The sequence below is a fragment of the Erpetoichthys calabaricus genome, chromosome 11, assembly GCF_900747795.2.
Source record: "Erpetoichthys calabaricus chromosome 11, fErpCal1.3, whole genome shotgun sequence".
Taxonomy (NCBI): domain Eukaryota; kingdom Metazoa; phylum Chordata; class Cladistia; order Polypteriformes; family Polypteridae; genus Erpetoichthys; species Erpetoichthys calabaricus.
In genome coordinates this window covers 43,555,733-43,618,231 of record NC_041404.2, presented here as the reverse complement: position 1 = coordinate 43,618,231, position 62,499 = coordinate 43,555,733, and the positions used below count along the sequence as shown (strand labels likewise).

General features: G+C 39.8%; 1 protein-coding gene across 1 annotated transcript; it reads left to right on the top strand.

Moving 5' to 3' along the window:
- The first annotated feature begins 25,487 nt into the window (after nucleotides 1–25,487).
- On the top strand, nucleotides 25,488–58,543 carry zmat2 (zinc finger, matrin-type 2). The gene is made up of 6 exons (XM_028813020.2): nucleotides 25,488–25,599; nucleotides 30,089–30,179; nucleotides 38,397–38,520; nucleotides 42,553–42,626; nucleotides 52,557–52,702; nucleotides 57,897–58,543. The coding sequence occupies exons 1-6, from the start codon at nucleotides 25,582–25,584 to the stop codon at nucleotides 58,038–58,040; spliced, it is 597 nt and encodes a 198-aa protein (XP_028668853.2). The 5' UTR covers nucleotides 25,488–25,581; the 3' UTR covers nucleotides 58,041–58,543.
- The last annotated feature ends 3,956 nt before the right edge of the window (nucleotides 58,544–62,499 follow it).

Below are 62,499 nucleotides of genomic sequence, written 5' to 3'. Positions count from 1 at the left end.
AATATAACTAGAGAGTTAAGTGTCAGATAGACTCTCAAAATATAGAGGTCAATGCCTTTGAGTGTGCTGAGGCTTCACAAAGATTCAGTAACCATGTCTGCTCGAGACTTCGAAGCCCTATCATGATCCAATCTCTGTACTACGCATGTCTGAGGCTTCAGAGCTCCGTCATGAGCTCAGTACTACGCATGTCTGAGGCTTCAAATCCCCGTTTGAAGCCCGTCATGACGCAATCTCAGTAGTACTATGCATGTCTGAGGCTTCAAATCTGCTCGAGGCTTCGAAGCCTCAGTTACCCCAGTGCGCATGTCTGAGACTTCGAATCTGCTCGACGCTTCGAAGCCTCAGTTACCCCAGTGCGCATGTCCGAGGCTTCGAATCTGCTCGACGCTTCGAAGCCTCAGTTAACCCAGTGCGCATGTCCGAGGCTTCGAATCTGCTCGACGCTTCGAAGCCTCAGTTAACCCAGTGCGCATGTCTGAGACTTCGGCGCCACGTCATGAGCTCAGTACTACGCATGTCTGAGGCTTCAAATCCCCTGTCGCTACCCGATCTGCGTGCCTGTCGCTACCCAATCTGCGTGCCTACCAGATTTGCGCGCGCAGGCGTATTGAAAGCCTAGCATGCCGTAAAGTGTTCACGCATGCGTTAAACAGATTGGGCAGCACCGTAACGTAAGCGATGACGTTTTCGTTCAATACGTATGCAATAACACACTCCGCATGCGCTTAATAATAAAAAAAAAATATATACTAAACATTTCGCTTTTCGGCACGGATCGCTCTCAACTGCGCATGTCGATACACAACGGGCAGTACAGTATTTTCGTTGAAATGCCGTAGTAGTTGACCATAATGATAATATTATTAAATATTCATTGTACGTTCTGTTTTCACGGCTGAATTAAGCTTGTCATACTCCTCGTTATACACGTTGTTTATCACTGAGATCGCTTCGTTTAGTTTACATAGCACTTCTTTTTTTAGTTCCCATTGTACAAAGTATTTAACCATTGTATGTTATTATAGTCTACATATAAAAAATAAATGACAGTTTTAAAAATAGATATATTCAAGTACTTTATTGACATTGAGTAACGCAACGAAATTACTCATGTCAACTTCACGTTGCATTTAAATTCCACTGTCAAATAGTTACGATATATAATAATACAATAAATAAATAATGAACTAAAAACTGAGTAATCATACAAAATATGTTCAAAATATTGGCAAGATGCCATATATGTTAAAGTAACCAGGATGGATTATTATTGCATAAATGCACAGCAGTATAGATTACCTATACTACATTAATTGTACATGATCAATGAAAACGATTTCAGATTGAGGAGATATACGAGTTCAGTAAGTTTATTGCAGCTGGAAAAAAAGTTTTTTTACATACATAATTTCAATGAATCTTACCTAATATATCTAAGAGAATACAACGGGTTTATGCTGTATAATTGTGCGGGAAATGTTTATAAGAGTGTGGGTGAGTTTATAAGGGCTTAAAATATATAAAAATAACCATATGAACATATGGTTTTTAGTTCGTAGATTTTCACCTTTCGCAGAGGGTTCTGGAACGCAACCCCTGCGATCGAGGAGGGATTACTGTATGTATTCAACTGGTTTATAAGGCCATACTTGTCACATGTACACAGTACGGTGAAATGCTAACATGTCAGTCGGGACTGCTCATACCTCTTAAATAAGCCTGTTAGGAGACTTCTGGAGTGTAGGAGCCATAAACCTCCAACAGCCTTATCTTTGAATGACAGTCTTTGAGATTATCACCTGCAATTAGTGATGAGCAAAACAGGTGTCAATTCACATACGGTGTCATAAAAGTGACCCTAATTGTGAAATGCAAACTCACTAAAGAGTTTTTTTTTTAGTTGAAAATAAGAAATATTGATTCCCTAAAGTATCGTTCACACTTCCATGTTCACCTGTTATCATGCATCTAAGCTTGGGAAGCAGCTTAAGGCTCTGCTGATGGTAATCAGCTGCCAAACCAGGGGATGGCGCTATGTTCTAATGCTTTCTGTCTTCTTCCGTTCTGCAGAACAGAAGAGTAACTGCCATTCCACCACTGAGGTCATTTCCGTTGTCTGCACTCCTGGACCCTCCACTTCCTGCCTGGAATCCTAATGACCAGAAACACAGCAATCTTTTTTCAGTTCTGTATTGGACTTGTGTCTGAAAAGATGTTGAAAATTTCTTTGTTAAAAAGATCATCTGGTTTTGTTTGCTTCACATTATTTATTTAAGGAGCCTCTGAAAAAAAAAAGCCAAATTTCCATATGGGGACAAATAAAGTGTTTTTTTTTTTCAATTGGCCAGTCATTTAACAAAAAAAGCACCAAACTTCAAGGGGGACACAAACCAAAAACCACCATCCCTACCAGTCTTCTGTTTAATATATATATTTTATCCCAGCCAGGCAGGAACAAACCCCAGGCAGGGCACCAGCCCACCACAAGGCACACGAACACACCAAGCACACATTAGGGACAATTTAGAGTCGCCAATGCACCTAACCTGCATGTCTTTGGACTGTGGGAGGAAACTGGAGCACCCGGAGGAAACCCACACAGGCACGGGGAGAACATGCAAACTCCACACAAGGAGGACCCGAGAAGCAAACCCAGGTCTCCTTACTGCGAGGCAGCAGAGCTACCACTGCGCCACCATGCCACCCTACATGGGTTTGTTCAGATCACTATTTTGGTTATTTAAGAATGCCTGGTATAGATTTCAACAAAATAGAGTCTTTGGCTTCTATCTGGTTTTATTTTGTTTCCATTTTACTGCAGTGCTGGGCTCTTGTTTTGAATACCCATCTATCTATCTGGACTTGTTTGTTCTTCTGACCAATTAGACACCTGCTGTCATCCAGTTCCATGAACAGCAGCCAAATCAGGAGTCGTGTCTTTCTTTTAAAGGTTTTTTGTTTATGTCTGATTGGATAGGTTTGTAATTGTGGGGATCAAACACATTAACATCGAGGACTTTCAGCCAGTGAATTATTCAGCAGAAGTGTGTCTGGAAATCCTGGAAAGTGTGTCCTTTTATCAACAGCAGTACGTCTGCATAATGCCTCACTGTGACTAGCTGACCCAAATCTGAAGTTTTCCTTATTTTTAATTTTCTTCCTTTTTAGTCATTTTGGTGTTTGTTGAGATCTATCTATCTATCTATCTATCTATCTATCTATCTATCTATCTATCTATCTATCTATCTATCTATCTATCTATCTATCTATCTATCTATCTATCTATCTATCTATCTATCTATCTATCTATCTATCTATCATATAGTGCCTTTCTATCTATCTATCTATCTATCTATCTATCTATCTATCTATCTATCTATCTATCTATCTATCTATCTATCTATCTATCTATCTATCTATCATATAGTGCCTTTCTATCTATCTATCTATCTATCTATCTATCTATCTATCTATCTATCTATCTATCTATCTATCTGTCTGTCTGTCTGTCTGTCTGTCTGTCTGTCTGTCTGTCTGTCTGTCTGTCTGTCATATAGTGCCTTCCCTATCTATCTATCTATCTATCTATCTATCTATCTATCTATCTATCTATCTATCTATCTATCTGTCTGTCTGTCTGTCTGTCTGTCTGTCTGTCTGTCTGTCTGTCTGTCTGTCTGTCTGTCATATAGTGCCTTCCCTATCTATCTATCTATCTATCTATCTATCTATCTATCTATCTATCTATCTATCTATCTATCTATCTATCTATCTATCTATCTATCTATGGTCATGGTTGTGAGTAGCACTTTGAGCTTACTTTTTGTATGAAAATGTGCTATATAAATAAATGTTGTTGTTGTTGTTGTTGTTGTTGTGCCCCAAACCTTCTCTTACTCTGTGTTCTTTTTTGCAGTTGCATAACACATGTAAAAGTAACACTGGTAAAAGCAAATATATTTATGGATCTCATTCTCATCCCTGAGATCCTTAAAATTTTTTAAAAACATGACATTCTGCATACTTTCTCCATGAAGACACATCATTTAATGAAAGCCCATTGCCCACTCTATTACCTGGCAACCTCCTTTTCCTGTATTCTGATTCCTGCAGATGAGGGCATATCGCTAGATTTTCACCCCAGCAAAATTTGACTACACAAAAAAAAAAAAAAAAAAAAATTGCTGCTGTTGTGAGGTGGCATTAATCTTTCATTTTTCTTCATCTTATTAATTAAAAAATTTCCTTTCTCAACACCATTTAGGAGTTTATAAAGTACTAGGGGGTTTGCGTCCTGCATGCTTTGCTCGCCAACCCCTCAGGCTTGCGCTATACGCCAGCCACTTCGCGCCTCTGGCGCTTGCGTTGTGAAGAGGGGAAGTGAACGCAACCCAAGGAGACCCCAAGAAAACCCCCCCCTTAAACGGTAATACAATGGGAAACAAATAGTTTTATTTTTTACCTCCTCTTTGCTCGATCATCTGCTGGCTTGCTGCTGCTGCCGTGCCACCTGATCTGCATCTCGTGTAGTGCTTCGAACATTTAAAAGCCTGTACAGCAGCTGTCTTTGTCATCAACTCTCTGTCTTTTTGTTGTGATGTGAAATTTTGCATGCAAGTTGATCAATATTTTGTATGTCTTTATTTGTAACTTAGGCAAAGCAATGTAATATTAGTGTTACATTAGTGAGAAGTATTCATGTTTACCCCCTAGAACTAAGTCAGGGAAGTGAATTTTATGACAGGGTTGGGGGAAGTGCCTCAAACCAGTTTGGCTAATGTTTCTCTGCTAAAGTCTCTCTCTCAACCCCCACAGGAAAGCCAGGCTGCCAAACTGCCAAGCTTTACCTTAACATATGGTTTGGAGGGCAGGTGAGAAGGTGTTCTATCCCCCCATTGGTCTGAAGTATGGCTGTTTGGAATTGGCTTGTATCAAAAACCTTTAAGTACCATGACACCCTATTGGCTCTAGGGGTTGGACAGAAAACCTATAAATTTGCTTGCTTTACCTCACTCTCTCTCTCTTTTACCAAACTGATGAAAGACCATCTCACACCATGAATTGAAAAGGACAACACAATGAAGAGCACAGCTCGGCAGCCATACTGAGACAGGGATACGGCCTGTTCTGAAGAAAGCTGACCACAAAATGATGCCTTAACTAGAGACATTTTAAGTAACTAACAAGTCTGTGTGCTGCCTGAAACTACACATCAACATTTATCAGGTTGTATGGTTGCCAATATTCAAATGTAATTTGCATATTGTTATTATTTATGAATATTATCAATAATACATTATTTAAATTGTAACTTAACTCCTGCTTGTCTTTTACTACACCTAATTGCCTGAGGTTATAGATGTAAAAGGGAAGGTGGGGAGAAGTTATATACTATTATACCTTACTAGACATTAAGCCCGTTACAATAACAGGCGCTAGAACAGTAGTGCATAAACATTAGTAGGAACAGTCTGTATTAAATGGAAAGGGACCTTGACCTCATTCTGTTTCTCTGCGTCACTGTATTGTGTGCCTTTAATTTTCTCTTGCAGTAATACTGGTTTGTATTTCCGTAAAATGCCTGTAATTTTCTCTGACAGTAATACTGGCTTTGATGTCCGTAATATGCGTTTAATTTTCTGTCACAACAGTGGGCAATCAGCAGAGTCTCCCAAGCAACTGATGTAATATGTGGCGTGCAGCTGATAATCGTGCCTGTGGCGTCTCTCCAGCAAGTACTGTGCAGTTCCCCAGCAAGTATTTTAATCTGTGCTGGCGTGCAGCTGATTATTGTATGTGTGGCGTCTCCCCAGCAACAGATTTTATGTGTGCGGCCGCGACTACCCAATCAGCACTCTCCCCAGCAATGATGTCCTTTATTAAAGAGTGCCCGGCGCATGCGCACTTCACCAGAAGACACACACACACGGACACATGGACGCACACAGGGGTTTTATTAAAGAGGATAAACAGTGGTAAGTCTGTGAGATTTGAGGCATTTTGACAAAGGCTACATATTAATAATACAATAGGGGAAAGTAGAGGAAACTTTTACTCTACCAATACAAAACACTTTTATTTCCAGCTCCGGGCGTGGTTAAATCTCTTGGCACAAAGTCTCGTTTCGCGGGACGTGAGTTCTTGATATTGTTTAGTTTATAATTTAAAAATGGAATAAGAATCTTAAAATCTAACAACATCACATTAAAGTTCGATAAATTGCGAAAAGAATGATACCAAACATATATATGTAGTTTTTAAAATAAGCCAGATTTAAAGCATGACAAAAAACATAACATAAAAATGTCACATAAAATCGTTGCACAAAATCGTTGCACTTTTAGGCTTAGGATTTTATATATAGAGAGTAGATTTTTCAGTAGTTATTTTATATTTTGGGATTCTGCTTAATGTTTTGAATTTTATTTTACAATGTGCATATTTATCATTTGCTTTGACGCCATTTTGTGACTTTGTAGTAATGAGGCTAGTTGGTTTTTATGGGTGTGGTCATGATGGTCACACCCTCTTTATTTTGTTTTAAAAGAGAAGTTCAAAGCTTTACTTTTTTCATCCATTTTCAATCTGATTTTGTGGATGTATCCTCGAAGACTGTTTAGCATCACTAAACGTTTGATCTCCTTTTCATTAATGACTTCTGCTGGTTGCTTTTTGACTTTGTGTTTTGTGTAGTGTTTTTGGTTCTTCTGAAAGTGAGGCTTAATTTCCTGGTTAAGATCCTAGTGTGTTTATGACTATTTCTTATTTGTTGGTCTTCTACTTAAAAACTGTTCCTTTTCATTCCAAGACAGTAAGTTTGCTGCCATCCCCTACCCCATTACCTAGCAAGAATTTTATTCTGTGTGAGGATATGGACCTTCTGGTGTTTTTTATACAGCAGAGATATTTATTTAAATACTAAATGATAGGCAGACACACACAGAATTAATGCATGTAAACTTTTGTAAAATGCTTCTTGTGCCAATGGCATGAATTTTTACTGGAAGCAAAACACAATTATATTACTTTAAAAGAATCCCACCGAATCAACAAGGTTATTAAGAAGGCAGGCTCATTTATGGAATGTACTCTCGACCCTCTGGAGGTAGCAGAAGAGGAGAGAATGAAAACAAAACTGAGTGCCATTATGCACAATGCTGCACATCACCCCCCTGACACACTAACACTGAGGACTTTCAGGCAATGAATTATTCTGCAGAAGTGTGTCAAGAAACAGTAAGGGGGATCCTTCATACTTATGACAATTTGCCTGCATAATGCTTCACTTGGGATTGTGACTGCCTTTTCTATTTTTAACCAAGTCAAACGTTTTCTTTCTAAGCAAATTTGGTGTGTGTTTGTTTGTTACATTTATGTATTTATTGAACTTCTGTAACAAGGCAAATTTCCCCCTTGGGACAAATGAAGTACTACTTTTGATGTAGGTGGATGAATGGTTGCTCTCCCTGGAATTTTTACACCTTACTAGTACCAGGTTCTACACCCTTTTGCATTCAGAACTGACATAATTGTTTGTGGCATAGATTCAACAAGATCATTACAAAGGTGCTGTATTGGATTGAGATTTGGTTACTTTATACTTATGTCCAAGCCTGCTTGTGTTATGGGGTTTGGGGAGCTGGAGTGCAATCCCCACCCCGGTGTCCACAACTGATAGAATAAAAAAGAAATCCCTGAATTTCTTAGTGTGTGGACCAGAGCACAGTAGCCAGCGACAGATGTTTGTTCATGCCACTCAAAAAAAAAAAAAAATAATAATAATACCTGCCTTATTTCACAAAGATATTGCTTGCTTGCTGGCTTTATCATCACAGTGACAGATTGAGCAGACTTGTATCATTCAATCGATTCTATTAACTTCACTGACGTTGCACTTATGCATTTAGTTTTAATCAGGTCTTCAGTACTGGTCTCGATGTGGTTAAGGTGGTGTCACAGAGTGAGTTCCTGTCACACACTGCCATGAGCTCTAGTTTGATTATTAGCCTAGTCAGTGTCTGTATGGAGTTTGCATGTTCTCCTCATGTGTAAGTGAACTGAGTGTCTACAACAGCAACATTTATTTATATAGCACATTTTCATACAAATAATGCAGCTTAAAGTGCTTTACATAATGAAGAAAGAGAAAAAAATACAAAATAAATCAGAATTAAAATAAGGGAACACTAATTAACATAGAATAAAAGTAAGGTCCAATGGCCAGGGAGGACAGAAAAACCAAAAAAAAAAAAAACACCAGACGGCTGGAGAAAAAAAAAAAATCTGCAGGGGTTCCAGGCCACGATACCACCCAGCCCCCTCTAGGCATTCTACCTGCAGTCTATAACTGCAAATATTATTTTATAGCTGGATACTAGAAGAGTGTCATACATGTGTTGTTGTTAAATGACATCCATCCTTACAAATGTTTAATTTACGTCCACCCTGCCTTACAGACAGCTCCTTAGGTTGCATGTTGCTTATTAAGTGAATGATCTGAAATGTTGCTACAACAGATGTTTAGTTTTTGGTGTAAATAATATCTTGTAGAAGTGCACTATAAACATGAAAAAACTGTCATGTCATTTTCTAACCCTCTTAATACAGACCAGCATTTTGGGCTGGAGTTTATCCCAGCTAGTATAAGGTGCAAGGTAAGAACAAACCCTGGACAGGGTGCCAGTCCAACACACACATACACACCCAACACTCAATTTAGCATCCACAATTCACCAAACCCGCATGACTTTGGATTGTGGGAGGACACCAGAACACCCAATGGAAACCCACACAGACATGGGGAGAACATGCAAACTCTATCCTGGGACCCCTTACTGCAAGGAAGCAGCACCATCACAGTGCAGCCCACATGGAAAAACCTGAATTTATATTTCTCTTCTTCTTCTTCTTCTTCTTCTTCTTATTATTATTATTATCCATCCATCCATTTTCCAACCCACTGAATCCTAACTACAGGGTCACGGGGGTCTGCTGGAGCCAATCCCAGCCAACACAGGGAACAAGGCAGGAACCAATACTGGGCAGGGTGCCAACCCACCGCAGATTATTATTATTATTATTATTATTATTATTATTACCATAGTGCAACTAGTAACTTCAAAAGTATTTCAAAAAATAACCAAAGAAAGAATGTCTTGAAAAAATGCACTTCAAAATTTGGAAATAGATAATGACATATAGTTGCATCAAGCAATACCAAAAAGATAAATATAAAATAAGAATGTATCCATGATGATCTTACTGCTTGTATAGGAAATCTCAAAAATAGAACTAAAAATAGAAGAGTTTTGAAATTAAATTAACATTTGCTGAAACGTATTACTGGTTAAAGTAACAAATGGCATCAGTAATGCTAGTGATTTGATTCTTGCATATTTTTATTATACTGGATGCCTTTAACTGTCACATTATTAGAAGAAAATGGAATTCTGACACAGATTTAATAAAACTGTATGGATTGAGTTTACAGGTACAAGAATGATATATAATTCAGCAGCTGTATAGAAAACTGTCTTTAGATTTGCAAAACAGTGTCAGTGTGGACATTTTTGATGAGTAAAATAAAACTAACAAGATGTGACAAAAAACTGAACACTCTAAAATTAGGAAATGGTGAAAAACTAAAACTAAATAAAACCTAAAATTTAATATCTTTAAAACTAGAAAAACACTGGTTCAAGTGTGCCTTTAACTGCTAGAGTGCCCCCACAAACACCTAGTCACTAGATTCATTCCATTTGATCACTGATGCATATGGATGGTTGGAAAATTAATTTCTAACAGGCACAAATGGTTTCTTATATAGGGGCTCATCACAAATAAACCTAGCCAGAATCAAAGTATGACGTGAAGTCACCTACCATTTGTGTAGATTTAAACTCACTCCTTCCTCTGCTGTATCTGCTTGCACAAAATGAGCTCCCTGGGTCCTGTTCTGCTTATGTAGAAATTCACACTCTTTTTGGTATAACTATGCCTCCCTAAGCACACTTCTAGTATCCAGCAACCAATCTGAAGCATATTGATTAAAACAGCATTAGGGCTACAGAGAAAAAAAATGAGGGACACACACTCTTAAAATAATAGATACCAGACTGGTTCTTCAGAGTAATGCCACCAAAAGACCCATCCACATGAAGGTTCCAGAAAGAACGTTTATTTATTTAGATGCGTAACAGGCCACCATACATTCAAGATTTAAGCTTGTTTTTCTACATATTACAAAGTTTTTCAAAGCATAAAGAACAAACATCATATGCCAAGATCTCTTCTAGGAACAAAATGGTGCTTGGTCAAGCAAAGGTCCTATATAAACAATCCAGCCCAATTAAGAACCATAAAATGCCATTAAAGAACCTGTATTTGTAAGTGTGCAGTGAGGAAAAAGGGTCTATTTCACTATTAAACATTGAAATTTTGGCTTTAATCTCAGAATTTCTACTTTAATCAACAGGTTTCTTAAGCAGGATTCCTCTTGCCTTGTGCCTGCATTCTTGAAAATAAATGTGCCAGAGTGTTTCTTTAAAGTGATGCCATAGGGGAACCATTTCTGGTTCCTAAAAGACCCATCCACGTGAAGATCTGCAAGAACTTCAGTACAGTCAATAATTAAAAATTGCATTAAAAAATTACACCATCCAACCTCTGCTCCTTAGGGACAAGCTGACAGAGATGGGAGTAGATTCATACCTGGTGGCATGGATCGTGGACTGTCTTACAGACAGACCTCAGTATGTGTGTCTCGGGAACTGCAGGTCTGACATTGTGGTTAGCAATACAGGAGCGCTGCAGGGGACTGTACTTTCTCCGGTCCTGTTAAGCCTATATACATCGGACTTCCAATATAACTCGGAGTCCTGCCACGTGCAAAAGTTCACTGACAACACTGCAATCGTGGGCTGCATCAGGAGTGGGCAGGAGGAGGAGTATAGGGATCTAATCAAGGACTTTGTTAAATGGTGCGACTCAAACCACCTACACCTGAACACCAGCAACACCAAGGAGCTGGTGGTGGATTTTAGGAGACCCAGGCCCCTCATGGACCCCGTGATCATCAGAGGTGACTGTGTGCTGAGGGTGCAGACCTATAAATACCAGGGAGTGCAGCTGGATGATAAACTGGACTGGACAGCCAATACTGATGCTCTGTGTAAGAAAGGACAGAGCCAACTATACTTCCTTAGAAGACTGGCATCCTTCAAAATCTGCAATAAGATGCTGCAGATGTTCTACCAGACGGTTGTGGCGAGTGCCCTCTTCTACGCGGTGGTGTGCTGGGGAGGCAGCATAAGGAAGAGAGACGCCTCACGCCTGAACAAACTGGTGAGGAAGGCAGGCTCTATTGTTGGCATGGAGCTGGACAGTTTAACATCTGTGGCAGAGCGAAGGGCGCTCAGCAGGCTCCTATCAATTATGGAGAATCCACTGCATCCACTAAACAGTATCATCTCCAGACAGAGGAGCAGCTTCAGTGACAGACTGCTGTCACTGTCCTGCTCCACTGACAGACTGAGGAGATCGTTCCTCCACCAAACTATGTGACTCTTCAATTCCCCTCCGGGGGGGGGGTAAACGTTAACATTATACAAAGATATTGTCTGTCTGTATACCTGCATTGTTATCACTCTTTCATTTAATATTTTCTTTATCAGTATGCTGCTGCTGGAGTATGTGAATTTCCCCTTGGGATTAATAAAGTATCTATCTATCTATCTATCTATCTATCTATCTATCTATCTATCTATCTATCTATCTATCTATCTATCTATCTATCTATCTATCTATCTATCTATCTATCTATCTATCTATCTATCTATCTATCTATCTATCTATCTATCGAGAGGAGCAGCAGGCAGTGATCACCACACAGAATACATTAACTCCATGTTATTACAGCATTCTGAACATTTGGAATCTTAAAATTCTAAATGTTTAAATATTTCATCCATCCATTTAGGGTTGCAACCGACTAGTAGCATCAATGTAGCATCACCAAATTCCCTAACCTGCATGTCTTTTGAAGAAAACCGGACCACGCCAGAAGAAAACCCACCAGGAAAACATGCAAACTCCAGGTAGGGAACACCCGGGATATGCCCTCCTTACTACGAGGTAGTCACACTACTGTTGTGCAACCGTGCCCCCTACTTGTTTGATTATTAACAGTACTAGCCAACGCCCGCCGTACCATACGGCGGTGTAAAAATAGGAATGGAAAATGGTGAGAAAGGAATTCAGAAATCAAAAAGAAATGAATACTTCTTGAAAGACGCAGTTGTGCATAGGTGTTTTGGTGGAGAAGACAGATAATGAGTCGAAAAATCTAACCGTAGAAAAAGCCACGTACAACTGACCGTGGCTGAAGACTGGTATCAGGTCTGTGCTCTGGTCTTTGGGTATCCGACAATGCATGTAGAATTTCCGGCCAAGCAGGATTACATGTGAAAGTGATAAATAAATCAGGCTTTCCAAATTTACGTACTATGGCCATGGCATCCTGATAGTTTTGTTGCATGTATCTTGGACTTCCTGGAAATGTGGACGGTATTATGATCATTTTGCCTACACGTACATTGTTATTTTCAGTGTTTGCTTGCAGTGCATCTGATAGTCATTTGTATTGTTTCACACGCAGATCTTGTTGATGTAATCTGAGATAGTTAAGACACACGCCCTCTGTTTTAACATACGCATCTACGATGTACTGTTGGAATAGTTTGCCACTGGAGTGCAAAATACTAAATGTATTCCTCATTGCTAATCTGTACGTGTAAAATTGGCATTGAGTAAGCCTTATTCGCTTGGCAGTTCTATTGTCGGGAACATGTTGTAAATCTTTGTGCCAGCCAATGTCTCCATAAGGGTATAAAAGTGAGTAAACCACAGGATCGCAATTCATTTTGAGCGTGGAAATCTGTTTACAGGAGTTGCTATGGGATAGATGCAAATGTCCCTTTCGGCAGGCGGTTCGCCATCTTCTCCGACGAAAATTGCTCCAACATCGGTGTGGCATTGTATCGGGCCAGTGTGGGGAAGGGTTTGGAAGAGGACGAATAGGTATTGAGAAATGCCGTGTCGGCTGCATGTGGGCGGGACCGGTTTTGAAGTGAAAGCAAGACGAACCAGAAGAGTAATATATATAAGAGATAATTTTTTTTAAATGAAGTTAACAATTAATCTGCAAAATGTAATATACATACTTTAATGCATTTCATCATGAAAATTATATAAAATATAAATCTTGGATTCTAAATGATCGAAGTGCCGTAATATTATGGATTATGTATTGTGTTCGCTGCTTGCAACTGCCCAGAGTGCAAGAGGAAGCCCACTAAGAAGCGCGTAGCGATTAATGCTTGGTTCGGAAAGCACCTAGAATAGTCAGTTAGTCAGTCATTTTCCATCCATCCATCCATTTTCCAACCCTCTGAATCTGAACACAGGGGTCTGCTGGAGCCAATCCCATCCAACACAGGGCACAAGGCAGGAAAGAAACCCCAGGCAGGGCGCCAGCCCACCGCAGGGCACATACACACACACACCCACACACCAAGCACACACTAGGGACAATTTAGAATCGCCAGTCCACCTAACTTGCATGTCTTTGGACTGTGGGAGGAAACCGGAGCACCCGGAGGAAACCCACGCAGACACGGGGAGAACATGCAAACTCCACGCAGGGAGGACCCGGGAAGCGAACCCAGGTCTCCTTACTGCGAGGCAGCAGCGCTACCCACTGCTCCACGATGCTGCCTCAGTCATTTTCAAACCTGCTACTGTATATCCTAACACAGGGTCACGGAGGTCTGCTGGAGCCAATCCCAGCCAGCACAGGGCACAAGGCAGGAAAGAAACCCCAGGCAGGGCGCCAGCCCACCGCAGGGCACATACACACACACACCCACACACCAAGCACACACTAGGGACAATTTAGAATCGCCAGTCCACCTAACTTGCATGTCTTTGGACTGTGGGAGGAAACCGGAGCACCCGGAGGAAACCCACGCAGACACGGGAGAACATGCAAACTCCATGCTGGGAGGACCTGTGAAGCGAACCCAGGTCTCCTAACTGTGAGGCAGCACCTAGAATAGGAAGTATTTAATGTGCTACTTTAGTCACAATGGGGTTTGAGAAACTCTAGTAAATTAAACATCGATTTTTAAGATGAAGATTACGGCGTTCTACTTTAATCACAAAATAAACGAGATTAAAGTGGAAATGTCCTGCGAGATTAAAGTAGAAATGTCCTTCAAGATTAATCACGACATCTCCACTTGAAAGTCGAAATTTCGAGTTTTAATCACGAAATAGAAGCTTTTTTCCTCACTGTGTTCCCAATGTTTCTTTTTCCTTTATTTCTGTGGCCCTAATACTCTTCTCTAAGAAACGGAAAGCCATTGCTGGATCCCGTCAGGATCACACATGTGAGACGATGCCTTAACTATTTAACTGGTTCTTTAATGGCATTTTGTGGTTCTTTACTGAATTGTATGAGTCCTCGTAGAACTATTGATTGAAAAAGTACCACTTCATTCTGGGAAGCATTCCCTGCATGTTGGTTCTTTGTGCTTTGAAAAACTTCATAATATACACGTATGCAGGAACAGCCCTTTTAAAATCAGTACTTAATGGTATTTCACACATCTGTTACCATATATTCATAGTTATTGACTGTATTGAAGTTCTTGCAGATCTTCACGTGGATGGGTCTTTTAGGAAACAAAAATGGTTCCCCTATGGTATCGCTTTAAAGAAACACTCTGGCACGTTTATTTTCAGGAGTGCAGGCACAAGGCAAATGTGTAGTTCACAGTAGGACCACCAGGGGCATCGGAGAATCGTTTGTCAGAGGGATAAAAGGGTCGTTTGTAATTCTCTTATCAGCGCTCATGATAGCAATGCAGTCGCATCAAAGCTCTCCACAGGACTGTTAGAACCTATCTTAACAATATCTAAATCTGCGATCAGATACCCGAGCAACAAACCGCTTTCAATGTACTTTGAAACAACGTTTTTTCCACATATTAGGGGATTGTAAAAAGATTTCGACATTATGCGAGTTGGCAGAGATCACTGCATTCATCTTTCGATTTATCTCTTGACCCTGAAAGAACAACGATCTTCAAAACATTGCGTTTGTCAACGAAAGGTTACTCCATCTATCAGTTTAAGGGTCAAAACAACGCGGAGTGTATCATTGAACACTGACACACTCACCAATTCACACTTGTTACCAGTTAAGGGGTGTCGGCACATCTTTGGAATATTTAAAGAACATCGAAATACAGTAGTACACCGAGAAAATTCCAGGCAGGAGAAGAACGCCGCACCTGTTCATTCTTATTATGACTCCTGAGAAATAATGGAACAACCTGAATACCAGTCATATTCTGATGTACCATCAGAGTGACTCAGTTGCACACCCTGCTTCACTGCTCACAAGCGACGAAAACATCAAAATAACAGGAAAAGTCGACGTTTTCACCGACCGTACAGGCGCTCACGGCAATCCGCCATCCAGCACATATCCCTACACTCCTAAAAATAAAGATGCCAAAGTGGTTCTACAGTGCAATACCATAGGAGAATCATTTTTGGTTTCCGAAAGCACCATCCCCACGAAGGTTCAAGAAAGTACTTTTTAAGTAAATTGATTTTGGTTTGTTTAGAGCAGAGCCGGCTCGTCGCATAATCTGCAGAGACGACGGCTAGTAGTGCTGTTTAGATCATGGGGCGACGGAAAAGAGAGAATCATCCATCCATTTTCCAAACCGCTGAATCCAAACACAGGGTCACGGGGGTCTGCTGGAGCCAATCCCAGCCAACACAGGACACAAGGCAGGAAACAATCCCGGGCAGGGTGCCAACCCAACGCAGGACATACACAAACACATACCAAGCACACACTGGGGCCAATTTAGAATCGCCAGTCCACCTAACCTGCATGTCTTTGGACTGTGGGTGGAAACCGGAGCGCCAGGAGGAAACCCAAGCAGACACGGGGAGAACATGCAAACTCCACGCAGGGAGGACCCGGGAAGCGAACCCAGGTCTCGTAACTGCGAGGCAGCAGCGCTACCACTGCGCCACCCCAAGAGAGAATCATTTATTTTTAATATTTTTATACTCATAGTATTGCAACAATATTATTTTCTAAGACATTATAATGTCAAATAAATACAGAGGTGCCAATGCCTCCCACCCACCTCGCTCTACTACAATCAACGCAACGCCCCCCCCCCCCCCCCCTACCAGCCACCATTTTGTGGGGGTTAGGCGATTACTTTCAACCAGAGGGTGGAAGTGACCCAATGAATAGCATAATATTAAAAATAAACTATAAATAACGTAACATGTCAAAAAGACAAAAATCATCTGGTGCCCAAGGAAGAAAAAGAAGTAAAGCGACATTTCAAAACCTGGATGAAGTGAAAGCCACATTTTGAGTGCTCACCTTTCCCAGCATCTCAAAAGAAGAGTTGCTAAAGCACTGTCAAACCCTGTGCACTGCTATAACCCAACACGAGCAGCTAGATATTGATGGCAAGGAACCTGTGATTAAAGTGCAAAATTTTAAAAATTTGCCACCAGAAAACATAACAAATATGGAACTTTTAATCTTTTTGCACAAAAAATAAATAAATAAATAACAGAAATCTACACCAATATGTGTGTAACTCTAAGAATCGCTGCCACTCTTCCAGTTACAGTGTCTTCTTCTGTAAGCTCAAACTCTTTTAAACATACTTAAGGTCTTCAGTGGCGCAAAAATATCTCACAGTTCACCAATATAGTAAAACTGGTAAGGAGTCTTCAGGTTGTTTTTTTGTCCAAAGACCACATGCAGCTAGTGTAAATATAATAGATAGATAGATAGATAGATAGACACACACAATCTGAGTCTGAGCACACAATAAAATGACTAAAAAGGAAAAAAAATAAAGAGAAAGTAAACTTCTGACTTGGCAGTCACAGTGAGGCATTACACAGACGTATTGCTGTTTGTATAAAGGAGTCCCAGTCACGTTTCTTGATACACTTCTGCTGAATAATTCACTGGCTGAAAGTCCTTGATGTTAGTGTGTTTGATCTCCACAATTACAAACGTATCTAATCAGACATCAGTAAAAAGCTTTTAAAAGAAAAACATGAGTCCTGGTTGGCTGCTATCCGTGGGACAATTGAAGCAAAAGATGCTGTTTTGCTGAAATCTATACGTGAAATTCTAAAAAATTAAACAAAATAAAGATCTGAACAAACCCATAAACACCACAGTTGAGACTAATGAGAGTTGTCTGATTAGGCTCACCAGATTTACAAAACGGGGCACAGCTCATTTCTCCAGCAATTGTAGTAGATGCAGAGTAATTTATTTAATAAAACATGTAATCATGTGTGTTGTACCAATGTGTATGTTAAACAGAAGACTGGAAGAGTTGGTCGTTCCGGTATCCTTCAATAAGGGCGCGCACAAAAAGGCAAGCTTCAAAAGGGCGACCTCAATTGAACGATTGTTTTAATCTTCTTGCTTTCGCCTTTTTACACGTTCAATCATTGCCTTTATCTAATAAATTTTCTGTAATAATTTTGTTGCGTCTGCCTTTATTCGCTGCGCCCAATTGAGGTCGCCCTTTTGAAGCTTGCCTTTTTGTGCGCGCCCTTATTGAATAGAACCGGTGGTTCCTGCATATTTGCTAAATGACTGGCGGATTAAAAAAAAAGGGATTTTTTGTTAAATTACAGGACGCAATGCATAAAACTATCAATGACTGGCATGCACCGTGAATTGTGGAACTTTCTATACACAGGCACATGTGTGCCTTTCTAAACGATGCCCAGTCAATTCAGCTGGCTACAGGGGGTCTCCAATCAAGTTGTAGACACATCTTAAGGATAATTAAATCAAAAAAAGATCTACCTCAGCACAATTTGGAGTGCTGTACCAAAGCTTCTGAATACTTATATCAATAAGATTTCAGTTACTGATTTTTCAAAAAATTTGGAAACCTTTCTGATAACGTTTTCACTTTAATATTATGGGATATTGAGTGTAGATCGATGGGCAAAATGGCAAATGCATCCATTTAAAATTGAATCAACAACACCATAAAGTGTGCAGAAAGCAATAGTCTTAATATGTTCTGAATCCACTGTATATTTTATAGTGTCTCTCAGTTTATTTATGAGCAAAGATTAATTATTGGGACTCCAGAGTTTATGGCTGCAGCCCCAACACAGGCTTCCAGTTCATGCTGAAGAAGGGATTTAATGAATCAAAGTGACAATTTATTAGCAGTCATGAAAACTGAAGTCTTTTGGGTCACTCATGACATCTGCCTGTGTGTTTAACTACATCTCATTAATTTGAATGGGCATTTTCAGCTAACTCTTGTTACATGTGCTGTCCATTAGTTTTCACATAATTTATTTTTATAGAAGTGAAGACAAGAATACTCATTTATCCTGGAAAAAGTCAGTAACTGAAGCCTTTCTTTCCAAGCAATTTCTTTATTTAATTTTATTCATGCTCTTATTAAAATCCTTATTTAATCAGATGGCTTGCATTGGCTCTCTGTTTGCTGTGTCAGAAATGAATAGTACTGTAATGAGACTTTCATTTCTCTTTACGATTCTTGGAGTCACATACATCTGGTAAGACTTTCAGTTTAATGGAATCTTCTAATTTTCTTTTTCTTGATTCATTTTAATTCACTTGCTTGTCAAGTTTTTAAAGTTCTTTATGGCTTTTTGTAATTGACCAGAGGACGTTTAAAAATTATTCAGAAGAAGAAAGATGACAGCTAATAAGCTAAGCTGGTGTAATGTCTGCATGTGTATGGGTGTGTGTGTGTTCATCATTATGTACTGTAGCTCCATTTAATAAAATAGCTATAAAAAAAGACAATAAAAATTTAAAAATAGGGATCAAGGTATTCTAATCGTTTCCAGTTCATTTTGCCTTTTGACTCTGCCCTTTCTTGTATAGTTCCTCTGTGTTATGAGACCAGTCCAGCCTGTCATTGATGTGGACCCTCAACTGCTTGTAGGAATGCACCACATCTACATCCACTCCCTGAATAGTGACCAGACATAAGGGCTATTTGGTGAGGCGAAAGTCAATAACAAATTACCTTTTCTGTGAGTTTGGATTTTTCTTGGCATTATCGGCTATGAAATTGATTTATTAATGAAAACCACTTTTCTTTAAATTGTCTGCAGAGAGCCAAGACCTTTTGTCAGTAAGACAATGAGTGAATCAGAGACATGCAGCTTTATATATCGTAAGGAATGCATGCTTAGGTAGCATCCTTGTTCCATGCTTCGGTCACTTGGGGAAGTAACTTGAGCTCAAAAGAAGCACAAGGCCTACAATAAACTTATCAGGAAAGTCTGCTCCATCACTGGGTGAACCCTGAACACACTGGAAGGTGTTGTGGAAAAGAGGATGGTGGCAAAACAAGATGTCTTCATGAACAATCCTCTCCATCACCTCTCTTGGAGCACATTCAGCTATGGGCTCATTCCACCACAGTGTGCTAAGAAGAACCTCTGGGGATCTTTTCTACCCACCGCTATCGGGTAATTCAATGCTCCTTCGCAATGTACTTGTTAAGTTCATGTTGAAAAATCTGCACAATATTCAGCTGTTTATTTATTTATCAGTTCATTGATTGTTTGGCTGTATTATTTATCCTGCAAATCTGTATCCTTGTTTTTTATGTTTCGGCTGCTGTATGCATCTTAATTTCCCTTTGGGGTTAAGAAAAAGTCAAGCAAAATGACACCTTTTATTGTCTAACTAAAAAGATTACAAAATGCAAGCGGCGACTCAGGCCCCTTCTTCGGGCAGAGATGTAATCATTAACCTTTGGGGTTAATAAAGTTTATCTAATCTAATTTTGAGGGTACAAAACAGTTAGGAACCGTGGGATTGTAAACTGGGAACACATTAGTGGCAATAACTGTTCCCTCTTTACCACTGAACTGGAGGAAGACAGTCAGGAGGACCAGTGACTTAATTTTCTCTTCCAGCATGGAAATCCTGCCTCTTCCAATCCAGTTTAATATAAGAATGAGACAAAAAGAAATTCAGGATTCATTCTTCAGCCTGCCTCTGAAGGTAATAGTGATGGGCATTTTCATTCACTTTAGTACATGGATTCTTTTGAACTACCATTTTAGTAAATCAATTCTTCTGATTCATTTTCAGGATTAGACACTGGTGCATATATAAAGCCCCCTCTGATTGCATCAAAAATATATACAGAGTAATTGAATAATTCATACATTATTTTGCATATATATATATGGTGACTAAGTCAGTATGATCAAAGGGGATGGGGGTGGGGGTGGGGGTTGTATAGTTTAATTATTGTGTACATGTCCTTCTTAAGTTGGCATATGCTGGATTTATGTCCAAGTGTCTGTTGATGGCGTTTTCATCTGATAGCCAAGACTCGGCCAACTCTCTGGCGCTTTTTGTACTGGCCTTAAATTTTACTTTTACGTTGTCCCAGTTGAATGTGTGTCCTGTCGATTTAGTATGTGCGTATATCAACGATAGTGCGTCCTTTCTTCTGACGGCGTTGCGATGTTCCTGTACACGTGTTGAGATTCTTTTTGACGTTTGTCCTATGTATACCGCTGAGCAAGAATTGCATGGAATACTATAATCTGCGTTTCGTGTTTCGGCTGTAGATTTCTTGTTTTTAGCATTAAACAGGACCATGCGCAGATTGTTGGTGGGTTTATGTGCTATTCTGATGCCCCACTTGGTCAGGGTGCGTGCCGTGCCTTCTGACACATTATGGTGATACGGGAGTGAATGCTAGGTGGGGTGGGGGTTCTGATTTAAGTCGATTGTATGCTGATTCCTTTGGCATCTGCTGTGTAGACTCCGATTAATGAATGTTTTTGAGTATCCGTTCGAGGTGAAAAGATGGAATAGATAGCGTCTCTCATTAATTTTTGTTTCCTTGGTATTACAATGCGTGTAGACTCGTTTGAATAGGGTTTTCACGCAGCTCCGTTTATGAGATACCGGGTGGTTGCTGGCGAAGTGTAGAATCTTGTCTGAGTAGCATTGTTTGCGGTAAACACTTGTGGTCAGTAAACACTTTAAGGCCAGTACTAAAAGTGCCAGAGAGTTGGCCGAGTCTTGGCTATCAGATGAAAACGCCATCAACAGACACTTGGACATAAATCCAGCATATGCCAACTTAAGAAGGACATGTACACATTAATTAAACTATACAATCCCCCCCCCCCACCCCCCCCTTTGATCATACTGATTTAGATATATATATGTGTGTGTGTGTGTGTGTGTGTGTGCATAGTCCTGTGGTGGGTTGGCACCCTGCCCAGGATTGGTTCCTGCCTTGTGCCCTGTGTTGGCTGTGATTGGCTCCAGCAGACCCCCATGACCCTGTGTTCTGATTCAGCGGGTTGAATAATGGATGGATGGATATGTGTGCATGTGTGTGTGTGTGTGTGTGTGTGTATATAGAACACCAAATCAGAAAAGTTGGTATGGTATAGACAATGCAAATAAAAAAGCAGTGATTCTTAAATTTACTTTGACTTTTAATTCATTGCAGACGGTATGATTATTCATTGTTTTGTCTTTTCAGCTTCATTTCATTTGTTAATATACATGCACTACTGCATTTCAGCCCTGTAACACATTCCAAAAAATGTGGGACAGGGGCAAATTAGGGCCAGTAATGAGGTAAAATAATGAAATGATGTGACTTCAAACAGGTGATGTCAACAGGTGAATGTAATCCTGATTTGATGCAAAAGCAGTATCCACAAAAGGTTGAGTCTTTGAGGAGCAAAGATGTGCAGAGGATATTTAGTTTGTCAACACATTTGTGAGAAAATAATTGAAATGTTTAAGAACAATGTTCATAAAAGAAAGATTGGAAGGGATTTGCATATTTCTCCCTCCACAGTGCATCATATTATTAAACGATTCGAGGAATCTGGAGGAATTTGAGTGTGTAAAGGACCAGGGAGCAAGCCTAAGCTGAATACTCGTGATCTCATATCCTTCAGAGGGCACTGCATCAAGAACCATCACTTATCAATAGCTAATATAACCAAATAGGCAAGGGATTACTTTGGCAAATCTTTGTCAGAGGAATCAGAATTCCAGATCTTTTTTTGGAGGAAATGGACGCTGTACTGTATGTTCCAGACCAAAAATGAGAAGGGCGATCCAGGCTGTTATCAGCAACAAGTCCAAAAGCCCAAGGTCCGTCACGATATGGGGTTGTATCCGTGCCCATGGCAAAGGGAATAAATACTTCTGTGATAACAGCATTAATACAGAAAAGTACATTGAGATTTTAGAGCAGCATATGCTGTCTTCAACACAACATCTTTTTCAGAGACATCCTTATGGCAATGTAAAACCACATTCTGCACACATTACAAAGGCATGGCTCTGGAAGAAGAGGGTACAGGTACTGGACTGGCCTGCCTGCAGTCCTGACCCATCCACAATATAGAGAGATGTGGAGAATTTTGAAATGAAAAATGCGACAATGACAACCCCATACTGCTGTACACCTTAAGACGCAGGAAGAATGAGACAAAATAATACCTGAAATGTTTCATTACTTGGTATCCTCAGTGCCTAAGTTTCTTTTATGTGTTTTGATAAGGAACAACTGCATTACAAAATGGTAAATGCTTTACCATCCCAGCGCTGGTTTGAGAGAGGAATCAAGGAGGCCATTTACGTGAAAAAGGAACGACCATCTCTGAACAGAGGAGGGGGCCTAAGGGTACATCTGTCGCCATCTTACAATGCTGTGATTGCAGCCATTCCTCAACCCTCTATGAATGGTTCACACGTCTACTAATCAGTGGACAATTTGCATATCACTGATCAACTGGCCCTTTGTCAATGGTGCTAGTCTCTGTGATTAAGCAAAGGTACTGTTTATAAGGTTGGGGAAACCTGCAGTCAATTGAGACTGAGGAAGAGACTTGAATAAGTTTCGAAATATTTCTCCCACTTAAAAACTTTGTCCAGATGAACAGAATCAAATTTCTAGGATTTCCTTACCTGGATTATTGAGCATGCATCGAGACATAACCTGATTCTGCTTCAGCCTCACTACAAACCAAGAGTCAGGGTCCTACCTGCAACCACATGCTCATTCAGGAAGTGGTCCCCTGAAGCAGAGCAGGCTCTGAGGGAATGCTTTGGAACTACGGACTGGGATATCCTGCAGGGATCACAAAGTGAGAACATTGAGGAGGTTGTTGACTGCACTACTGACTACATCAACTTCTGTATGGACATTGTAGTTCCAGTAAGAACAGTATGCTGCTATGCTAACAACAAGCCATGGATTATAAGTGACATCAAGGGCCTTTTGAACCAGAAGCAAAGGGCTTTTAAAGGCGGTGATCAGCATGAGCTCAAGCGCGTGCATAAGGAACTCAGAGTCCAGCTCAGGGCAGCGAAGGAGCAGTACAGAAGAAAGCTGGAGCAGAAGTTGCAGAATAACAGCATGAAGGAAGTGTGGGATAGCATGAAGATCATCACTGGCTGCAGCTCGAAGCAGGGTGCCACCATCGAGAGAGACATGGAGAGAGCAAACCAAATGAACAACATCTTTAACAGGTTTGACCACCCTAACCCACTCGCACCTCGGAGTACTACACCCTCCACCCATCCTTCTGCTGATACCAGCATAGCAGAGACATCCCCACCCACAATTACGGCAGCGCAGGTGAGCAAAGAGCTGAAGAGACTTCATGCCAGCAAAGCAGCGGGTCGAGATGGAGTATCGCCACGACTGCTGAAGGCCTGTGCGTTGGAGCTGGGGAGTCCTCTACAGCGCATCTTCAACCTGAGCCTGGAACAGGGGAGAGTCCCGAGGCTTTGGAAAACATCTTGTATCACCCCAGTCCCAAAAGTATCACGTCCTAGTGAGCTGAACGACTTCCGGCCTGTCGCTCTGACGTCACATGTGATGAAGAGACCATGGAGCGGCTGCTGCTTCACCACCTGAGGCCACTGTACGCCACGCCCTCGACCCTCCGCAGTTCTCATACCAGGAGAAGGTGGGAGCGGAGGATGCCATCATCTATATGCTACACCAATCACTCTCCCACTTGGACAGAGGCAGTGGTGCTGTAAGAATTATGTTTCTAGACTTCTCTAGCGCCTTCAACACCATCCAACCTCTGCTCCTCAGGAACAAGCTGACAGAGATGGGAGTAGATTCATATCTAGTGGCATGGATTGTGGACTATCTTACAAACAGACCTTAGTATGTGCGTCTCGAAACTGCAGGTCTGACATTGTGGTCAGCAACACAGGAGCGCCGCAGGGGACTGAATTTCTCTGGTCCTGTTCAGTCTATATACATCGGACTTCCAGTATAACTCGGAGTCCTGCCAAATGCAAAAGTTCGCTGACAACACTGCTATCGTGGGCTGTATCAGGAGTGGGCAGGAGGAGGAGTATAGGAACCTAATCAAGGACTTTGTTAAATGGTGCGACTCAAACCACCTACACCTGAACACCAGCAAACCCAAGGAGCTGATGGTGGATTTTAGGAGGACCAGGCCCCTCCTGGACCCCGTGATCATCAGAGGTGACTGTGTGCAGAGGGTACAGACCTATAAATACCTGGGAGTGCAGCTGGATGATAAATTGGACTGGACTGCCAATAATGATTCTCTGTGCAAGAGAGGACAGAGCCGGCTATACTTCCTTAGAAGACTGGCGTCCTTCAACATCTGCAATAAGATGCTGCAGATGTTCTATCTCTGTCTATACTTCCTTAGAAGACTGGCGTCCTTCAACATCTGCAATAAGATGCTGCAGATGTTCTATCAGACGGTTATGGCGAATGCCCTCTTCTACGCATCTACGCAGTAGTGTGCTGGGGAGGCAGCATAAAGAAGAAGGACACCTCACGCCTGGATAAACTGGTGAGGAAGGCAGGCTCTATTGTAGGCATGGAGTTGGACAGTTTGACATCCGTGGCAGAGCGACGGGTGCTCTCAGCAGGCTCCTATCAATTATGGAGAATCCACTGCATCCACTAAACAATGTCATCTCCAGACAGAGGAGCAGCTTCAGCGACAGACTGCTGTCACTGTCCTGCTCCACTAACAGACTGAGGAGATCGTTCCTCCTCCAAACTATTCGACTCTTCAATTCCACCCGGGAGGGGGGGGGGGGGGGGGGGGGGGGGTAAACGTTAACATTATTCAGTTATTGTCTGTTTTTACCTACATTTTTATTACTCTTTAATTTAATAGTTTTTTTTTTTATCAGTATGCTGCTGCTGGAGTATGTGAATTTCCCCTTGGGATTAATAAAGTATCTATCTATCTATCTATCTATCTATCTATCTATCTATCTATCTATCTATCTATCTATCTATCTATCTATCATGCCCAGCAACTTCTCTATCCTATCTGTAGAACGGCTAGGCAATGATAGTACGTCACTTCCGCTGTAGTAGACCGTAGGTTACTTCCAGTGCTTAGTTTGCGACAGCCGGTTTATGTATTGCTGCGAAGATGGCGTCTGGTAGCGGGGTATGTACTTATTTTGACTTTAATATTTTAACTGATCGGGTATAATATGGCCATTATCTTTTGTGTTCTTCAGCATGAAATTGTTTAAACATTTCTCAATTGTATTCCACTGTTTCTATTTCACCTAAAGCTGTTGACCCTCGATATGTAGTCGTAAACAAACAGCATAACGACAGAAGTGTAATTTCGAATAAATGTATTTATTGTGAAGTCAAAGAACTGTTTCCATATGTATATGCATTATTAAGTAGACGGTGATCGTTTTTTCGGGTCGAACATATTCGCCTTTTCCTAAAGTTTTAACACGTTTGTTTCGTTTAATAATTCGTCGATCAATTCGTGCATACTGTTAAAGAAGCTGCGTTGTATATGGGGATTATTTGATTCCACACGTTTGATTTAAAGAAGCCCGTTTACAGTTCATTAATTTTTTTTTTCTTATCCAGTGATATTTATTAAGTTCAGGCTTAGGGTGCTTTCGCATAAAAACATCAGAATATCTTTTACATCTTGCCTGCATAAGGGGCTTGATCTGCCTCAAAATATTGCATGTTGTAATATGTTCAGTTAATCTATAAAAGGTGCCGTTTTGCTTCACTTTTCTTTGCATCCATAATAGTTAACACGGTTCAACTCCTTACTACTTCAGTTGGTGTAAAAAGTGCATCCACTGGTGAGCCTTCTTTGTGATGAATGTGGTATTAATGTCCCAGCTGAGAGTGATTGTGATAGTTGTGCTGAAAAATGTGAAGGATTCACCCATATTGGGTAGAGATCATTAATTTCGAAACAGGCAGGTTATAACTACAGTTTGCAAAAGTCGATTACCATTTCTGCTGTCTTGGGGGTATTTAGTACCAGGTTATTGGTAGTCACCAAGCCACAAGCCAAGACTTTCATTTTGAATGGTGTTTCCAATACGTCAATAATGGTGGTGTCCTCGGCAAACGGTTAATTTTACTTAGGGGTCAGTGGACCTACAGTCATTGGTATACAATGAATAAAGAGTATGGGGTGAGTAAACAAAAAAAAATGTAAATTCATATACAATTGGAAGCTTTCAGTTCAGCTTGTAGAAGTCCTGTTAGCAACAATTCAGGGACAGTGGTGTTAAATGCTAAACTGAATCTTGCAAACAGTATTCTGGTGAAGGCTCCTTTACAGTTTCCTTTACGCAAATTTCCTTTTTTAAGTGCAGTGGGCCTATAATCATTTTGGCAACTTATTTATTTATTTTTTTTTGGGAACTGGAACAATAACAGAATATTTAAATTAATCTGGAACAGTACACTGAGCAAGAGTATGTAGTGAAGGTAGTGAAGCATGGAGCAAGCAGGCTTGCCCAGTGTTTGATTGCTGTGGGTGAGAGTGAATCGGGGCTAGCAGACCTTTCATAGATATGTCTTGCAAACATCTTCCAGACTTGGAATAGTGAGTACTGTACCATACACCATTTAGAAAGAACACCACGCATATCTCTCCCGGCTGGCCTGAGAACGCCTCGGGATTCTCCCAGAAGAGCTAGAAGAAGTGGCCGGGGAGAGGGAAGTCTGGGCATCTCTGCTCAAGCTGCTGCCCTCGTGACCCGATCTCGGATAAGCGGAAGAGGATGGATGGATGGACCATGCATATCCACTCCAATAAACAATAGCAGATGGGGAAATATCTTGGCTTTAGTAAGCTGACTTCCAAGAGAAGAGAAGCATTAATTCCATGAATTATCATGCATTGCTCACTGCATGTAGAACCATTTCCATACATTTGTGTGAAGTGTACTTTTTAAAAGCTTTCATCTGTGTTGAAGTTGTACTTGTCCAGCAGTCAACTTTCTAACTTGTGCATCCAGTTAAGGGTTATAGAGAAACAGTACCCATTTCAACAGCATTGGGTACAATGCAAGAATCAGCCATTAATGGTTTGCCAGTCATTTTGCACACCATGCTGAGACAATTTTAGGGTTGGTGATTAACCTGACATGCATGTCTTTAGAATGTGAGGAGATTACCATGGGGAGAATGGACAGACTCCTCAAAACGCACTCCATAACATGGATTTAAACCCATGACTCTGCATCTGTGAGGCATTGACACTAATCACAATTACACTGTGATATTTATATGATGCAATTAATTTTTGTATAGTCCAAAATCACACAAGGAGAGCTGGAATGGGCTTTAACAGGCACTGTCTTTTGACGGCCCCAACCTTGACTCTCTAAAAAGACAAGAAAAAAACTCCCAAAAAAACCTTGTAGAGAAAAAAAAATGGAAAAAACTTTTGGAAAAGCAATTCAGAGAGACCCCTTTCCAGATAGGTTGGGCATGCTGTGGGTGTTTAATAAAAGGGGGTCGATACAATACACAGAACAACACGATAATCCTCAGTATAGTACAATAGTAATATTACAAGTATGGAGCACAATGCAAGAGTAGGTGATATCACATAATATGATTCAGATTTGTTCCGGCCTTCAAGCTGCCTCCCCTCTACTGGCCGTTCCACAGCTGAGTCAGTGCTGGCCCGGCCAATCTTACAAAAGACCCTTCTACCTGACAATTCGATAATGGATTAGATCATTTAAAAGAATTCTGGTCCCTTCCAGTTTCATATGTCGCTTTTACACTACCACTCTGATGTGACTTGATTCCAGTATTTTTCATATATCTGATATGGACCTGTGTCTGTTTTTTTTTTTTTTTTTTTGTCCCCCTTATGTGTTATTGAGTTCTACTGTTGCACTCTTAAATTTAGGGTCAATCCATGTGAAATCAACAGAGGCCTCATCCCCAATTTGCTTCATACTTTACTGTAGTAATTGTGTTGTAGAAAAAACTAGTTGCCAAATTTTAGGCTTGTGTTTTTATTACCTGTATATGAGATATGAAGGCTTTAAAAAGGAGGTGTACCCATAAGTTAACTGTAAACAAGTGCTACTGAAACGGGGGCCCTGAAGGGCCACAGTGGCTGCAGGTTTTCATTTCAGCCCAATTGCTTAGTTAGAAACCAATGATTGCCAGTCTGGGACCTTATTTAATTTTATGGCATGTTAGCCTGCAATCCAATGTTGTTATATCGTAGATTTTTTTTCCTTTCCAATGAAATCATCCAAATGATTTGAAGCCTAAAACAGATCATTTTCAGTCTGTCACAATTTTCTCTTAAGTGTTTTATTAAACCGAATAGTGCATGATGACTCCACCTAGGTGTAAACAGGAACAAGTGAGATGGAGAACTGCTGGCTCCTTTGTCAGTTGAATTTTGTTTCTAATAAGGAGCCATTAAAAACACTGATTGCAGCTGTTTAAGACTGAAATAAGCAATTAAGGGTGAGCAACCTTAACAGGTGAGACCACTAAAATGAAGCTGAAAAATGTCACTTGAGCAATAAGCGCTTATTTAGCAATAATTGACATCTCATTAAGAAACTGGTCAGGTGAGGTCAAGTTGGGGAGCATGCACTGGTACAACATGTTGCCACACCCATCTTACGACGAAACAGCTCAGGATCCTGTTTGGCAACCCCCCCATGCAGATACGTGGCCCAGCCCCCACCCCCTTCCTGAAATACCCATCTATGTGCTGCAGCCAGGTGTTACATGGGTGGCCCCTTTCCCTGGTCCAGCCACTCAGGTCCTCAAAAAGAGGATCTTGTGAGCCGGATGACCCTCAGGGAATCGCGCCACATGGCTGTAGTGCCATTACTTATGCTTCCTCACAATGCGGGTAATGTGCCTCATTCGGGACTCCGTGATCAACCGCTCATTCAACTTAAAGTCAAACCAGTGGTACCCAAGGATTATCCGAAGAGACAGTACTGCAGGAGTCCAGTTTTCATCTCAGGTCACTGGACAGCGTCCATGTCTTCCAACCATATAGAAACAGGGTTGGAAGAAAAACCTGTAGCCACTGTGGCCCTCCAGGACCGATGTTGTCTACCCTGGCCATCAGACCTTACTCCTTTTCTATGTTAACTAATGTTGTCTTATTTTAATTTCTTATTTTGTCTTTTATTTTTCTTTTCTTCATTATGTAAAGCACTTTGAGCTACTTTTTGTATGAAAACGTGCTATATAAATAAATGTTGTTGTTGTTGTTGTACCCCGTACTAAAAAATGAAAATGTTCCCCAAATTATAACTTTGAAACTTTTAATGATAGGTAATATTTTCAGGGGAATTTTCTTTAGTGTTAGATGTCTTTAACTTCTAAAATAGTCACTTATAGCAACTAGGTGCCCATTTTTCGGTTTGCTCAGAACTCCTCAAAAGGTGCTAAGAAGATCGAGAAACTATCATTATAGAAATATTAGTCTGATCTGCTCAGCCCAATGTGTTACCACTCTTGCTTGAAAAAGTGTGAATAAATGCATGGACAGTAAAAGAGAATTATAAAAAAAAAATTTGTAAATTTTCAAATTAAACAATGCACTTCCTTTTAGTGAAATCTGCATTTGTTAAACAAACGTTAATTATTTATTCTCCCTCCTTTAGGCTAAAAATGACTTCAGAAGAAAATGGGATAAGGATGAATATGAAAAGTTAGCTCAGAAACGCTTGACAGAAGAACGGGAAAAGAAAGATGGTAAGCAAACCTATTGTAATTAATTACTTGTTTGGTATATTTAAAATCACCTATCCATCCATTACTGATTCTGTTTGGTTCTGGTCTCTGGGTCACAGGGTTTGGACAGCTTCAGCAGTGTTGAGTGCAAAACGGAAGCAAAGTCTGAACTGAGTGCCAGTACATTGTAGTAGCTGAAATCATTGTGTCATGGTATTTTTATATTTCCTTTTCTGAGACTTTTATTCAAAGTGGCTTGCATGTTTTAAGAGTAAAGTAATGTTGTTGCTGTATATCTAAATGTGAACATTGGCACATGAAGTAAACTGCTTAATAAGTTAGTTGTGAATGTTGCACCTGTCGGCTAGTGTTTTGTGGTCCTTCAAGCAACTTTGAGAAGGTCTCTAGTTTGTTGCACCATTCACACGATTTGTTTTTTTAAGTAGGAAAAAAAGTTAGGATGACTTGTTCACAGACAAAATTAAAAATGACATATTTCTACAAATTTCAATGGCCAAGTAATATTTACAGTGCATCCGGAACGTATTCACAGCGTATCACTTTTTCCACATTTTGTTATGTTACAGCCTTATTCCAAAATGGATTAAATTCATTTTTTTCCTCAGAATTCTACACACAACACCCCATAATGACAACGTGAAAAAAGTTTACTTGAGGTTTTTGCAAATTTATTAAAAATAAAAAAATTGAGAAAGCACATGTACATAAGTATTCCCAGCCTTTGCTAAATACTTTGTCGATGTACCTTTGGCAGATATTACAGCCTCAAGTCTTTTTGAATATGATGCCACAAGCTTGGCACACCTATCCTTGGCCAGGTTCGCCCATTCCTCCACTGAAAAATATCCTCACAGCATTATGCTGCCACCACAATGCTTCACTGCTCCCATTAAGGGGTTGCCACAGCAGATCATCTTCCATATCTCTCTGTCCTCTGCATCTTGTTCTGTTTCACCCATCACCTGCATATCCTCTCTCACCACATCCATAAACCTTCTCTTAGGCTTTCCTGTTTTTCTCTTGCCTGGCAGCTCTTATCCTTAAAGGATACTCGGCATCTCTCCTCTGCACATGTCGAAACCAACACAATCTCGCCTCTCTGACGTTGTCTCCCATCCGTCCAACTTGGGCTGACCCTCTAATGTACTCATTTCTAATCCTATCCATCCTCGTCACCCCAATGCAAATCTTAGCATCTTTAACTCTGCCACCTCCAGCTCTGTCTCCTGCTTTCTGGTCAGTGCCACCGTCTCCAACCCATGTAACATAGCTGGTCTTACTACCGTCCCGTAGACCTTCCCTTTCACTCTTGCTGAATCCGTCTGTCACAAATCACTCTTGACACTCTGCTACACCCATTCCACCCTGCCTGCGCTCTCTTTTTCACCTCTCTTCCACAATCCCCATTACTCTGTACTGTTGATCCCAAGTATTTAAACTCCTCTACCTTTGCCAACTCTACTCCTTGCATCCTCACCATTCCACTGACCTCCCTCGCATTCACACACATGTATTCTGTCTTGTTCCTACTGACCTTCATTCGTCTCCTCTCTAGAGCATATCTCCACCTCTCCAGGGTCTCCTCAACCTGCTCCCTACTCTCGCTACACAATGTCATCAGCAAACATCTGTCTAATCTCCTCTGTCAACCTGTCCATCACCATTGCAAATAAGAAAGGGCTCAGAGCTGATCCCTGATGTAATCCCACCTCCATCTTGAATGCATCCATCACTCCTACCGCAGACCTCACCACAGTCACACTTCCCTCGTACATATCCTGTACAACTCTTACATACTTCCCTGCCACTCCCGACTTCCTCATACAATACCACAACTCCTCTCGAGGCACCCTGTCATATGCTTTCTCCAGGTCCACAAAGATGCAATGCAACTCCTGCTGGCATTATCTATACTTCTCCATCAACACCCTCAGAGCAAACATTGCATCTGTGGTGCTCTTTCTTGGCATGACACCATACTGCTGCTCACTAATCATTACCTCACTTCTTAACCTAGCTTCCACTACTCTTTCCCATAACTTCATGCTGTGGTTCATCAATTTTATCCCCCTGTAGTTACTACAGTCCTGCACATCCCCCTTATTCTTAAATATTGGCACCAGTACACTTCTTCTCCACTCCTCAGGCATCCTCTCACTGTCCAAGATTCCATTAAACAATCTGGTTAAAAACTCCACTGCCATCTCTCCTAAACACCTCCATGCTTCCACAGGTAATGTCATCTGGACCAACGGCTTTTCCATTCTTCATCCTCTTCATAGCTGTCCTTACTTCCCTCTTGCTAATCTGTTGCACTTCCTGAGTCATTATCTCCACATCATCCAACCTCATCTTTCTCTCTCGTTCTCTGCATTCATCAGCCTCTCAAAGTACTCTTTCCATCTGCTCAACTCACCCTCCTCGCTTGTGAGTATGTTTCCATCTTTATCCTTTATTACCCATACCTGCTGCACATCTTTCCCAGCTCAGTCCCTCTGTCTAGCCAATCAGTACAGGTCCTTTTCTCCCTCTTTAGTGTCCAACCTCTCATACAACTCATCATATGCTTTTTCTTTAGCCTTCACCACCTCTCTCTCTTCACCTTGCGTCTTATCTCCTTGTACTCGTGTCTACTTTCTGCATCTCTCTGACTCTCCCACTTTTTCTTTGCCATCCTCTTCCTCTGGATACTCTCCTGTACTTCCCCATTCCACCACCAGGTTTCCTTTTCCTCCTTCCTCTGTCCAGATGTCACGCCAAGCACCCTTCTTGCTGTCACCCTTACTACATCTGCTGTAGTTTCCCAACTGTCTGGTAATTCTTCACTGCCACCCAGTGCCTGTCTCGCTTTCTCCCTAAACTCAACCTTGCAGTCTTCCTTTTTCAACTTCCACCATTTGGTCCTTGGCTCTGCCCTCACTCTCTTCCTCTTCTTAATCTCCAACGTCATCCTACAGACCACCATCCTATGCTACTTAACTACACTTTCCCCTGCCACTACTTTGCAGTCTTCGATCTACTTCTGTGTGCATCTTCCTCCACTCTTGTACGTCACCCTATGTTCCTCCCTCTTCTTAAAATACATATTCACCACAGCCATGTCCATCCTTTTGGCAAAATCCACTATCCTCTGACCTTCTTCATTCCTCTTCTTGACACCATACCTACCCATCACGTCCTCATCTCCTCTGTTCCCTTCACCAACATGTCCATTGAAATCCGCAACAATCACCACTTTCTGTCCCTTGGGTACATTGTTGATCACTTCATCCAACTCACTCCAAAAATCTTCTTTTTCATCCATTGCACACCCAACTTGTGGGCAACAATACAAATTTCCATACCAGATCAGTCGAGCCACAGGTTAACAACGACCGTCACCAGTACTGTTAGTCAACAGGGTGCTGGCGGAAATTGGGCTACTGTTGGCTGAAGAAGAGGGGGGAGACGTGTCCGGAGGCAGGAGGAGAGAAAGCAAAAAAAATTACTGTAGAAAATTAAACAAGAAGGTCATTTACACAGTAAGTAAAATTAGAGCGAAATAGACACTAGGAAGAACTTGTCAAATGTCCTTCTATCACATCTAAAAAATAAATCAACTTGTCTGCCCCTGGACATCAGTTGAAAAGAGCTGAAAGAATAGAATTATGCTCAGTTATTTGAGAAAAGTTCATTGCTTTTGTGTTAAGATAAAACTCTTGAAAGCTACATTTTAAACTTGAAGTATGGTAGTCACTAGAAAATTACAGTGATCCAGCTGAATCATTCCTTACTGCACAAATTAAATTAATCCAGATTGAGTGTATCCTTCTGCAAGCATTAACTGTAGTCAGTATTTCTGTACTTCTGATAAGAGATATGGATATCAAAATAAAATTTCAAGTAGTGCAACATATACAAAAATAGTCACAGATGTTTAATACGTTTCATGGTCTTAGTCCCTTTAAATCCTGTTTAGGCTGGAAAACAAAAATGCAACTTGTATATTAATTTTTCTTTTCATTATTTGTGACCTGTTTTTCTGTATTCAAATCTTAAACTAAAGCAATGAGTTGCCCTTTATGTATATTTTACTTCATCTTATTTGGTTCTCAGCATAATATATACCGCATTTTTTTTTTGTATATGGCCTACAGATTATTATTTATAATGCAAACCCCAATGTGGTGGCTCATTTCTGATTGTTATGCTGCTTTTACACTGGACTTTTGTTCCAGTGCCAAAATAATTCTGCTCTTATATACTGGCATAATAACTTTAGGTTGTTCCCTGAATCTTTTCTGAAATAGAACTATTTTAATAAATTTTCTTGCTCAGGACCCAAGTGTGGGTTTCATTTACCTGGCCACATCCCATATTTGCCATTACGAAAATGAAATATTCAAGCCACAGGACAGAGTAGTATAAAGAATAATGCAAAAGCATAAAACAGTGTAAAAGGCTTGCTGTTTTCCTATTATATAGTGCTGACTCTTTCAGACATAAAACTATATATAGTAACAACTTAGAAAATGTATAAATGCCAAAACATTCAGGTGTGTTCACAGACCTAGTTAACTGCTCAGAAATTGTAGCATTTTTAATTTTTGTTCAGTTACTATTGTCAGTAAGCTATCTCATTTTTGTTAATTATTTTTGTAACAGTGAGTCATGTTCAAAGATAACAGTGATAAACTACATATACAGAATATAAAACACCAAAGTCTGTCTTTCTGTTGCGTGATTACTCACAAACTACTGGATCTGTAACTTTGATTTAGTTATGACCCAGTATGTACTGGTATTGCAAAAATTTGAGGTGGAGGCAAACTGACATGCTCTCTTGGGTTTCTTATCGCAAAGTGACAGGCAAACAAAGAAACATGCTAGAAACAAAAGGAAGATCAGTAACATCTGTTGAGCATCATGAAAATCACAGGGGCCTGTGATACGCCAAACAACACCATAATAGGAAGAAGAAGAGCAGCGGCATCCGCTGTGTAGAATATTGTGTGGAATACACAATACAAGAACGACAAACACAAAGAAATATGGGTGGCCGGAGTTTTGTGTGTTTCATACAGCAAACTGATTAAAAAGGTGACATGAGAGAAGGAAAAAGATTTGATAGGAAGAAGAAGAAGAAGAATAACAGCTGTGTCATCCCCTGTACATCAACCTGATGGTACTTGCACACTACTGGGCTTTGAATCTTGATCAACAATTTATGACCTGATATGTTCTGAAAGATCAAAAAATTTGAAGTCATAGCAACCATTGAAAAGTGCAGTGATCGACAAATTGATGTTGCAGAAAGAAAAGAATTACTATCTGCTGGTGGGCAGAAAAGTTTTTCCTAATAAATGTTCAATTGCAGAGTTTGCATGTTCTCCTGCGTGGGTTTCCTCCAGGTGCTCTGGTTTCCTCCCACAGTCCAACGACATGCAGGTTAAGTGGATTGGCGATTCTAAATTGGCCCTAGTGTGTATGTGGGTGTATGTGTGTCCTGCGGTGGGTTGGTGCCCTGCCCGGGATTTGTTCTTGCCTTGCGCCCTGTGTTGGCTGGGTTTGGCTCCAGCAGACCCCCATGACCCTGTTTTCGGATTCAGTGGGTTGGAAAATGGATGGATGGATGTTCAGTTGCAAGCATATCTATTGATACTTCCCCAGCACACACTAATCAAGTATAACTATTGTGTTAATTGATCATCAACCATGATGGAGAACTCTGAAATAGGAAGAAGGAAAAAGAAGAGCAGTGACGTCTGCCGAGTGCCAGGTGCATCAGGAAAGGATGCTTAATACAGGAAATGGAATGCAAGAAAGAGAACAAAAGGGAAATGCATGCCAACAAACAAACACTACTTTGGAAAGTTGCATCACCAATGTGATCACTGTGAAGCTGTATTTTTTTCATGACGAAAACAAAACACCATTTTCCAAAAATGGAAAAACTCTTCTTCCTCTATATCAACCACGTTTATTTGATGACTACTGAAATTCAGCATGTCACCTAGAACAATTTTAGAATTAGATTACATAAAGTAGATCTTTTTAATAACATTTTCAATTGTCCTGTAGTTAACGAAAAATAGTCTTGTATTGGCCAAATATCTTCCATAGACCACAGGCTTCAACTCAAGAAGTGATGTACAAATTGCAATGATTGATGTGCTATTGATATTTGTTGGTCGTGGAGGATCTATGGATCATTGTAGTTCAGATTTCATAAAGCATTTAAATGAGGCTACTCATTGAGAATTAAAATCTTTGTTGAAGTCTCAAGCTAACATAGACTGCAGTTGACCACAATTGATAATAGGTCATCATGCCACTATGCATTAAATTATAATGTTAGTAATAAAATAAATCAATCTTTTAATTATTTTTTAGTGCAATGTACTGTAAATACAGAGTATGCTTATATTCAAGATATGCATACTGCGTCACATAGTCATGCTTAAGGAGCTTCATTGTTTTTACTTTTACAAACAAGGGCAGCACATGGCATAGTGGTAGCACTGCTGCCTCACAGGTAAGAAGACTTGGGATGAACCCAGATCTTCCTTGCATGATCTCCACATATCTACATGGGTTTCCTCCCACTGTCCAAAGACATGCAAGTTTAGTGAATTGACAATGCTAAATTGGTCCTAGTGTGTGTGTGTGTTGCCCTGCGATGGACTAGTGCCCTGTTCAAGCTTTGTTTTTGCCTTGTGTTCTGTGCTAGCTGTGATTGGCTCCGTACCCCTACCTACTAAATCAACAAATCCCCAACCACCAAAGGACCCAAGGTCTAGATTAAGTGGGTTAGAAAATCACATGACTTTAATCATCATAAGCATCACATAACTCACCTGGAACAATTTCAAGCAACAGTAGAAGTCAGCTGCCGTGATGGAGGTCTGTGCTGCCACTGCTTACACAAACAGCATGAGGCACAAGCCACTTCCACTCAAATGGCTCTGATGGAGTTTCACTAACGCCTGGGATATTTTGCTATCAGAAGTAAGTATTAGATGAGGAAAATGTATAAAATATACTAGCTGAAATAACCTCTGTTAAGGTCAATTTTAAATACTTAACTAATCTGTAATTAAAATTGCAGAGTGTTTTCTCTGTTTTAAGAGAAATTAAATTTTTAAGTTCTTTTAAGTGGAAGTTTTTTTTGAAATTTCAGAAATGTGTACAGTGTGTTATATTCCAGATATCTTAAAAAAAAATTAAACTTTCTCGACAAATTTCTTTGAAAAATCAGTATGCCAAAATTGAACAAAATTTACCCACTGGTAGCTGAGTTTTACTTCGACAGACAGACTTGACCACATCAGTAGGTGCTTTTTTGCGTTATTTTAAAACACACCATAAATAGACTAAACAGCATACCTTTACCTATTATCAGTTCAGCTCAGTTGGAGTTCTGTTGCTGTGTATTTAGCAATTCTCTCACTCTATAAAATATTTAAAATTCACTAATATGTATTAAGAATTTCTTAGTGATTACAGCAGTATGATGCCCCAAATACCATAATTTTGAGAAAAACCTGCAAATTACCCATATGAAATTATTTTTTTCCAAAATTGGTTTTGATTTGGATTGACATCTAAACAGGATTAGATACCTCAAGTAGCTCGAGGCAATTTTGGTGGATTATTAACTTGATAAGTGACTCAACATCCATTTTAATAGCACTTCCTTCAGTGTGCAAATGGAGAATCAGTTAATCTATTTGCAATGTTTATTACTGTTAAATAAATCCGAATAAAGGCAAATGGTGGCATTTGGTCATGCTTAATAGTCTAGCATTGTTGTCAGAGTAAATGTCAAAACTCTGATTAATTTTGAAAAAAATAACCAGGGAGATGGTGTGGTTCACAAAATAATTTAAAATGCAAATAGTGCAAATCCCTTTAGTTCTAATGTAGGATTGTAAATATTTATATAAGTGTATGTACAAAATGTCAAGGTTATTAGACATTGGCACACTTTAGAGCATTTTGAAAATCTTCACTATTGAATATATAACTTGTAATCTTTGTACTTCTAGCAATATAGAATGCTCTTATCTCTGTTGATCTATATGAATATTTACTAGTGCTTGACATTTAGAAGTTGAGAACTGCTACCTACTCGGTAATTTGAAAGAAAACAGGTTTACCTTAAATCTGTGTCGCTCATTGATGTTGTAATGAGTTGCTATCTTTTAACTAAAATGTGGTGTTTAATTTATTTTTCAGGCAAGCCAGCACAACCAGTTAAGCGTGAGCTTTTACGGCACAGGGACTACAAAGTGGACCTGGAGTCAAAACTTGGGAAAACAATTGTTATCACAAAAACCACACCCCAGGCGGAGATGGGAGGGTAATTTTAATTTTTTTTAAACCAGGCTGTATTTCTTCTTTTTGAGTATGTATGACTTATTGTAGTTTAGTATTCCTTCACTGTGATAAATGTACTCTGTTTTGAAATAGATTTTTCATTATTAATTACAGTTAGTGTAAGTACATTTTATATTCTTATTTGGAAATTGTTGTAACGGCTGCTTTAGTTACTGACAACTCCATTCTTTAAATATGAGATACTGTTGAATGTTATGCTCTTTAGTTTTTTTATTGCTTCAGCAATAAGCATCAGTCATTACCCTGGTCAGCAAGGTTGTTGTTTGTAATCAAAAGTATCTCAATTGCATGACTGTAATTTTGAGGAAAACATAATGTATGAAATTATTTGGCAAATAGTCATTCCGTTCCATTTTCAATTGCAACCTGAATAAAACTATAAGTGCATGTCAGTATTAGTTTTGTCTTCAAAGATATAATAGAAAAAGCATTTTTATTGGTTAGCAATATACAGTGGAACCTCGGTTTGCAAGCATAATTCGTTCCGGAAACGTGCTCGCAGTCCAAGGCATTCGTATATCAAAGTGAATTTCACCATAAGAAATAATTGAAACTCAGATGAATTGTTCCACAACCCAAAACTATTCATATAAAAATGATTAATACAAAATATAAAGTAAAAATACATAAAACAAATTAACCTACACTTTACCTTTGAAAAGAATCATGGCTGGTGTGAGTGAGTTTGTGAACTCTTGTGGGATTCCACCCAACGGGACGACATGCGGAAGAGCGTCCCAAAGCAATCGCAGTCTCCCAGCGCTGTAGCAGTTCGCCGTAAAAGCGAATCCGAAAAGATCGCAGACATGCTATAAGCGCCTGCCGTCGATGGGTGATACAAGGAACAAGGAACATTGAACATTATAAATGCTCAGGGCACAGTACTACTTGGCCACAACCCTGCCTGACTTCTGTGTCTGTGTATAGGAGAGTGGCAGATCCTGCTACAATAAATAACCGCGCTGTTGCTGTTTCAAGCTGAATAAAGCTGGTGTTGCTAAAGTACGGAGACTCCTCTTCGTGTTTTGGGGTGCAAGACGGGGACTCGCACATCACAGCACACACACGCGTGCACACACATACACACACACACAGTCACAATGCTGTAGTAACCAATATACGCTCGTACAGATGTTGACTATATGAGTGAGGCACGCTGACTCAGACAGAGAATAGGAGATGATTGCCGACAATCCCGCAGCGAGAGAGAAGAACCATCGGCTCAGTTGTGATCACATGACGTTCAGCAGACAAAGCGTATACATACTACTCGTACTGCAAGACCTCGCTTCTTTATCAAGTCATAATTTATTAAAAATTTTAGCTCGTCTTGCAAAATACTCGTAAACCAAGTTACTCGCAAACCGAGGTTCCACTGTATCCTTATAATCACATATATACATGTATCAACAAACACACTATTTCCTGTTCAACCCAAAAACAGAAATTTGGCAGAATTGAACATCTAGAGCAGTAGGTATCCACCAAGAAAGGACATTTTCATATATCAATATTTAGGGGTAAAAACAACTTTGGAGTAGAAAAATTAACTGATTTTATTGATATTTGGTAACATTATAGAAAAATGAAAATTAGTTGATGTGTTTATTTGTTGATGGTAACACTGTAGCAAGTTTGCCATGCTAATGTGCCATGTGCATAGTCACCGCAGAACTCGGACCAAAGGGGTCCTCAAAAGTGTCACTGACCAATAGGATAGATGGACAAATAAAGAGGGAAGGTGTCCTGGACAAGAAGAGTACGAGATCATGTATTTAATGTGAAAGGAGGAAAGTTAAGTGAAGCTCAAGGAAAATGTAGTTAGCAGGTGGTATAAAGTTCAAGTGTGGGTACCAGGCACAGTGGTTGTGTGTGTTGGTGTTGCTGCATTTGAAGCAAAAAAGAAGGGAGAGAGAAGTAGAAGAGGGTGCGGCATCCTCAAGTCCAAGACAAGCCAAGAGCGATGACATTCCTTGGTCCATTTAAACACTAGTACTGATCAGAAAAGCACACCCTACCCCACTTCGCTCAGTACTGAGAACAGAAGATATTATTTCTCTCTATTATAAAAAAAAAAATCTTGGAAGGAGACGATACCTGATTTTTTCTGAGACACTTAAATGTCCCACGAGAGACACTTTTAACATCCCGTGAGACAAGGCAGTGATACAGAAGGACAGCTGCTGTACAGGCTTTTAAATGATCGATGCACAGCGTGACAAGCAGAATACGCAGCTTGGCAGCAGCAAGCCAGCAGCTGATCTGACCGCATCTCCTTAGTGTGCATTCAGCCCCCCACCCTTCACAACGTGAGCGGCAGAGACGCGAAGTGGCTGGCGCGTAGTGCAATCTGGGGTGGAGGGGGTGGGCGAGCGAAGCAAGCAAGGGAAAAAGCCCCCTAGTCATTTAAATTAAAAAATGTTCGATTTATTGCATTATGCAGCCTGTAAACGGCATTGCTGTTTGTAACGGGATAAAGTAAAACACAATTCAATGTTAGAAATTTATTCTCTGGTTATGGCTTTCTGTGTAAAGCGATAGTGACCCCTCAACTTTCTTCACATTCATGGTTTTGGTTATTTGTGAGTTGACTATAAGCAATTAAATAGGAATATTTCTGGAGCTTGCCATAAGATCATATAAACTCCTAGACGACGCCTATGCCAACGATATGTAAACAATACTGAAAATGATTTGTATCATATACAATCAAATAATATATAAATATTAGTGTTATTTAATAATTTTTACTACAAGTGCATATTATATCTTTAATATTAAAAATTATTTTTGGTTAAAAAAAAAATAAAAGTGTGAGGCAGTGCGGCATAGATGTTAAACACTCTACATATGTCCAGTGATCAGGCACACCTCCTTGTATGGAGCTGCAGATGTGACGATCTTTTGTCTGTTTTCTTTCTCTGATCTGACATCGCAAATGCCACCTTAGTCCTGGATCTCACCTTTGAGACTCTACCAACACAATTGTCCCATGACTTCCCTGCAGTCTGCCTATCCTTTGCCTGCATAGTTTTACCACTAGCTCTGCTTCACATGGCTCACCTGGGGTCAGTGGCAACTTGATCTGCCACACTGTTCCCCAGCTTCTGAGCTCAACTCACCACAGGCTGTAGATGTGGAAGTCTCTCAGCTGTCATGTACCTCAACCCCACTGATGCTGCAAATGGCACTAAAGATCTCGGATCTCATCCTCAAGTCTCAGCAACTCCAGTGTAGAGTCAAAGAAGTCTGTTATAGGGTTTCACTGCACTATGTGCTTTGCTATGTTGTATGGTAGGTCTTCTTTTTGAGTGCCAGAATGGATACTTTGCTGTTTACACAGCATTTTTTAGGTGGCTTGCTATCCTTAAAAGGGCCACTCACTGTTACAGGTTTGCCATTTTCATAGGCACCTCTGCCTCTCGTAATGTTACACTAGCTCATACAATGGGTGATTTATGCTATGCTGATGCAGCTTTTTAATGGCATTACAATATTAAGAATTTTGAATGTTTTTTCCAGTACAATAAATCAAAAGAATGTTAATTGAAGTTACTTGCAAAAGAATGTTAACATATCCAGGTAGGATGACAGGGGAAAACTATAGCTGCCATTTAATTACTAAAGTTATTGAGATAAACACATACCTTATTTTTGTATGTGTGCCTTAAATATATCAATAAACATACAGCATATTCAAATGTACTGTGTAACTATGTGTTTTGCTTATGAAGAAAGTTAATATGTCTGCTATCTATGGGATACTGCTGGCTAAAACTCTACATAGGAGGATAAACATCTTTTTCATAATTAGTATATGTTTTTTGTAACGATTAGCTGGCAAGCTTGTTTTTTTTTTTTTGGCAAAGTTTTACTTATATTCTTTTCTCTACATAGTGTATTTTGTGCCAGTGTAAACAATTTTTGTAATAGTTGGGATATTTGACAATAAAAATATATTATTACTGAATCTGTTTTGTCTGTATCTGTTTAGGTATTACTGCAATGTCTGTGACTGTGTTGTTAAGGATTCAATTAACTTTTTGGACCATATCAATGGGAAAAAACGTAAGTATGAAATATCATTGTACTAAGGAGAAGAAATTTGACAATTAATAAAACTTAATTGTATACAAAACCTTTTCTATCCAGCCCCACAAACAATATCACAAATCAGATGTTACAATATGGTACTTTGAAATGATCAAGGATAACAGGAACTCAGAAAATGTAATATAATGGATAAATATTGAGAATAGCAGGTTCCACTCTCTTCAGCTTTGAGAAATACAGTATTATAGCACATAAAAGGATAAATATATCTTAAGACTTTACTCTGCTGAAAAAATTGATATTTCTCTATATGAGAAGTCATATAACCAGTAGCTATTATTTAACCCTGTTTTATTGCTGTTGTCACATAGCTTAATTTAGGAATTGAACTAATGAAAAAATAAAATATTTAAAAAAAAAAAGTAACTTTTTGACACCTTTTTTTAGGTGACAGTGTTTGCTGACCATGTATTCATCTGCACACACTCTATCTTTGTGTTGAACCAATTTTAAAGATTCTTTTGTTACAAGAGGTGTAGTTGTCTGTCTGTCTGTCAGTCAAACCTAAAAAGCTGTGAAGGTTTTAAGGAAATTCAGACAAGTGCATTCTACTACATAAAGACCAATAAATATATTATTCACCTGTAGGCATATAAAGGAACACAGTTGCTTTAAGATACAATCCAAATATTATTTTTGACCAGCCCTAGTTCTGGTGGGTAGATACGCCCATATTTGCTATGAGTGTAACATAAACTTATTTCAATTTTTTTGCTAGTTATTATTTTTATGCAGATGATACTCAACTCTATTTCAATGCCAGAACATTCTCAACCCACAACATGCCACAGTGAAATTAAAACCTGGATGGAGCATAACTCTTTAAAATTAAATTGGGGCAAAAGTGAACTCCTGCAAACTGGCACTAAAGCACAACTTAAGAAAATAAGCTAATTTTCAGTCACTCTTGATGGTGATCTCATTAGACCTTCTTCTAATGCAAGGAATCTTGGTGCCATTTCTGATTCCTCTCTTTCTTACTCCACACATATAAACCACAATTAAGAAACTTTCTTACTTTCACCTCCATAACATATCACATGTACGCTCTTTCATCTCCTTCTCTAATACTGATAAACAGGAGTTCCTCAAGGCTCTGGATGTTGTAGGACTGTCTTGGTTGACACGTCTCTGCAACATCGCATGGACATCAGGGACAGTGCCTCTGGATTGGCAGACCGGGGTGGTGGTCCCCCTCTTTTAGAAGGGGGATTGGAGGGTGTGTTCCAACTACAGAGGGATCACACTCCTCAACCTCCCTGGAAAAGTCTATTCAGGGGTCCTGGAGAGGAGGGTCCGTCGGATAGTCGAGCCTCGGATTCAGGAGGAACAGTGTGGTTTTCGTCCTGGTCGCGGAACAGTGGACCAGCTCTACACCCTTAGCAGGGTCCTGGAGGGTGCATGGGAGTTTGCCCAACCAGTCTACATGTGTTTTGTGGACTTGGAAAAGGCATTCGACCATGTCCCTCGGGGAATCCTGTGGGGCGTACTCCGAGAGTATGGGGTACCGGCCCCCCTGATAAGGGCTGTTCGGTCCCTGTACGATCGGTGCCAGAGCTTGGTCCGCATTGCCGGCAGTAAGTCGAACCTGTTTCCAGTGAGAGTTGGACTCCGCCAGGGCTGCCCTTTGTCACCGATTCTGTTCATAACTTTTATGGACAGAATTTCTAGGCGCAGCCAGGGCGTTGAGGGGGTCCGGTTTGGTGGGCTCAGGATTGGGTCACTGCTTTTTGCAGATGATGTTGTCCTGTTTGCTTCATCAGGCCGTGATCTTCAGCTCTCTCTGGATCGGTTCGCAGCCGAGTGTGAAGCGGCTGGGATGAGAATCAGCACCTCCAAATCCGAGTCCATGGTCCTCAGCCGGAAAAGGGTGGAGTGCCCTCTCAGGGTTGGGAGCGAGATCCTGCCTCAAGTGGAGGAGTTCAAGTATCTCGGGGTCTTGTTCACGAGTGAGGGAAGAATGGAGCATGAGATCGACAGGCGGATCGGTGCGGCATCCGCAGTAATGCGGGCACTGCATCGGTCAGTCGTGGTGAAAAAAGGAGCTGAGCCGCAAGGCGAAGCTCTCAATTTACCAGTCGATCTATGTTCCTACCCTCACCTATGGTCATGAACTATGGGCAGTGACCGAAAGAACGAGATCGCGAATACAAGCGGCTGAAATGAGTTTCCTCCGCAGGGTGTCTGGGCTTTCCCTTAAAGATAGGGTGAGAAGCTCAGTCATCCGGGAGGGGCTCAGAGTAGAGCCACTGCTCCTCCGCATTGAGAGGAGTCAGATGAGGTGGCTCGGGCATCTGATCAGGATGCCTCCTGGACGCCTCCCTGGTGAGGTGTTCCGGGCACGTCTAACCGGGAGGAGGCCCCGGGGAAGACCCAGGACACGTTGGAGGGACTATGTCTCTCGACTGGCCTGGGAACGCCTTGGAATTCTCCCGGAAGAGCTAGAAGAAGTGGCCGGGGAGAGGGAAGTCTGGGCATCTCTGCTCAAGCTGCTGCCCCCGCGACCCGACCTCGGATAAGCGGGAGACAATGGATGGATGGATGGATGGATGGATGTCCATGCTTTTATCACATCCCGCATTGATTATTGTAACTCCCTACTGGCAGGTGTCCCTTCAAATCTTATATCATATTCAGAACTCTGCTACAAGATTCCTTACATGAACCAGCAACAGCGAGCACATCATATCCATTCTGATTCTCCTGCACTGGCTCCCTACGTCTTACAGGGTCGAGTATACAATTGTATTAACCTACAAAGCTTTAAATGGCCTTGCACAGGACTAAATCAGTGACTTTCTCCATTGTTATTCTTCTGATTTTTCCACTAAGGTTCTCTGGTTCTGGCAACCTTGTTGAGACCCATACTAACTTGCACTCTGTAGGTGACAGGGCCTTCAGCTGTATAGCACCAAAACTTTAGGATCATCTCCCAGAATTAATTAGATCAGCTCTCCTCTATTCATTCTTTAAAAAAAAAAAACAACTTTACAACAACTCTGTTCAGGAAGGTTTTTTCCTTAACTTAACTCTCTGCTCTGTCTTTCAGTTTTCCTCTCTGTCCAGATGATCTAAACATTTTGTGTGTGTTTTATATAATAAATTATGTGATTTATTTAGGCTTAATTTAAGTGTTGAATTTGGTGTTATACTCTGGTTTTTTCTTTCAATTATTATATTTAATGCTTTTATATCCTGTGTTTATTTGTTTATTGTTCTATGCAGAAACTATTTGTATCATTTTGTTTTAAACACCTTGAGCATTGGAAAGGCACTATATAAATAAAAATGTGTTAGAAATAGCAAGAAGCACTGTGCTTGTCCAGGTCATTTGTAAATGTATGTCACCTCAGTCATTAAAACACCTACATGGGAACCAGTGGCCTCTTTTCTCCCTAGTGGTAATCCATTAGCTCCAGCTTATTCAGACTTCCTCAAAACTGTTTATGCAGCATGTCTTCCTTTAGCATTTAAACCTTCTATAGGCCACTCATTTTTAGACTGACTGCAAGCAGAGCAAACATTTTTGTTTCTAATTACAAACATCATAAACCCAAAAATATCCTGTAAGAATCCTTTTTGAACGATCTTATCATGGAAGATTTATCCTACCAGTTAAAAAGATGATTATGGGCAAGAAGATAAGTATTGCTAACTGATTTGCAACGTTAATAATCTGCAAAAAAAACTTGTGGACATTCTAGATGTTAAGCTATATATAAGTTTCTAATTAATCAGGAGTCAGACAGTGAAATTACAGTTGCACCCAAAATTATTCAACCCCCATTGCAAATTAGGTTTATTGGCAAAATTTATAAACTTTAAAGAAATCAAACAAGAACAATTTAAATTGCTCAACAGCAATTTACTTACTGGTTGGTTTACCAACACAACTAATACTACTAGTGGTTTCTCCACATTCAACACAAAATGCCATTTTTAATGACTACTGCAGTCTCAAAATTATTCAGCTCCCTGAATAGAATCCTCCATAAGAGCACAGATTTGCAAATGAGGTGTTATCTCAAGCACACCTAATGCACCTGATCAAAGGTGTCATTAGTTGCATCAGGTGTGCTTGAGATAGAACACAAAAACCTGAACTGGCTAAGGGTGTGTTCACAGTAACGTTTAATCGTATGTTAGAAATATTGGTAAGTCAAGGGAATTGTCCAAAAAGTAAAGAGAAGAGATCATTGCCTTGCACAAACTTGAAAAAGGTTAGAAGATATCAAAGGCACTGTATATTCCTAGAGATATCATTGGAAGCATAGTTCACAAGTTCAATATTAACAGAACAATGGCTACATTACCTAGACATGGCAGAAAGAGGAAGCTATCATCAGCTGCGACCAGATTTCTGAGGTGACCAAAAACCCTCGAGTGACTGCAAAAGACCTGCATGAAGACTTGGTGGCAGCAGGTACTGATGTTTTAGTTTCCACAGTAAGGCACATACTAAATGCTGGAGGTCTCTAAGATATACACCACTACTGACCCAAAAGCACAACGTGCTTAAAACCATATAAATAAGCCACAGAAGTTTTGCGATTCAGTTCTGTGGAGGAGTGAAACAAAACTGGAACTTTTTGGACCTATGGATCAGCGGTATGTCTGGAGGAGGCATGGTGGGGGCTCAGTGATGCTCTGGGGCTGCTTTAGTTGATCTGACACTGGAAACCTGCAACATGTGGCGGGCAAGATCGATTCAATCAAGTATCAAGAAATTGTCATGCCGTCTGTTAGGAAGATGAAGCTTGGGCATCACTGGACCTTCCAACAGAACAGTGATCCAAAGCATACCTCAAAGTCCACCAAGACTTTGGCTTCAGAAAACGTCCTGATGGATTCTAGAGTTCTCATCACAGTCACCTGACCTGAACCCCCTAGGAAATCTCTGGCGGGATTTGAAGAACGCACTTGTAGCATGCAAACCCAAGAATATTAGTGGGCTGGAGGCCATTGCCCATGGACAATGGGATAAGATTCCTGAGGAATGCGTCAAGAAGCCGGTGTCTGGCTATGCATCACATTTGCAGCAGGTCATAACAGCTAAAGGGTGCTCTACTAAGTACTAAAGCTACTTTTCTTGAAGGGGTTGAATAAATTTGAGCCTGCGGTAGTCATTAAAAGTGGCATTTTTTCATTTTGTGTTGAATGTGGAGAAACCACTTGTAATATTACTTGTGTTGAGCATTATAAATTGTTCTAGTTTGATTTTTTTGTTGCAAACAGCTGAAAGTTTGTAAATTTTGCCAGTAACCAAATTTACAATGGCCGTCAAATAATAAGTTGAATAATACCAGTGTGGTTAAAAGGCATATGTACTTTTTTTTTTTTTTTCCCCAAATGTATTACAGCTTTGATGCTTCCATTGGGTGTGTATGATTGCCATAAGCATGATCAATTGTAGGCTGGCTGGTATTTTCTCATAAACTTATCATGTAAGGAAGTTGAATTTTTTAGCATGCTGAATGGGTAACTGTCTAGACTAGCAGGGAGACTTTTTGCAGTTCACATTCATACCATATCTATTCTGGGAACAGCTTTATTTGCTTAATTACTGAGGCCAGAATGCATTATGCGCTTTTTAACCACATTTACTCAGCACTCACTCCTTTCAAAACGTCAATACGTTTACCAGCGTCATGTATGCAGCAAACATGTTTATTCATTTTTATTTGTCCAGTTAAATCCTCAACAACTTTTCAAAGCCTTCCATATATATTAATGTGTCACACTTAGGAAGTTTTTCATGTTTTTCTTTTAATTATTTTGTATGTTTATTTTGTAATCGAAATACCACTTAAGTACATATTTTTCCTTTTTTTGCAAACAGTTATGGAAGAAATCCTTTTATATCATTTAGTCTGAAATCAATCAATTTTCTTAGTTCACCTTCTCATGTCATGGAACTGAGGACTGTCCCTGCATGGCTAATGGCACAAGAATCCACTCTATGACAACTATGATTTCTTAATCAGTTTAACAATATGTGCTTTAATAGTGGAAGATAACTGGACACCTGTGTTAACATGAAAAGAATAAGCATGTCAGTTCATTAGTATAGTAAACAGTTGATAATAAGAACTGAAGGGTAGCATAAGAGTTTCATCTTGACAAATTGTAGAACTGGAAATGCATCCATTTCTAAGATAATGATTTATATTAAATAATGTCTAGCTAAGTAATATTTTGAAAAAATATTTCATGGGTTAGAGATCCTTTTCATGCATGCTGTTTAGTCTGGTTTGGGACTGATGTTTTGCAGGTAGTATGTAGTCCCCCTTTATGATGCATTTCAGCACACAGCCAGATGGCCTCTGAGCAGTTTCCGAGGCAGAGGTGTGTGTGTGCAACCACCGCCCAAAGACATACTTACTGGGTGTCAGTTTTTATAATATTGTCTGAAACAGAATAAACAAGACGGTGGGCACCACGCTTTTGTTTCTTATACCACTGTGTAAGCCAACAAATAGAATGTTTATCCTTGCCTCCACTTCACATTCGCTGAAATTCGTCTTTTTTTTCAGGTTCCTTTTCCATTATTTTTAAACCAAACACTGAATGGAAGGTGATATTTATATTGATTTACATATTAAAATATGCAAAATTCTGGGAGGAGTTGGGATGGGGCTGTAGGCGCATGCACGTGCATTACATTTCACGTTTGTTGTAAAGGGGAAGTGCGTGGAACTTGGCATACACACAGATTTATGCATTTCCACTTTTCTCCGTACGCTATGTTTTAGTGTGAATTCTACTCACGGCGTTATACATGAGGCCCCAGACGACCAGAGTGCATGTCTGCACGATCTTCTGATTGACCTTAGCAGGCAACATTATGCAATAATACGTGAAATTAGGTTTTTTTACTTTAACAAAATAAGTATTGTGTTAAGTGGCTTGTTGCTTTAAGAAGTAACCTATTTAATGAATGTTACTTTTAACAAATTATTCTCAATGTAGATGAGTGGCATAAGGATGAGTAAAGACTAGTGACTTTTTTAAGCATTTAAATAGGTTAAAAAATATATATTCTTAGGTATTTGCCATTGTATTGCAGTAAGTGCAAGTGGATTCAGTGGTAAAGTATCAATAGCTACATGAAGAGAGAGAGAATTTAAAACTTAGAAAAAACTTCCATTTCTGTAAAAGAATAGTAGACTGTCAAAAAAAGTAACTCTCGAGTCTATATTGGTTTCAACTTTGAATTTTTGAATAGTAGACTGTCAAAAAAGTAACTCTCACGTCTATATTGGTTTCAACTTTGAATTTTTTTAATTTGAATATTCTGCCCTAGATATGTGAATGGCAGTAAAGAGAAGGTATATGACGTGAAATGCCTGAGTGCTTATTATATATTAATGATTTATGCAGTATATATAACTTTAATAATAAAGTTCAACCAATCTTTATATAGTGCCTTTCGACTGGAAGCACTGTCCCAAAGTTCTTTACAAGTGTAAAGTCATAGTACAAAAATATAGGAAGTTTAAATGATTAACAGGTTAATGTGGAAGAGAGGTGAAAAAGAGAGTGCAGGCAGGGTGGAATTGGTGGAGAAGAGTGTCAGGAGTAATTTGTGACAGACGGGTATCAGCAAGAGTGAAAGGGAAGATCTACAGGACAGTAGTGAGACCAGCTATGTTATATGGGTTAGAGACGGTGGCACTGACCAGAAAGCAGGAGACAGAGCTGGAAGTAGCAGAGTTAAAGATGTTAGGATTTGCATTGGGTGTGACGAGGATGGACAGGATTAGAAATGAGTACATTAGAGGGTCAGCTCAAGTTGGATAGTTGGGATACAAAGTCAGAGAGGTGAGATTACGTTGGTTTGGTCATGTGCAGAGAAAAGATGCTGAGTATATTGGGAAAAGGATGTTAAGGATAGAGTTGCCAGGTAAGAGGAAAAGAGGAAGGCCTAAGAGAAGGTTTATGGATGTGGTGAGAGAGGACATGCAGGTGATGGGTGTAACAGAGCAAAATGCAGAGGACAGAAAGATATAAAAGAAGATGATCTGTTGTGGCAACCCCTAATGGGAGCAGCCGAAAGAAGAAGAAATGATTAACATACTGTAGGTACAAGAACTGAAGCAGTAACTTTGAGGTTTAATATCAAAAATTTTACCCACCACATTAATGTCACTATAAACATTACATCATGACAGATAAAATATAAATGTTGTTTATTAACATCTGTTTTTCTAACAGTGGGATTCCTATTGTGTCTGTTGTTCATTCATTACATGCCACACACTAAAATATCTGTTTTTGTGTCATTTCTTTTACAATAAGCATGGAGGTTTCATTCTGTTTACATGGGGATTTAATATTTTTTGTATCTCCTAGCTATACCTTGTGAATAATAATTGAGAAATTTTAATCTATAACTATTGAAATACAGCATATGCTTACACTCCCAGCTTGCATTTATTTGGTTCACCTTTTAAGACATACTGTACGTAAGAATGTTCAAATGTGCTTTTAAACCTGAATGAATGTGCTGATTAAAAAAAATATATATATAAATAGGATGTTCCTTTGGAGTACACTTGTAAGTGTAAATAGGATTAGAGAGACTTGATTACTTGCTTTTTGAGAGGAAGATTATAAAGTCAGTGTAATGTTATAGGTTAATAAATAAGCAGATTTGGAAGACAGCTCATTGTGTATGTGCATGTCTACCTGAGTCAGTTAAATCTGCACAGAACCTGCTTTTTATATGATTATTGTTGAGTAACCCTTCTTTCTTATCACACACTTCTACTGTGTGTATAGCAAGGGTAATGGTGGTGGTGTTGTTTGGCAAATGGATCTTCTTTAACCAAATACTGCAGCAGACAAGCATTTGTATTAGTTAAAAGTACAGTTTCTGCCTGTTTCACTTTGGTCTTCCCCACATTTAAACTGCTGGTTTAGCAATCTGTCAAAATGGACTTTGGGTAATACTCCAAGGACTGAAAATTTTCATCTTTTTTTAAACTTGAAAGCCTCTTTCCTGCTGACATGCCTGAATGGTGTCTGTACCATTAAATTTTTCATTCACTGCTGAAGTTAAGAGACCAGTAAAATGTCCCAGTAGGTTACATCAATTGTAGCATTGTGTGAAGTAGCAGAATGCAAATATGCAAATGTTACCAGTGAGAGCACTACATTTGGAAAATGAGCTTGCCTGTCTTGTAATAAACCTCTGTGAATTGTGGCTCTAATACATTTATAGAAACAGGAAATAGATTCCAGCCCAGGGAATTTTATTTATTGACCCTGCAGGTTATGTGGCTTGCAAGAGGCAGTTTTTTTCTGTTAATATAATTAGTGATTTGCCATCTGCAAGAGGTTCGTAGAAGTTTGGAGGAAGATAGAAAAAGTGATTAAGCCTGAGGTGTTGTGACTGTAGAAAGCTGCCAGAGAACAGAAATTACCCATGCTAGCATTCTTATAAATGGCATAGATTGTTAATGGAGTGTTAACGGTGATGTGGGAAAGATGTATTCTAAGGATGGATGTCAATGCAGGGCAATACAAGAAGGGGACAGACTTGCTTTTTTTGCTTTTAGAAAATAATGCTGGAATGATTTTGACGGCTCTGCCTTCCTGTGCACTGTCTAGCTGCCAAACTGAGCTCATAGGTCGGTTCCTTAATATGGACTTGTGTGTATTAACAAAAGAAAATGCAAGTATTGTACTCCAGCAGTGACAACACATTTAATTTGAGTCAATCTGTCATGGAAAATACCACATTCTATTATAGAGCATCCGTTTTTGTACTTTAGAACATTTTGTGATACAGCTTTATCTGTGGTTAAAAATGTAACTGTTTAGGTATTATGTAAAGGCCAGACATTCTCTAATTTAATGTCCTTTTCCTATCTGTACCCTTAGATCAGAGAAACCTGGGTATGTCCATGAGGGTGGAAAGGTCTTCCCTTGATCAGGTCAAAAAAAGATTTGAGATGAATAAAAAGAAGATGGAGGAGAAGCAAAAAGAATACGACTTTGAAGAGAGAATGAAGGAACTGCGAGAAGAGGTGGGAGTCTTGTAATCCTCATGTCAGCCGTCAGAAGCGCTGAAAAGCCTCTCTGAGACGCTTTACGCATTTGTGTCAAACTTTAATGCTTTGTTGACAGTTCTGGGATGGCTCTCATTATTATAGTATTAGCGATTTCTAAGTGGGCTGTTGTTCTTAAGCATGTGTTGTGCTGCTTGGCTTTGCCTCTGCCTCTGATCAGTGCTCTGATATTTGCTACAAAGGCTCAGCTTGGCTTACAAAGGATTTTGTTATGTCTGTAGGAGGCTCACAGTGATTTCTTCAGCTGTGCCAATTCAGATTCTTCCTGAAGCAAGTACCTGTTAATACAGATAATTTTGTGTATTATTAGAAGCTGTACATCTTGCAAATAATATATTGTTTCATTAGAGAGAGAGAAAGAGAGAGAGAGCGCACTCACACAGGTATATTGAAACCTGCATGATGCAAGTAACACCATGACACCTCCAAGCCTGAGTACACCATGGTGAATTAATAATGGCAAGTTAATATCAGCAACTAAAGTTAGTTATTTTTTGTTATTAATTTTTTATTAAGTTGAGCAAATACATGAAAGGAATATAACTTTCAAGAAACACTAGACAAAACAAGGCTTCTGTCCAACCCCAACCAATAATAGTCATGTGAAAAAGGAAGTACAGCTCATGCATTTTTTTTTTTTTTAACATATGTGGACATATCGATATTTTATCATCATTTAAACAGCACCTATAGATAAATGTGATGTTATATAACAAAACATCATGCCACATATATATTTTGTAGTGCATCATATTTAAATAAACATAGATGCAAATTTTGAAAATGGAAAAAGTAAGTGCACCTCTACTTTTATTACTACTTCAAATTAGAGTCGGGTGCAAATGATTAGAACATCATTAGAGAGGATCTTATCTGAATCTGTCTTATTTAAACCTCAGGAATTTGGTTTGCTTTGCTCTTTGTGGTTGAAGTGTCTGTTATCTCCATGTCTAGATCAAAATAGCTTCATAAGGCCTTCAGAAAGAAGGTCATAGATACCTGTATATCTGGGAAGAGATTTAAAATGATCTCCAAACTGGAAATCAACCATTCCACTGTCTGGGAACATCATCTACAAGTGGAAAAGATTTTAAACAAAACTCAACTTGTCTATGTCCAGGCCAGGCTGCCTCAGCAAGTTCAGTGCAAGAGCAGATTGAAAGAAGTCTCCAAGAAGTCCAGATAGCTCTTGCCATTGTTGATGTCGGTGTATGAGTCTACCGTTAGAGGCTACACAAATGAAATCTACATGGGAGGTGTGCCTGGAGGAAACTTTTTTTGTCCAGAAAGAAAGTCGGGGCAAGACTAACATTTACCCATGAACACCTCAAGAAAGACCAGAGCTAGAATTATTTGGTTGTGGTATTAGAAGTAATGCTGTCTTTGGTTTTCGCCAAACATTTGACCAGATGAACCTGATAACAGCTGTAAAGCAATGTGGTGGAAATGTTTTGGATTGGAGCTGATTTTATACATCATGCCCTGGATAACTCACTGTTACAGATTACTTTATGAGTCCTTTATTGGACAAGTGGGTGATTTAGAATAATGTAAGACTATCTATCAGAAGATTGATACTTAACCAAAAGTGGACATTTCAGTATGACAATGACCCTAAACATACTAGTACATCCAACAAGGAATGAGTGAAAAGAAAGAAATGGAGGTTCCTGGAATGGCCAAGTCAGAGCCTGGACCTGAATCTCATCTGGGAGATTTGAAATGTGCTGTGATAGAGCACACAAGACACGGCATCAAACATCGCAGAACTGAAAGAATTCTGCACGGGTGATGGAGATAAATTTTCTCCCAATTGATGTCAGAGGCTGCTAGATAGTTCTAGGAAATACCTGAAAGATGGGGCATTACCAGCTATTAGAAGCAAGAATGGACTTACTTTTTCCACAGATGGAAATGGCATATCTGTCCATTTTTTGTTGAGTAAAATTATTGCAATCAAATATTCATTTTTTTTTTTTTTTTTTTTACAATTTTACTTTTATCTATAGATGCTGTTTAAATGAATATGATGTATTTAAATATGTTAAAAAGAAAAAAATAAACATTTTATGGAGTGTATTTACTTTTTCACATGGCTATAGCTCAGGAAGTACCAAAGTATTAAAAGAAGACTTCCAAAATTGCCAGAAACAGAATTCTTTTTTAATGAGAGACCAGTGCTGAGTTAGCTGCTGCAGTACCGAAGGTAAAAGATCCTTCACTGTACAGAAGTAAAAGTAAGAGCAGAGAAGGCTAGATGAAGAAAGATATGGGATGAAAGAGGAATATCAATACAGAGGATTGAGAAAAACAGAGTCGGAAAGAAGAACCAGGAGAAAGAAATGAGGAACAGTTCCAAAGCTTATGGAGAAATGCACTAGGTGCATTTAGAGAGTAATGATAGACCCATAGAAAAGCGCTTACAAGGACGTAAGATGGACACAATTCATGAGTGTGAAATGAATATAGTGACAATCTGTAAGAAAGGGTAATATATTTCAAAATGGTATTCCAGGGTATAATGGTTGAGGATGGAATATCATTTTGCAAAACTAAATGTACAAGTAAATGTCCTATAGCATGCCTATATAACATGTCAGCTGGCTTTATATGAGGAGAGAAGGGACAATAAAGGATGGGTGACAAAAGAAGATGATGGAACCCCATGTCTTAAGGGCTGTCCTGGAGGTAAAAGACAAAATAAGGGGATGAGATAGAAAACCTGGATCTTTTTGATTGGAATGTCCAACTTTTGTAGTTCCCAAAGCGAAGTTTCTTTATAATTGCACTTTTTCATAGCATACAGAGCCTTAAAAAAAAGTTTGTGCTCCCTTTCTGATTTACTTTGTTTTTGCATATTCGTAAAACTTGTTTCTGATCTCCATACCAAACTAGTATAATATCAAAGAGAGCCTGAGTAAACACACTTTTTAAATTATCATTTGATTAATTAAATGAAAAACGTTTACCAACACCCTTACCACCCATGTGACATACTTGATCATGCCACCTTTAGTAGCAACAACTGCAATCAGAGGCTTCTGGTAACGGGATCAGCCTTTAGCACCACTGTGGTCAAATTTCGGCCCATTCTTCTCTACAGAATTGTAGAGAACTGGAAGTTTTTCAACTCTATAAACTATTCATTTATGGTCCTGCCCCAACATCTCAATTGGATTCAAGTCAGGACTTTCACTAGGCCACCTCAAAACCTTAATTTTGTTTCCAGCCATTCAGAGGTGGACTTGTTCTTGTGTTTTGGATTGTTGTCTTGTTGCATAACCCTGCTGTGCTTGAGGTTTATTATGGAAAGATGTGTTAGCTTACGTTTTCTCCAATTGGAGATGATGACTCTGAACGGTGGTTTGCTGCAGTCCCAGGGAGATAGATTTTTGTATCTTTTCCCGACTGATGTATTTCAGTAACTTTCTTTCTTGAGTCTTTTGGAATATGTTTTGACCGAGGCGTGGTGTGCTACTTGTTGAGAACTTTTAGTCAAATTTACATTACGTGGAAGGTTCTATATAATAAAATAAAATGTTTAGATTCACTAGGACTGGCAGCAATCATGCTCGGTTGTGTCTGTTCTAATTTAACTTATCATTTAAATTTGGTTCATTAAATGGTTGAGTGAATGACAAAGGAGGCAATTACTTTTTCACATGGGTGATATGGGTGTTGGTGAACGTTTTTTCCTTTAATAAATCATAATTTAAAAACCTTTGTTTACTAAGGTTGTGTTTTGTATTATACTCTGTTTAGAGATCAGAAAAATTAACTGTTACAAATAAGGAAACAACCGCATCAATAACATTTATTTATATAATACAAACAATGTAGCACAAAGTGCTTTACAAGATATCAAAAACAAAGGTACAAGAAAAGAAAAACAAGATTAAGCAAGAATATTAATGAATAAGTAACAAAGAAAAATCAAATCTATGCGATCTTATGAAATGGATATATAACTAGTAGAAGAGTAGCATCCTTATATACAATGTCATCGATGAAAGTCTCTAAAGATGAGTCTGGTGATAAAGCAAGATGGAGGAAATCAGGATGGAGCAAAATATTTTTTCACTGCACTGTATTCTCAATTTTCAGGGATAGTATAGTTGTGGCGGCACGGTGGCGCAGTGGGCAGCGCTGCTGCCCCGCAGTTGGGAGACCTGGGGACCTGAGTTCGCTTCCCGGGTCCTCCCTGCGTGGAGTTTGCATGTTCTCCCCGTGTCTGTATGTGTTTCCTCCGGGCGCTCCGGTTTCCTCCCACAGTCCAAAGACATGCAGGCTAGGTGGATTGGCGATTCTACATTGGCCCTAGTGTGTGCTTGGTGTGTGGGTGTGTTTGTGTGTGTCCTGCGGTGGGTTGGCACCCTGCCCAGGATTGGTTCCTGCCTTGTGCCCTGTGTTGGCTGGGATTGGCTCCAGCAGACCCCCGTGACCCTATGTTCGGATTCAGAGGGTTGGAAAATGGATGGATGGATAGTGTAGTTGTATAATATTTATACAGATCAGGCACTGGCTTGTTAATAGACACTCTGCTGTTGAAATGATATTTCATGTTTACTGAATGTACAACATCCCTCAACTAATTAAAAAAACTTTTATACAGTTTATATTAAACAAAAACTTTAATGGTGAGAGGTATCCCAAAGCACTTCAAATAGAGTCACCATTCCTTAATTGTTGCGACAGGAAACTTTATGATCAGAAAGGGTGTCCTTGCTGAAAAAAACTTTCCAGCAGTATCTCCAACTGAATGGGAATAAGTAGATTAAAGGCTTTTTTGGGGCAGCTGGCCAATGATGATAAGCCCAAGTTAATGGCTCTTACATGAAAAGATAGAGACTCATTTGTGCAGCTGGAGCGGCTGGAGGTTAAGTGATTGAATCAGGGTCACCCAGCGGCAGGGATTTTGTTAAGTCACAAATTGGTGTTCTCAGTTAATACTCTTTTCTTCTCTGGATTAGATAAATCTTACCTATGTTAAGTAGACAGCGCAGCTTTATGTGTAATAGCTTAGTTTGGAAAATCCCAGGGCATTAGGCATTCTGTTGGTTTGTAATGGCTTACATTTCTCTTTGTGACGGATAGCTTTGAGGTGTGATCACTGATATTTTATTGCCTGTTTTTTCCGTTATGCTACAAACAGGAGGAGAAAGCAAAAGCATACAAAAAAGAAAAACAGAAAGAGAAGAAACGCAAAGCAGACGAAGACTTAAATTATGAAGATGACAATGAAATGGCAGCAGTGATGGGATTCTCAGGATTTGGATCATCCAAAAAAGGACACTGAACATTGACAGTTGGAAAACTGTTGTTTCCTTTAGTAGTGAAATAGCTGTTTTAACCCCAGTGCTTTAGCCAGAGCCAAGGATATTTTTTATGAAATGTGATTGTCTCATTATGTCCAGTGCAACAGTCAACATTTTTACAAAATAAAAAAGTAAAAAAAAAACAGTTTCTAATGGTGGGTTAAGGCGATTGAGCAAGCAAACAGCGAAAAAGTAAAAGACTTTGTAAATACAAAAGTTTTTTTTTTCCGGGAATTATCCTGGGTGGGATTTTCTGTTATTAATATTATTAAAGGTTTTTATTATTGGCCACTTTGCTGTGTAATACTTAAGAATGTTTCAGTTTGATGTAGAAATACTAAAAAAAGTGACCAAAAGAATTCCCAAAAGTGTGTCTGAAACAAAAGTTTACATGAGTGAGCCGTCTCTTGTCTTTTTAATTTTTTTTTTTTTTTGGTGAATCGGTCCTTTGGATACAATAAACAGAAGTGACAAAAAAAAAGAACTGCAGTTGATAATCTCTGTATCACAAATATCAGCCAGCTCTCCTGTGGAAGTATTGTTTAAATAGCACTTAAAAACAATGTGCAAAATGTCAAAAAGCTACAGAAACGAATTTCAGTCACAGTAAAGCAAATGTGACTTAAAGTTTATTGGGGGGCAGTTGGGATGCTTTATTACTAAGCTGAAACTTGACTGAACGTGTATTAATATGTTTGCCTTGCTGTGACCTGCTTGCATATTTTGCATCTTTTTAATTTCTTTCTTGAAGGTGGGTGTGTCTGATTTATTTAAATGCCAGTTATGGCTTAACATAAATGTAATAATTAATAATTACATCTACATAGTGCTTTTATAACTGCTCAGAGTGCTTTTACTTCAACCACCACCAATGTGCAGCATCCACCATGATGATAATAATACATTTTATTTATATAGCACCTTTTCCATGCTCAAGGCACTTGCAGAATATAATAAAGAACGCCAGCATATACAGTATATAGCATTGTACAAACCAGATAAAGTAGATTAAGACAGGAAATTCTGAAAAAAAAAAACCAGACCGCATAATTGATGGTCTCGCACACACACATACAGGTTACATGAGCATCTTGACAGAGAGGTAAACTGAGAGAAGGGTAATAAAGTCAAGTAGAGCTAAAAGCCTTCCTGAACAGATGAGTATTGAGTTGTTTTTTTAAAAGAATTCATGGAGTCAGCTGACCTGATTAATTTCGGTAGGTCATTCCAGAGTCTGGGCGCTATACAGCTGAAGGCCCTGCTGTCACCCATGGAGTGTAGATTAGTGTGGGGTACAACAAGATTGCCAGAATCAGAGGACCTTAGTGGGCGGGCAGGCACATAGTGATGGAGAAGGTCACTGATGTAGTTTGGCGCGAGGTTATATAAGGCTTTGTAGTTTATTAGTAATGATGATTAGTAGTATAATATATAATAATGATTAGTAGTATGATGTTGATGAAGATACAATGGCAGGCATTTTTGTGCCAATGTGCACACCACACATTTGCTATTAGGTGGTAAAGGGATGACAAAATTAGTTAGCCAGATAGAGACAGGGCATTATAAGGGGCTCAGAATGGACAAGGCCATGATGGTCATTTTAGCTTGGACATCGGGGTACACCCTAAACTTTTTCGAAAGGTGCCCAGGCTTCTTTTATGACCACAGAGAGTCAAAACCTCGGTTTTATGTCTCATCCGAGAGATTTACCCCAACCCCCTATTCCATTGGTTAAGAGCCCTGTCTTCAATTCTAAAAGGAAATTCCATTGTGCTGTAGTTTCCTGTTTGTGATGTGCATTGATTTTTCCAGAAGTATCTATTTAACAGTATTTTACCAAAGACGCATGTATTTTGCTCGTTTTGAGCATATGACTAAGATAAGTGACATGTGGATTACACCAGTGTTTCTCAATCTTTCTGGCATTGCGACTCACTTTTTTTTTTTTTTTTTTTTTATGTGTCTTCGAGACCCACCAATAATGAGGGTCCGCCTGGGTGAATCGAGTGCGATTGTCAGAGTGGGTCGGGGGAGGGTGTTGTGTGCAATTCTCGGAGTGGCAACCCACTAACATAAACACTAGCAACTCATGACCCACTGGGGGCAGCATATGACCCTGTAGCTGAGAAACACTGGATTATGCTACACAAGTAATGTGAGATTATTATTTTTTTATATGCAAATTTCACATTGTTTACTGTTGTACAGTATCGCCCACTATTGGCTTGCATTATATCATAAACTTTTTTTTTCACTTCTTATAAGAAAGTGTGTGATTACATTTTTTTTTCTCTTGGTCTTTGCTGCATACTACATGCAGTAAGCAGCATTTGAAAAAAACATTTTTGGATGGAGTATTATTTTAAACTTAAGGCAGAACTAGTGTGTTTTATTAGCAGCAATACTTTGTTTCATTAATTAAGAAAACATAACAATGGAGATCAGGCTGGAGCACAGATGGCGGGATAGATGACCAGGCCAACTGTCAGACATTTTCAACTTCAGCCAATCACATAGTAAGATTTTTTTTCTTTTAATTCACCAAATCCCTGACGGACGAGGAGTTACTTGTCAATAATATAATTTGTCGAAGTTGACTTTGATTGACATTCAGATCTGCCCATAATATCATCAGTCTGCAGCAATACCTCCTTGGGCCTTGCAGCTTGAATACGTTAGGCACCCGTGACAAACCGAAACAAAGCCAAGTGTGAGACCTTGGACAACTGGTCATGTTTTATAGATCTTTATTTAGCAACGATTCGTGGTATCTAATGCAGGGGTCCTCAGTCATGGTCCTGGGGAAGCCCTTGGGGCTGCAGGTTTTTGTTCCAACTACCTTCTACTTTTAATTGGACTCCTATCCTAATTAAGTGAGCCGTTACTGTAATTCCCAGTTTCTGTGGTTTGGAGTCAATGAAGAAATTACAAAAGTAAGTGTGTTAATACATTATAATAAAGCCTAAGCAGTTACTGTACAGTATATGTGGATAACATATTTTTTTTTTACTTTTTATTTATGTTCATCCTGATTTCCATTCTGCATTTCCATTGTTGACCAATTAGTTGATCTGATGTTAAAACATTTGTAGCGTTTCATCATTTAGTGTTGTTCACCTGAAAGTCTGAATTGCTTGTTTTTAATTGTCACTATAAGGATACAGCGAATAGAGCAGACTACACAGTTGGTCATTATCCAACCCATCCATCCATCCATTATCCAACCCGCTGAATCCGAACACAGGGTCCCGGGGGGTCTGCCATTATCCAACCCGCTATATCCTAACACAGGGTCACGGGGGTCTGCTGGAGCCAATCCCAGCCAACACAGGGCACAAGGCAGGAACCAATCCCGGGCAGGGTGCCAACCCACCGCAGGACACACACAAACACATCCACACACATCAAGCACACACTAGGGCCAATTTAGAATCGCCAATCCCACCTAACCTGCATGTCTTTGGACTGGGGGAGGAAAGCAGACTACACAGAATAAGGGAAAATAACAGGTGTCGCAGGTGGCTGGGTGCGGCCCGCAATCAGCCGCCTACTTAAGGAGCCGCCGCCCTGCAATCAAGGCTGGAGTCGGGTAGGAGGAGGACAAGGCCGCTGCAGAGGGGGCGAGGAGAGGCCTGAGTGTGTTGTGTGAAGAAGAGTGGGAAGGCTGAAGGAGCCAGGACTTTGGGAGACTGTGGGGGGTTTGTTGGTGTGGTGCACTTAGACTTGCAAATAATAGTGACTTGTGTAATAAACGTGTGGTGATGATTGGAAACGTGTCTGCCTGTCTGTGTCCGGGACGCACCCTTTCACACAACAGCAACAAAAAAAAGAGTTAAACATTTAAAGCTATAGCAAAAATTAGAAATATTTCTAAATGTCTTATATGGTAAAAATCATACTATTATGCTTTTCTGAATGCAGAATAAGAAAAGAGAAAAAAAGACCAACCAACTAAATGAGATCAATTATTATCAATTAGTATAGGGAAAAACCTGCAGCCACAGCGGGTCCCCAGGGCCAAATTTGGGAACCACTAGTCTAATGTATCCAAATCATATTATGTGATATCGTCTACGGTTAAATTCTGCTCCGTATTTGTAATGAGGATTACTTGTGTGGGTGGCACGGTGGCACAGTGGTAGCGGTGCTGCCTCGCAGTTAGGAGACCCGGGTTCGATTCCCGGGGTCCTCCCTGTGTGGAGTTTGCATGTTCTCCCCGTGTCTGCGTGGGTTTCCTCCGGGCGCTCCGGTTTCCTCCCACAGTCCAAAGACATGCAGGTTAGGTGGATTGGCAATTCTAAATTGGCCCTAGTGTGTGCTTGATGTGTGTGGATGTGTTTGTGTGTGTCCTGCGGTGGGTTGGCACCCTGCCCGGGATTGTTTCCTGCCTTCTGCCCTGTGTTGGCTGGGATTGGCTCCAGCAGACCCCCGTGACCC

Bases quoted from the DNA above. Each gene is read 5' to 3' on its own strand.
- zmat2 (XM_028813020.2), top strand. The intron at 30,180-38,396 runs GTAAGCAAACCT...TTTATTTTTCAG, and splicing joins AGAACGGGAAAAGAAAGATG to GCAAGCCAGCACAACCAGTT. The intron at 42,627-52,556 runs GTAAGTATGAAA...CTGTACCCTTAG, and splicing joins CCATATCAATGGGAAAAAAC to ATCAGAGAAACCTGGGTATG.